At 39.1% G+C, this 72089-nt stretch overlaps 1 protein-coding gene across 3 annotated transcripts; it reads right to left on the bottom strand.

Moving 5' to 3' along the window:
- Window positions 1–7553: 7553 nt before the first annotated feature.
- ERAP2 (endoplasmic reticulum aminopeptidase 2) lies at window positions 7554–52292 on the bottom strand. Of its 3 annotated transcripts, none has more exons than XM_032275698.1 (19): window positions 51951–52287; window positions 47818–48499; window positions 44447–44585; window positions 40460–40594; window positions 38057–38177; window positions 34679–34833; window positions 30802–30915; window positions 29682–29813; window positions 29317–29448; window positions 25726–25794; window positions 24085–24260; window positions 20944–21023; window positions 19742–19925; window positions 16081–16237; window positions 15446–15630; window positions 12189–12350; window positions 11516–11656; window positions 9576–9657; window positions 7554–8450 (listed from the first exon to the last, which is right to left on the bottom strand). In XM_032275698.1, exons 2-19 carry the CDS (start codon window positions 48375–48377, stop codon window positions 8307–8309), a joined length of 2868 nt encoding a protein of 955 aa, XP_032131589.1. In that variant the 5' UTR covers window positions 48378–48499; window positions 51951–52287; the 3' UTR covers window positions 7554–8306. The 3 variants fall into 3 exon arrangements, 2 of the variants coding, with proteins under 2 accessions (XP_032131589.1, XP_032131581.1); XM_032275690.1 differs by having other exon boundaries at window positions 51523–52286; XR_004268183.1 differs by lacking the exons at window positions 7554–8450; window positions 9576–9657; window positions 11516–11656; window positions 12189–12350 and having other exon boundaries at window positions 15506–15630; window positions 25670–25794; window positions 51523–52292.
- Between the last annotated feature and the right edge of the window lie 19797 nt (window positions 52293–72089).

A 72089-nucleotide genomic window follows, 5' to 3' on the forward strand; every position in this document is an offset into this window, starting at 1 on the left:
CCATTGAATTATAAACTTAAAATGGGTGAATTTTATGCCATGTAGATTTTATCTCAATAAAACTGATATATATGAAAGACTTGAGGTTATAATTTTTAAAGACCATAATAATCATGCTTGATTAAAATGAAACAGTAAAGCATATTGTACTTTGAGTATCTCCATTCACCATTGCTCAAGCAAGTTTGTTTTCCCCCATATGGTTGCTCCTATTAAAAGTGATACAGATTTCATTCAATTAAATGTTGACCTATTTAGAAACAGAAATGCTATAGAACATCCTACAGGTATAGATATATCATTTCCATTTTTTCTCAAATGGGAACCTTAAGCTTACTAGGTTATTACCTACTTATTACCTAACCTTAATGCTTAGAAAGAAATCTTCACTCTGGAAGCCACGGCCAAACTGTGGTGACTTAGAATTTCTCGGGGAGCGTGTTAACAAAACAGATTGCTAGGCATTGGTCCTCAAAATTTCGATTCAGTTGTTGTGGGATATTGTCTAAAATCTGCATCTTTATCAAGTGATTGTGACACAGGTGGTCTTCCGATAATCCTGCACTGCAGGAATTCTAGGGTATACAACGAGCAGTATGTTTAGTAAAAACTGCACTACAGAAATCTTAGAGTAAATGAAGGGCAGCCCAGGACTGAGGTGAGAGTCTGTTCCCTGGACATAGATTCTAAGGGTTCAAATTCTGCCCCAGCCACTTCCTACCTCTATGCCTGGGCCAGGTTCCCTGAGCTTCACTTTCTCCTTTGTAAAATGAGGACAAGTCCCCTCACAGAGTTAGTGTGAGGATGAGACAAAGTCACATAGTGATACTTAGAACAGAGACTGGCACAAAGCACTAAAAGTGTATTTGCTGTTACTATTAAATGTGAATTGTAAAATTTAAATACCAGGTAGATCACATGCAAAGAAGTTTAGACTTGCAAAACGTACTGTAATAGCAAATTAATTTCTATAATGGTAATATATTCCAATCTGATCATTTAAAATAATAATGTCCTGGGAAACCAAGTTTTCATTGTTGAGTTGGCATCTAAGCCATACGTTGGATGAGGCCTACCAAAGGTAAGCTTAGGTAAGCCTACCAAAGCCAGAAAGTGACTAGGATGATGGGCCTGGCTATAGAACCATACAAACCAATCATAGGCTTTCTTCTATAAAAGTCAGAAGATAGAAAAAAAAAAAACATTTTTAGAAATGATCTTGGGCTGGGCATGGTGGCGCAGGCCTGTAATCCCAGCACTTTGAGAGGCCGAGGCGAGTGCATCACCTGAGGTCAGGAGTTCAAGACCAGCCTGACCAACACGGTGAAACCCCATCTCTACTAAAAATACAAAAATTAGCTGGGTGTGGTGGCAGGTGCCTGTAGTCTCAGCTACTTGGGAGGCTGAGGCAGTAGAATCGCTTGAACCCAGGAGGCAGAGGTTGTAGTGAGTCAAGATTGTGCCATTTGCACTCCAGCCTGGGCAACAGCAAGACTGTCTCAAAAAAAAAAAAAAAAAAAAAATCTGCTAGTCCGAATTGTTATTGACTTGCTCTTTCTGGAGAGATGTTTATACTCTTGAATATTCTGATTTAGTTTTCCTTTTCCTTAGTTTCTTATAGCTATGCTAAAATAGAGCCTGTCCAAGGTTCACTCCCATAAAATGTGTCCTTCAGTTTTTTGTTTGCTTTTAGCATGAGAATGTCCTGTAATATTTGTGTTAAAAATTACATTTGACTATAATTCTTGGCTGACTCTCAGCTGATTCAGGTGCATTTTTCCTCCCTTTGGCTGATGGTTGCCAGCACAGGCTGTCAGTCAGTTAGCATCATTTATGGAGGTCCCCTGGTGTGCAGGGCCTCAAAGAACCTCAAAACAAAAGAGGCGCTAACGCTTGGCTTTTACGGCACATATGATTTATTGGGCCAATCAGGACAAGCACAGAGGCTATATACATAATACATGAAACATGATACAGACATATACCATTGCGTACTAGCAGAATCAGCCTGAGGCACATTTTCCATGTATCTTCCTCACTCCCAGGCGCTGCTTTACAGCCAATAAATATTTATCAAATGACATCTGTGTGTAACATCCTTAAGTAAGTGACAGATACTGCCCTCAAGACCTTCCTACCCAACCAGTACTTTCTAAGCTATTGGCCACTTTCCACGATTCACTCCCCAAGCCCCTGTCCCAACTTCAGGGTCCTCTTTGTCTCCTCAGGGCCCTTTGCTTAGCTGGCTATAAAGAAAATCTAAATTTTTTTAAAATGTCACACTAAAGCACGACTATTGGGTTACAATATAATATTTAAACTTTTTTATTAGTCCAAAAGAATAAATCCTTGATGGTGAAATTTTAAAAGAAAAGGCAACTGGATAAGAGGAGATATACTTTGACATGTATGAAGTTTCCTTTTTTAGACAGCACTTTTTAGGTTTGTATTTGCAAGACCAGCACTGCTGCTACTATTTCTTTCCAGGTCCTCCCTGAGACTGAGGGGTCAACAAGTAGTTTGTTCCCCTTGGCCTTAAAATCCAAACAGCCAGGACCTGGTGTGGTGGCTCATGCCTGTAATTCCAGCCCTTTGTGAGGCCGAGGCGGGAAGATCACTTGAGGACAGGAGCTTGAGACCAGTGTGGGCAACAGAGTGAGACCCCCATCTCCACAAAAAGTAAAAAATAAAAATTAGCTAGGCACGGTGGTGCACATATTCAATCATAACTACTTGGGAAGTAAGCTGAAGCAGGAGGATCACCTGAACCTAGAAGTTTAAAGTTACAGTGAGCTACGATCGTGACACTCTGGCCTGGGCAACAGAGCAAGACCTTGTCTCAAAAAAAAAAAAAAAAAAAAAAAAAAATCCAAATAGGCTTCCCAGAGGCACAGTTGTTTGAAACTAAAAGAATAATATGCGTTTCTTATCTGATTATGGCTTCTCTGTAAGATAGAACATTTTTCTTTTGTCTGTGCTTTGATTAGTAGCATCATAACTTTTATCTACAGATAAGGCATAACTTAGAACAAGCAAATACAAATCTTTAAAGGCTGTCCATCCCCTTTCATTAACTAACACGTATTTACTTTACTCACACTCAGAGACTGAATTAGAGTTACTTGAGCAAAAGTAAATACGTGTTAGTTAATGAAAGGGGATGGACAGCCTTTAAAGATTTGTATTTACTTTTGCTCAAGTAACTCTAATTCAGTCTCTGAGTGTGAGTAAAGTTAACTCATCCAGGACAGACGGTCTGGCAGCTGTGGGCTCTGTCTGGTTCATATAGATTGTGCATAATTATTTCAAACCAGATCTTTACTTTGATTCCTATTAGCTCAAGTCTCTCTACTTGTTTGCTCCTAACCACTTAGAAAGCCCTGTTTGTCCTTCTAAGACTCTTGCTTTTGGTCTTTGGCTCTACATCTGGAGATATGAATAGAAAGAACTGCTGGCATATGCCAGCAGTCTTATGCCACAGAGACAATTCTTTCCTTTTTAGAAAAAGTGCCCCAAGCCCCATCCTGGCATCTTTCCATTTTTGAGTTTTAAAACAGTGTTCTGTCTATCCTTTTCCCAAATCCAACTCAAAATATGAGAGACGAGTTAGAATTTCCAAATTTAGTTTACTAGAAAACAGTTTTTAAAGTGGAATACAATTTTAAAACTGAGAAAAAATGTCCTTTGTATCTTTTCAGTCTTTTCATAGACAATTTATTCTGCCTAATTTAAAATGAGGTTTGTAATTTTAACTGTGGTATTGTTTGGATGACTAGAGGGACTCCCAGGTGGTATCACTATGGGAATTCCTTACAGAGGAATGAACCTGAGATATAGTATTGAAAGAAAGAAATATGACGTTCAACAGATATCAGTTCAACAAAGGAAGGCATGAATTTTGAAGTGTGGGAAATCATGTGTGTAAATATAAAGATGAGAATTACTGAGTCATGTACTGAGAATAGAAAACCAGTTTCCTGACCTTATCTGTCAGCATAATAGAGGATTAGGACATCTGGAAGGAAGAATAATACATTTGTAAAAGATCTTGAATTTTTGGTTGGGGAGGGAAGATTATAGAAGTGAGTAAGAAATAAAAATGTTTTTTTACCTTGTTTATTAGTTAATATATATTTCTCAGACTTTTTAAAGATTTTTCACTATGAATACTAAATATTTTCCCGATTTAAATCCTAAACAAATGATCTGTTTATACTGCCAACTTTCTAAGTATGATGCAGACTTAGGTATTTGTACATTAGAAAATAAATTATTATGGTTTCTGGGAATATGCTAGAACAGGTACCTTAACTGACCTTCCTGCTAAAAATAACTAACAATGTAGAATAAAATTATTTTAATGCATTGATGACCTGGAAAGTTAGTTAGGAATACTCTGGGATCAAAAACTAAGTGAAGGCAGGAATCCCGAGGGGTAAGCCAAAGACTGAGGCCAACTTTCACCTTGAGAACATCTGAAGCTTCCATTTTTATGCCTTTGAGAGTGCTTGGGACAGATGACAAAGCCCAGGGCCTACCCAAGCTAGGGAGCATTAAGAAAAACAAAAGTCAGTTACAGTCTCTTTACAAAAGACTCATCTAAAACTAAAGGATACAGAAAAATATCAGGGGAAGCGGTACTTTAAAATAGTACTAGAGATCAGAGATTAACATTGGGTACGGACAACTACAGAACATATGAATAAGAAGAAAGCGAATTCACACCCTTTTAAGGAAACTAGACAGCACGGTTTATTAAAATAGAGCATTACATGAAATATACATATGCTTCGTCCTAGTAAAGCCATTTCTTTCATGATCCTTTTCAGACTGTCTTCTTTATGATTTGGACACTTGGCTTTGATGAGATTAAGATACCAGGAAGCAGACAACCAAATATGTGATTGGTTTAAAGTCTGTAAATGTAAAAGTTATAAACCACTGTATGTTGAAATTTTGGCTGGGTAAGGTGGCTGTAATCCCAACAACACTTTGGGAGGCTGAGGCAGGTGGATCACGAGCTCAAGAGATCAAGATCATTCTGGCTAACATAGTGAAACCCCATCTCTACTAAAAATACAAAAATTAGCAAGGCGTGGTGGCAGGCACTTGTAGTCCCAGCTACTTGGGAGGTTGAGGCAGTAGAATCACTTGAACCCGGGAGGTGGAGGTTGCAGTGAGTTGAGATGGCACCACTGCACTCCAGCCTGGTGACAGAGCAAGACTCCATCTCAAAAAAAAAAAAAAAAAAAAAAAAAGAAAAGAAAAAGAAAATTTAAAAATAGTGATAGATGGTTACATGAATGAAAGAAGGTCAATAAAGAATGTAAGTGAAGGAAAAATTGCAGAGGCCATTTTGAGCAGACTTACTTTTGGTAGACATTAGTGTTCAGATGTAAAAGTAGTTCCTATGACTATTTGGAGGCTTTAAAAAACCAAAAACCCCAGGAACTTCATCAGAAAATCAGGATTCCTTGCAGTAGTTTCTGGCCAGGTCTGCTTGTCTAGAACCTCAAATGGGCTCAACATGACAGCAAGGAATGAATTACAGAAGCATGTACTGATATAAGACAAGAAAATTCTTACTATGGCAGTCAGACTCCTTTTTTTTTTTGGTTAATGAAAGAGTCTAGCTCTGTCACCCAGGCTGGAGTACAGTGGCATGATCTTGGCTCACTGCAACCTTTGCCTCCTAGGATCAAGTGATCCTCTCACCTCAGCCTCCCATGTAGCTGGGACTAAAGGCATGCGCCACCATGATCAGCCAATTTTTGTAATTTTTGTGGAGACAGGGTTTTCCCAGGTTTCCCAGGATGGTCTTGAACTCCTGGGCTCCAGTAATCCACCCTCCTCGGCTTCCCAAAGTGCTGGGATTACCTGCATATGCCACTGCGCTTAGCTAGTTAGACTCTTGAGGGCCAAAGTGTTCACTCTCCCCCACACAAAGCCATTGGTTCTGGGCTTTGGTAACCTAAAAGATTTCTCATTATGAGTGGGTTGCTGGAACCACATAACTCTCACTGGGCCTTGTGAAGAATGGGGGAAGCTCAGATAAGTTGTATCAGCTCACTCCATCATATATTCATGATCTTGTATATAACTTTTTCACATTGTATTCATTCAGGGTAAAAGAAAGTAAAAGTAACTTAATCAAGTCTGAGGTTAGTGTTGGTGGCCTAACATCTACCATAAGGCTTTTGAAATACTACACTAATAAGTACATATATTTATTTTTTAAAAACCATTTCATTTATCAAAACAGTATTGGCACAGTAATTCTCATATTATCATCAAATAATAAAATTGCTACTTTCTTTACTCAATTATTTAGAATCCTAGAAATTGCAATTGAATTCAATATTGTATTTAAATAAAGAACTGGAAGGAAGAGAATTAAAGACTTGGGAATTTATGGTATATAACAACACAAAAGAAATAACTGCATATTTATGGAAACATTGATGGTACAGTACTACTGAAACTCATACACATTTTGCTGCTTAATTTACATATTATCTTGGTGGAAAAAACAGTATTTTTTACTTTTTCAATTTCCTTACATTAAAATACATGTAATTCTATAAGACATCACTACAGGTGTTATTAAAAACAAGTGATATAGACGTTATATACACCATGGTAGGTCCACCATCACATCAATGTTAGAGTGAAAGACATTTCAAAGATTACATGAAATGATCTGAAAACAAATTTAACAAAAATGTGTACTGTATTGGGGCACGTCCATGGCCCACCCAAACTGTATTCTATCTCTGACTGTGGAATCGAAGAAAGGTATATGGAACTAACACTGATCTTCATGATATTGCTCCAAAGTGGCTTGGATAACACCTTCCCCTCTTGACCCCAGCTTTCCTAAATAATGCAAATGTCAGTCATTTATATATTGTTTCAAGTCTTTCTAAAACTTATTTGTATTTGCATACTGACTCATATATAGGATCACAAATTGATTAAGTTTGCTGTCTGCCTGTAGAGTGACCTTTTCTTTATTTATTCCAGACTACCTTATTCAAATAATTAAGAGAAGCATTTAGCAGGTCGTTTCAGAGAGCAAGAGGCTCCCTTAAAAGAAGGAGGTAAAATCTGAAGAAATGCTAAAGCTGGGTTATAAAATATGGTGATGCATTTAAATATTTACATTCAATTATGATTTAACCCAAAATATACAATGCAATCTAATTCTGCAAATTTCAAAAGATTTATTTAAAATGCAATAGCATGGTGGGCTGCGGTGGCTGATGCCTGTAATTCCAGCACTTTGGGAGGCCGAGACAGGCAGATCATGAGGTCAGGAGATTGAGAACATCCTGGCCAACGTGGTGAAACCCTTTCTCTACTAAAAATATGAAAATTAGCTGGGCATGGTGGCGGATGCCTGTAATTCCAGCTACTCAGGAGGCTGAGGCAGGAGAATCACGTGAACCCAGGAAGCGGAGGTTGTAATGAGCCAAGATTGCGCCACTGCACTCCAGCTTGGCAACAGAGCGAGAGTCTGTCTCAAAAACAAACAAAAAATGCAATAGGGTATGAATTGTATTCCTTTCCCTCTTGTATCTCTGTGAGGGCAGATTCAACTTCATTTGGAATGTTCTAAAAAATCTAGCCTTGGGGTTCTTCATGAATGTAAGGCTTGAAACCAAAAGGCCTTCCTGGCTTCCTTGATAAACCCTGACATCTAGTTTCTATTACTTTGAGATTTGGTGACGAAGTCTCTGGTTTCCTGATCCTTGCCCTTTCATAGTTTGTATCAGATTTTTCATGAATGGTAAAAATTAAATAAACTGCTTAGTTCAGGTTGAGTTGAAGATGAGGGAGAGTGAGGGGATAAAGGGATACAAATGAAAGATAATTTTTTTTTTTTAGTGTATTGGCTAATTTTCCTTGTTTGGAAAACTGGTTTGGCAAACTACAGGATATTAAGCAATGTTAAAAATAATTAAAGAAGCAAAATAGTGGCATAGCGTGAAGCAATGGAGAAAGTCATTTGAGGCAAAACAATTACCGGTATATCTATATATCTATGTCTGTATCTCCACATATATCCATTATTCAGGAAATTTACTTTTAAATAGGATACAAACTGCCCTTCCCCCACCACTCTATCATCATGCATCTTTTGGCTGGATATGAGAGCAGAGAGCAGGCAGCTGCACTGGCTGATTTCTTGAGACTTCTTATTGGTTAGACAAACTATCCATAGCTCTTGACTTGATCTTTGCTGCTGTTACTCTGTTTGACTTTATGTAGGCAGTCACGTCTGATGTGCTCTTTCTATTGACTATTTAAGTACTAACCAGTAGCCAAGTCCTCAGAGTGGGAAGATTCTTCTCCAGCCATTTTATATTTTTGGTTATGGTTTCGAGAACAATTTGAAAAATATCCAGATGTGATCCTTGAGATTCAAGAGATTCAAAAAATAGTTTAACCTATAAAATATGCAAGAAAAAATTACTGACAGTTCACAAAACGCTTTGTGTTGGCCGGGTGTGGTGGTTCACACCTGCAATCCCAGCACTTTGGGAGGCAAACGTGGGCAGATCAATTGAACTCAGGAGTTCAATACCAGCCTAGGCAACATGGCAAAACCCTTAACTCTACGAAAAATAAAAAATAAATTAGCCAGACAAATTATATACACATAGGTATAGGCATTTCTCTGCCACCTCTAAAAGATTATTTTCTTTTCTGCATAATTATTCACTTTATCTTCAAACAATAGGTAAAATAAGATAAAAATTATAAATTCTCATCTTACAAGTGAACATACTGTGGCTAAAGAAGTTAATTGATGACCGGGATAATCTCAGCCCTTTGGGAGGCTGAGGAGGGTGGATCACAAGGTCAGGAGTTCAAGACCAGCCTGGCCAAGGTGGTGAAACCCCGTCTCTACTTAAAATGCAAAAAAATTAGCCAGGCATGGTGGTGGGTGCCTGTAATCTCAGCTACTTGGGAGGCTGAGGCAGAGAATTGCTTGAACTTAGGAAGTGGAGGTTGCAGTGAGCTAAGATTGTGCCACTGCACTTTAGCCTGAGAAACAGAGTGAGACTCTTTCAAAAAAAAAAAAAAGAAATAAAATAAGTTAAGCGATTTACCCAAGTCACAGAGTAAACGGTAAGCTGGGATTTAAGGTCTGGAATCATGAATTTGCTTAAAGGGTAAATAAATTCAAGATTTATTGTGAAAAGAAGATGCAAAGACTAGAATGCTTTTTTTTTAAAGACAACTAAAGTTACCAACAATAGTTTGTTAAAAAGATCATTAAGTATGCCTCCAAACTTTAATATAATCACTCCTGCATAATACAATATGAAATAAATAATACAAAAGGACTTATCTCTCAAGTCTATTTTCATTTTGAATACTACAAATACATGTATTTTAAGAGTCAGGTTTTAATCCTGCCCCTTCCATTTACTTGCTAGATGGCAATGGACAAAAATCTTTTTTAAAAAATAAAATGAGAACTTCAAATCAGATTGTATCTAAGCTTACTTTCAATTCTACAATTTGAACATTTATTTTGAAATTGTTAACAACAGTAAGTCACAAACCTCTTGCAATTTATCCTTGCAAGAAAAGTGAGATGTTGTGCTGGAGATGATTATCCTTATGTCAAACGAGCCCAAGTCAAATCTGAAAATAAAAAGAAACACCATAGATTTAGGTCATAGAAATACTGACCTTATGTTTATTATATCCTGTATTATATTTTTAATGTATGTTAATAACTATGTGATAAGCTTGTGTATTATAATAGATACTGTTAATTACCATAATAACATTCATCCAATACAATTCTAAAGCTGTGAAACAGCAAATTTTACTATACAATGAAAACATAGATACAGCTTCTTTGGGAAATATGTTAGTTATTCTGAAATATTTATGTTTAAATTTATGTTTCTGTTTAAAGCAGTGTTCCCTACTTTTTTTCATTACATATTCCTGTCAGTAAAGACTTTTTGAGCAAAAACTTCCCAATATGCATATTTTTATTTACAAATTATATGCATGTATTAAGATATGATAAAAATTAAAAGCATGAAATAAGAAATATATTTAATTTTTTATACTATATATCATTTATGTTTATAAATTTATAACAATATAAAATTTAAAATGAGATAAGAAATAATAGACACTCTAATGTATTGCATTTCTTGCATACTTCAGTATCCCATTTTGGATACCACCATGTTTAAACATTGTGTTTAGTGGGGCAATGTTACTTGTTTGAATTCTCATTCATGGCCACAGAATGCATCCTTCAACCCAATGTTTTATATATGGAAAATTTGTACTGTACCATGGGTCAAAGTGATTCATGCTGATAAAGCAGAGGATAGTTACAGCTCAGAACAAAAATGGTTCCAAACCTAGGCTCTGCACATGGTTGGATTTCATTTCCAGTTTAAAATGAAATCCACAACATTGCAGGAAAAGTCTGATCATTTCAGGGGGAAAATGACAATCATGCAAACAGACAAATCAATGGTTCGAGTAGAGTTTTAAAGGAAACACACACAAACACACATACATATTAAAGCAGTTTCTATTTGGTCTCATGTGGATATCAATGAGCATTTGGGAGAGGAGTGGAAATGCACTTTTTGCTTATCTGAGATAAGCAAAAAAAAAAGCTGCCTGAGAACTCTAAATCTTCCATAGCTATGATGTGAGAGAGAATGAACTAGGAATTAATGACATCAGGGATGCTAACTGATCCTGACATAAACAAAGCAAATCAGACCCCTCTGATTCAAGATATTTCCATACAAGTCATAAATGACATTTTTAGATTTGGGGAGAGAGAGATAGAGAGAGAGAGAGAAAGAGTGAAAGCAGCAATGCTGTCTTATACCTTCCAACAAAATCTAATCATTATTGGTTATTTTAGACCCAGGGACATATTGAAGTGAGCTCTAGTTCTTCCCAAAGTTGAAATCCCAGAAAAGACAGAACCAAAACAATTTGGAGGGAGATCTCCCCAGGCACTCCTGACCGGGTTTCTTTCACCTGCACCAAGGTCTCCACTGTGCCACCTCCACAGGGGCTCTAGGGGTGAAGAGTAGATCTTACCAAAATTCCTGAGGCTTTCCCCCAGCACAAAACTGCATTAGCAAAGGAGGCCACATATGTGTGATGCACTCTATAAGACATCTCAAGATTCTTCTGGGCTCAGGAGACAGCCAAGAAGGGATGGTGGGAGGGGGCTGATGACTGCATTTAATTCAACTTGGACTTGCTCCCAGAGGTTTTTTTGCCTGGACTGAATGAGAGAAGGCTGTTTCCCCCTTCCCTTATTCTCATGTCTCTCCCACACTCCTGGATAGGATAATTTGGGCTAGGGAGTTTCAAAGTTGACTTCATTGAACTATTTGGATACAAATGGTATCATTTATATGCCTTGAGAAACATTTAATTACACTTGGTTTGGGCAACTGAGACATCTGCATGGAAGAACACACACTGGATGTAAATGAATACCAACTTTTTCAGAAGATGGGTCCAGTTTTCTCTCACAAAATCCCATGCTAATTGCTGCCCCTTTGGATTTCTGGCAATTGCATGAAGTAGAGGTGCCAAGTCCTGTGTCTTGATAACCTTTCCTTCCATTCCTAGTTCAAGTAACCTGAAGAAAGAAAAAGCGTTCGTTTCTAAATAGTAGGTTTTATGTACATGGACATTAACTCAAGCTACCAATAATTTAAAAGAACAGAAAGAGGCATGATAAAAGTATAATTCCCAAAACAATAATAAATTTTCTAGTGGCTAACATTTTTAATGTTCCAATTAAACTTTTACTTTTTTTAGAAATAATTTTTATTTTGTTCCTAGCAAAAATGTTTACTTATTATTTCAAAGAACTTTGATTAGCATTGTGTACACATTTTATACACAAGAATGTATTTTTACAACAATAATTTTCCTTCAAGGTTCTGAAGATAAAACACAACCATTTGTCTAGTATCAGTCATTTGATTAATAACTAGGGAATACCTGTTTTCACTATTTGCATTTTGTCAATATATTCTTTTCTGAAAGTTAAAGCCATATACATTCTGATTCAATTACCTTACACCTTTAAAACTGGTGGCTGAAGTTTTAGTGACTTCACTGAATTTGTGTCAGTTTACTTATAACAATTTAGTTATTGAACTTACTTCAGTAACTTTTCCTGATGCTTGCTCGTTGACAAACCATAGAGAATTTTGTTTTTTTCAGCACTTGACACTGACAGTTCGTATTGCTCTAAAAGGTAATTCCATCCTTCTGTCGTGTGAGCACCCACAGAATACACAATCTTTAAAACATCTGCTGGTATACTGTAATAGCAAGCACAAAAATGAAGAAAAAAGTTTATGAAAGAAAAACTTTTTTTTCTAATTAAAATTTTAATGCCCGTAACAGAATCATCTCTGAATTATTTCTAGTACTCAATGCATTAAATCTTTTTCTCTGCCAAACTCATACAAATATTTTATGTTCTTTGACTCTGCAAATTATTTGTGTTTTATCTCCTACTTATGATAAAATGTTAGCAAGAAAAATAAGCATAAAATTTTAACCTACTCTGAGGTGAAAATAGAAAATTGATGTAATCAATAAATATAAAAGATTTCTGAAATACAAAACAAATGGTTTATATAAATTCTATCATTTAATAACCACTATTGATGCTTTAAGATTTTTTAAAAAGATGATTACTTGATGCTTTATCACCAAGTTGAGGGCATTTCTTCTTCTTCTTCTTTTTTTTTTGAGACAGGGTCTTATTCTGTTGTTTAGGTTGGAGTGCACTGGCGTGATCATAGCTCATGGTAGCCTCAGCCTCCTGAGTGGCTGAGATTATAGGCACGTAGTACCATGCCTGGCTAACTTTTAAACTTTTTTGTAGAGACTGGTTTTCACGATGTTGACAAGGCTGGTCTCGAATTCCAGGGCTCAAGTGATCTCACCCATTGGCCTAACAGGCATGAGGCACTGCACTTAGCCTCATGTGCAGTTGAAAGCATTTTCTAAGGCCTGTCTGGGAGTTACCTGTCTCTCCAGGCCTAGAGAATCTCAATTTAGTACCATTCATTAGGGTCTAGTTATTTTATAATTTTTTAAAACTGGTAAGATGCAGTGAAATTATTTTCTGTCCTTCTACAAAAGATACCATTATTTTATTTTTTATTATCTTGAGGACATTAACCAGTTTTTATTCTAAATGGGCATATGATTTTTAATCCCAAATGTCAATAGATCAACGAGCACTATTATTGATTTCTCAGAAAAAACACAATGCAGAGCACTGGGAGGGAGCCAGAAATTTGCATTTGTCACGAAGGGACCATGTGGTAGAGATTGTACTAGTCTCCATACATCTTATTTAACTGTCAAAAGCTACCCACTGATATAGTTATTATCCTGATTTTTTTAAAGCAGAAATAAATCTCAGAAAAGTTAAGTAACTTGCCTAAGATGGCATAATTTGCCATTTTCCAGATGGGATTTAAACCTGTGATTCTCGTGCTTGTGCTATTTCCACTCTACTCATGTACTTAAACATTCCAAGTGACATTTTAATCATGTAATAAAGATAGAATAATTAAATTATAATACATATTGTTTTCATTTTAGTGTATTTTGCTGAACAAATTTATAAAAATTGGTAACAAACACATTGTAAGCTCCCTGAAGTAAGGCCACATGGTTGTTTTGTTCACCACTTTATCCTTAGCTCCTACAGCAATGCCTGGCTGGCATAAAGGAAACATGCAACTAGTTATATTCCAAATCTACCAATGAATGAAGTAATCAATTAATTTATGAGAGGAAATTCTTCATTAAAATTCATACTGGCCATCTTGGAGTTTGGAAAAAACAAAAATATTTCATTATGTATTTTTGATTACAAGCATAAATAAGCTTTACCTAGAATATTTTCATAGGTATGTTCAACATGCTGAACACTTGTATCTACTGTACATGGGTTACTGCAGGTTAAGATGATCCTTCTTGTAACTAGTATAAAGATGTAATAATACTATTCTATGTTGTATAGGGCAGCAGAATGTTTACATTTTAGTTTCATTTGTACAACCCATTCAAACAGAAACAAAAAGAAGAGAATAATAGACTTAAAAAATTAAAAAAAGATTTTTTTTTCTAAAACTGATTTCAGGCTTGAATCCCAACAAGGAAAAAAGTCCAAAAAGAAGAAAACTTGAATTACGTTTTTAAAAGGAAAAATTTAAGAAAGGATTTCAAAAGTCTCACTGAGATTTAGTTATAAGGAGAGAAGTTATGATACCATCTTATAACAATTTAGCACAGGAAGATTTCTTTTTTTTTTTTTTTTTGAGATAGGGCCTTTCTCTGTTGCCTGGCCTGGAATGCAGTGAAGTAATCTTGGCTCATGGCAACCTCTGCCTCCCAGGTTCAAGCAATTCTCCCACCTCAGCCTTCCAACTAGCTGGGATTACAAGCATGCACCACCACATTCGGCTAATTTTTGCATTTTTAGTAGAGAGGAGTTTCACTATGTTGGCCAGTCTGGTCTTGAACTCCTAACCTCAGTGATTCACCCGCCTTGGCCTCTCAAAATTCAGGATTATAGGTGTGAGCCACTGCACCTGGCCAGCACAGGAAAAATGGACACCATTACATTTCATGGTACCAAAATTGTAAATTTTTTCTTCTCTTTTAAGAACACTAACTTTCCTTAATTCGTATATAAATTTGACTTCCTAAAACATCCAACTCTAGAGTCAGATTTAAAAAATAATGATATAAAGGCATGTGTTGGACAGAAATCAAGGCTTGCATTAAAAAGATTGAGTGGCTTCTGTCAGTATCTTGGGTTACAGCTGCTCAACTGAACTGCAACATAATGCATTTGATCGCTGGGCATCTTCCTGATTACATTCATCACTAGAATTAATTTTGCCACCATTCACATCATTTAGATGGCCAAAGTCATCCATTTCCAATCAAAGGTATGACTTGGGCTATGGCTTGACCTTTAGCGTTGGTTGATAAGGCAGTGAACACATTTTTTAAAAAAGTAACACACCCTCTTTTAAAATGAGTTTTATCAAATGTTTTAACTGCATATATATTTCATATTGCTTCTTCTAACATCTTTTTTATTTTTAAAAAGATGGGCTTTTTTGGAGATTGGGCTTCCCTGCCTCTACTACATGGCTATCTTTCTGTTATCATGCCAATGTTTGTTAGGTCTCCCCACAGACACCTAAACTTTGCTTTTCCCAAAATCTATTGAGCACTTACAACATGAACAGGATTTGTAATTCTCAGCATGCTTTTTTTTTTCCATTCTCACTAAAAGGTTTTAGATCTAATGTCTTGCTTGATCAAAGACTTTTACATCAAAGAGAAAAGAACAAAGAGTAGGACAGAAGTCTAGATCTACTTTAATTTTCCACTGGATTCCATCCACTGAGAGAAGAGTTCAGCAGCTTTCTGGATGCAAGGAGCATGGTTCAGGTCACAGGCCAGCTTCAAGAGAGCAGAGCGGAGCATCCTGTCCCAGACTGAGCCCTCGTCACTCCAGCTTTGCCTGTCAATCAATGGCTTAAAATACTGAAGAAGGTAACGCTGCAGAAAATATGAGATGGTTAACAGAGAGGCTAAATTTAGTTCTTCACACAGCTCTTGCCCATCTAAAGGGCTCAACTCTAAACTTTCTGCCTAAATAATGTATCTTTGTATTTTTCTTCTCTTTTTCTGGCTCCTACCTACCACACGTAGGAAACAGAGTTTTTGCATTAAAAACTCTGTTTTTAATTTCCTACCTGAAAGGGCAATATCAATGGATATAAAATAAAATCAACTTTAGTAGAGATGCTTTGCACGTGATCCTGTTATCTAGCTCTTAGAATTGGCAATGATAAAGAACAAGGGTCATTGACCATTACATGCTATCAGCCAGTCTCCCAAGCTGCTTTATGATTTAACCTCAAGGACTTCACACAAAACAGACTGAGCCTCATTGATACTCCAGACACTGTGTATTTACTTAATGCATTTTCTAAAAGCAACACAAACCTTGAGGTTTTCAGAGACATCTGAAATATTGCTTCTGTCCATCATGCGGTAAAGCAATTCTAAGTAACTCAGGCCTTCGAGAAGTACAGGGCTGCTTGTTTCACGTTGGAGGTAGTGAGTCATATCAAGAGCTTTGTCTAGGGTCAGTCTCCCTGCACTGAGGTATAAAACAAATGTCAGTGGTTTGTGCATAACTTATAGTTTTTAATATTCTTAACATTAAAACAAATATGAAATAGAGAAAAATAACAGAAGTAGGTCATTATAGCTAGACCATTTGGTTTAAATCTTAGCTCTGCCACTCATCAGCTGTGCTTCAAGCAAGGCACAGAATGTTATCTGAATGTTTGCTTAGCTTAAAGAATAAACACATATATAAGCATAAACTTTAGCTCAACCGTAAAAATTGATACCTACTTACTTGTATCCAATTTTGGTTAGATTGTACCTTTGAGAAATAAAATTATATTCTTGAAGCACCAATTTGGGGGTTTATTTTCAAGATGTGAGACTAAAAGAAGCAAATATAGCTTTTTCTATAAGCAAATTGAAGTTGTCATTTCAATTCCACTTAACTCATACAAGGCTCATGTCTTTAAATAACATTTAAAACCTATGAAAACCTAACTAAAATAGATATCCATTCTTGCACCAAATTCTGTCTCCATGCTGGGTGTGATGGCTCACAACCATAATCCCAGAAATTGGGGAAGCTGAGACAGGAGGATTGCTTGAGCCCAGAAGTTTGAGACCAGCCTAGGCAACATAGGCAGACCCCATTCTACCAAAAAATAATTAAAAATTGGCTGGGTGTGATGGTCTGTGCCTATAGTCCCAGCTACTCAGGAGGTTGAGATGGGAGGATCACTTGAGCCTAGGAGGTTGAGGCTGCAGTGAGCCATGATCCATGATTACACAACTGTACTCCAGCCTGGGTGACAGAGCGAGACCCACACACACAAAATAAATAAATAAATAAATAAATAAAAGGAAGACGAAGGAGAAGAAGAAAAAAGAGACAGTGTTGTGTCGTGGTTAGGAGAATGGGTCTGGAGCCAGCCCTTGGATAACGGGTAACCATGTCTTGTCCACTAAAGAACTAAATAGTATCACCTCTTGTAAAGATTGATTTAGACCAAGCATGATGGTTCATGCCTGTAAACTCAGCAATTTGGGATGCTGAGCAGGAAAAGTGCTTGAGGCCAGGAGTTCAATACCAGCCTGGACAATATAGGGAGACCCTGTCTCTACCAAAAGAAAAAAAAAAAAAATTTAATTAAAAAGAAAAAAAATTTCTGTCTCCAAACTAAACATGATCACTATTGTTTCCTTTAATTCCGTTTTTGTTTGTTTGTCTTTTGAGACAGAGTATCATTTGGTCACCCAGGCTGGAGTTCAGTGGTGCAATCTTGGCTCACAGCAACCTCAGCCTCTTCAAGCAATTCACATGTCTTAGCCACCCGAGTAGCTGGGATTACAGGCATGCACCACCACACTGGGCTAATTTTTGTATTTTTAGTAGAGACAGAGTTTCGCCATGTTTCCCAGGCTGGTCTCAAACTCCTGGCCTCAAGTGATCTGCCCACTTCAACCTCCCAAAGGTTGAGCTGGGGTTACAGGCATGAGACACCGTACCTGACCTCCTTCAATTCTTAAATAGATGTTTCATAAAGCAAGGAGGAAGGTGGTTTATAGTATTGAGAGAGAACAGCAAGTAAAAATATTTTATTTAGTTTTATCTATTATGAGAACTTTAAATTGTTTCCTTATACAAATTACTTTCGTTATAAAAGTAATATAAGTAAATATAAACAAATTATAAAACAACTGGAAATTAGAGAAGACTCATAATTTCAATACCCTGCACACTCACCAATAGCATTTTAAAATAATTCCTTCAGGTTTTGTTTCCTCTTTGCACTTATTTTTTTTCATATGTAGTTACAAACAAACATAATAATACACAAACTTACATTCTGGTTTTTTCCCAACTTCACATTATTTGAAATGTACTTTTCTATGTTGTTACCTCCTCTTCCTATTCATCTGATAACATTTCAAATAATTTGTATTAGATAATACTAATAATGTTAACAGCTGACATTTATTGAATAGGTACTGCACTTCCTCCTTTATCTTCATTACCTTACACAATCCTCCAAACCCTGTATGTTAAATATTATTATGACAAAAATTTTAAAGACTGGAAAATTTAGGCTTAAAAAGGTTAAAAAAAAAAAAAACTTGCCTAAGCTTAAAAAATTAGTAAGTGAAGAGGTAGTACTTGAAATCTTCTGTTTTCATATAAAATTTGTATTCTTAACCTCATTAATCTGTCTGCTTAGTGAAGAAAAGATGATTGGTTTTCTAACAATGCATCAATAACTGCAAGTTATTCCTCCTGCTAAATTTAGGCAATCATAAATGCATAGGCTAGCAACAGCAAAAAAGACTTCACAACTACCTAAAAGGTTAATTTGCTGAGTTCTCAATATTCTCCATTATTTTCCTGGTCTTGTATTGTTAATCTACCTTCTCTTCAGTCTACTCAGAGCTTCTCCTTTGAGCAGGCAAACCACCTTGAACTAACAATAGCCTGCTTCTTAGCTCACCTTTCATGCATTCACTCATATGTAGGATAGTGTTTTTCCTAATTTTGGCCTCTAATGAGCTATGCCTCCAAGATGTTCCTGAGACCCATGGGACTGAGGATTAAGCCTCACTTCCTCTTTCCTTTCTAACTAGAGGATTTTAGTGTACCGAGAAACGTTACCTAAGAGATGTCCTGTTGGTCACTTTCACTCAATTTGAACTAAACAAGCTTCTGAAAGGAAATTATATGTCACATTGAGTAAAGTGAGTGCATCACAGTAATTCTCAGAACAGAGAAAGCTTACAATATACAATATTCTTCCTGATCCTCAGTTCCCTCCACCCAATGGTGATCTTGTGACCTGATTTATTCTACACATTATTCTGTTGATAATAGAAATAGAAAAGGAAAGAAAACACTTTGTCCTTCCAGGAAAGTCTAGAGAGTAATAAAAGCAAACAGCCAATTGTTACTTCATTTCCCTACAAATTTCATACTAATTTCTCCAGTGTGAGTAATGAACAGATTTCATAACAATCCATTTAAAATTATAAAGGTTACGACTATATTTATGCTTTTTCTTTAAGAGATTACACAGGTATTTGGTGTAGCAGCTACTATCATAAATACATTTTAAATGTGGGGTCAAAAAGTCAAATACTTAGAGAGTCCACACGAAGTGAATGAAACAGGCCATTTGAGACTGGTGCTTGGGAGAGAGTAGGTGCCGCCTAAATAGAGTCTGGCCCACTGCACCCTCCTTTACAGCTGTCCTGGGGCCCACAGGATAAAGACCCACAGTTGCCAAATATCATTTTAAAGAGAGTCAAAAAGTCAGGATTTTTATGTAAAGTTATCCACATTTTAAAATACTGGATTATATTTATAAACACTGTATGAGTCAAAATACCTTATTAGTGGGTAGCCTTTGGCCTAGTGGTCAGTGTTTGAATTCTATTCAAATCCATATCTAATAAATGACCACTGCTGAACATTCGATATTGAAGTCTAGCACATCTTGTTATGGATCAGTCATTTCCCACAAAGACAGAAGAAATGTTATCTTACTCAACTAGCTGAAACACATCATGAATCAGACCTATTCTGTCCTTAGGTCTGAGAAGTGTGTGGTTCTGATTCAGCTGTGTAATAAGTTGGTCCCATCCATGACCCTCATAGTGAACGATGTAGTAGCCATTTGAGTCCACATTAAATTTCACCCAACTGGTCTTTTCAGGTAAATCCAGAATATCTAAGAGGATAAAATTGGTATAGGTATTTTATTATCAACATACACATTAGGAACATCTCCACAACTGTTAATCCAATCACTTATAAATCAATGGGAAGACAAAGTCTGGGGAGAGTCATAATGATATCCATTTTCATAGTCCACTGGATGATTTCTTTTGTGGATGATGGCCTTATTAAATTTATAAATAAGTTAATTCATAGAAATAGGACTGCTGAATTTGTTCTCCAAAATTGTCTACGCAGGTCTAACAGGCATGCAACAGCCCAGTGAGCCAGATGACTAGCACGACGGGAATTTGACTTCATTTGCTGGTATCCTTATCTCAAGGTTTAGTCACTAGTCATTGAAATATGTATGAGTGAATAGGTGATACATTTGTTCATTTCAGTAAAAGAAGGACTCCAGGTTGAGCATGACTTTGTGATGAAAAACCTCTCAAATTTTATTAAAGTGTTTAGAGGAAAATTAAAATTATACTATGTATTTTTAATACAGCATACATTATACTCAGGGGTAAAATTACATTATAATATTCCCTCAACAATTCTGTGAGGCTTAGTGCTTATCCAACATGAGATGAAAAAATTGAAGCTCAGGATAAGTTTGTAAATTTTCTTAAGGTCACACATCTAATAGGTGAGAGAGTGAGGATTTGAATCCAGAAGCAATCAATTTTAAAGTACATGCTTTTTTTCCACGGAACATGTTTTGCCTCATGTATAACCTGTAAAAATGGATTAGTGGGTATTATAGGACATAAGATAGATTTCTGTCATTTCTTGATGTAAATAGTCTATCTCTAAATGATAAATGCACAAGAGAACTTCCTACTGAATGAAAAATCCAGACTTTCTTACTAAAAGAGTTATTTTAGTAAATAACATACGGATAAATGACAACTTCCCTCAAATATAAATCTTTTGTTATTAGATTTATTTATTATCTTTCCCTCAAATAGCCCAACACATGTTTAATTTCAACATTGAAATGCCTGTTTGGCTAATTAGTTCATTACCTGTCTTTGATTTTAGAATGTGTCTGTGGATCACATTAGAGGAACTCGTGGAGTAGGTCAATGGGATATGCCACAGGTACCTATGTTAGAGAGTAAAGATAGTTACAGACTAAAAGAATGCTGCTGTGATTTTTTTCACATTTAAAAGGCCCCTAAGTACCCATCATCCTTCACACCATCCACAAGTGGTCCCATAAATTTTATAGGCTAAGACTAGCATACCCTTAAGTATGCAAAAATGGATTCCATTATACTTATAAAGGAGCAGCCATATCTACCTGGTTGAACTCTGCCACAAATACTTGTGCCATTTGCTGTCGTAATCTCATACCATAACATATTCTGCTGTTTGCATGAGAAAGAAAACCCAATATTCCTTTCACATTTTCAAAAACTCTTGACAGCCTGATACTGATTCAAATAACTACACCAAAGCTGTAGGGAAAGCCTTAAGAAGTAAAGAACGTACTTCAGTATAATTTTCTACTTATCCTTTTGTTCAACAGAACTACTCACATCCAACCTCCCAACTGCTGAATGACTGCAATAAATAGTCAAAAATGCTACAGCCTAGGACCTGTAGGAGAGCTAAATCCAGACAGCAGAAAAGCAGAATGGATTAGAGGAAAAGGTCTCAGTTACTTTTCAATGGCTCTGCTGTAGTAAATAGGAGAAATTGGCTATCTTTTTCTGGTTAACTTTCTAGCAGCCTCTACAATTTATTTCCTCTATTAAATCAAGCCATGTTAGCTACAGTAATCCTGCACATGTAAAATCATGTGCTTGATAACACCAACAGGTATAAAACAGACAGAAGAGTAAGTGAGGAAGTGTCCATTAATCCTTAGAAAAATGTAAAGCAGTAAAGGAGACAACATACTCTGACTCTCTCTAGTCTAGTAAGGGTCAGGAAAAATAATCCTCGTGCTACCCCCAGAGTACTGATAATTAACCAGAAAACCTGAAATCTTTACACAAAAAGGTAGAAAAGGCCAGGCACGGTGGCTCATGCCTTTAATACCAGCACTTTGGGAGGCTGAGGCGGGCGGATCACTTGAGGTCAGGAGTTTGAGACCAGCCTGACCAACATGGCGAAACCCCATGTCTACCAAAAAAAACAAACAAACAACAACAACAAAAAAACCCCACACACACAAAATTAGCCAAGGATGGTGGTGCAGGTCTCTGTAATCCCAGCTACTTGAGAGCCTGAGGCAGGGGAATTGCTTCAACCCAGGAAGCGGAGGTTGCAGTAAGCTGAGATTGTATCATACTCCAGGAGACTCTGTCTCAAAAAAATAAAAAAGAAGAAGATTTAAGAAAAAACGCACATAGATGAATATCTAAGACTTAATAGATTGGGATCCATCAGTGCATCTTGGCTCCAGAAGAAAAGGGATTTTTCTAGATAAACACATCTGGGGGTAGAGACAGGGAGAATAGCACTTCATGAATTTGGATAGGCATGAATCAGAGGGCCATCATTTTATAAAAATTGTCTAAATAATGTCCCAGAAGGAGGAAAAATACAGATTATTGTAGAAGATCTTTGTTATTCTGGGTCAGCCACAGTGTTGAACTCTCTCATGACATTTTGATAAGTTACATAATTGTGAGTCCTGCTTTCCCAATAATGAAGCAGACATTAAATTATTCAGTCTGGTTTACCAAGCTGAAACTTGTCTAAACTCTCTGAAGTTCATACTTCAAAACAACACACAGAAAAATAGAAGGATGCATACGTAAGAAGTGCCATAAGAGTTGCCATTGGATTGGAAATGCGTAACTGATTAAACAACCCCCTAAAATGCCCTAGTAATTTTATGTGTTAAAGGTCTCTAATTGTTTCCAATTTTCAGAAAAATTCTAGAATTGATAGCTAAGTTCTTTAAAAATGAAATTATCATCATAAGAACCAGAAAAGATTCACTTGGATTATTTCATTTTAAATTAACCTTATTCATCTTACTAACAGGGCTAACAATGAGACAGAGCAGGAAGGGGGCTTGGCGTCAGCTCACTTCCACTACAGCATTCTTTCCTATATCCCCAATGATCACAAACCTATACCACTACCTCACTGATGCCATAATGTTTGGACCATGCCTTTTAATTTAATGTTTGAAACATTCATTTTAATTCCAGGAGCTAGCCTTGGGAGATAACCAAGGTTGTGGAGTGTCCGGCTTAGGGAAGGAATGCTGAACAACTTTTCAGCCTTGTTGCTTCTAGCCAGATTACCAGGTAGCTCATTACTCAAGATAATTGTAGCAACCAGGTACTGCTTACCTGCATACCTTATCCCTCACGTGCTTTGCCCAGTCCAAACTGCATACCCTACCCCAATACCAATTCCTTTGTCTAATGAAAAGTTTCTACCAGCTCTTTTTGAAAAATCAGTCAAGGAATTCTCATTCTTTCTCTCTCTCTCTCTCTCTCTCTCTCTCTCTCTCTCTCTCATGCTGCCTCCCTTATGTCTGGGCATAAGCTCCAATGAAGCCTTGTCTGGGAAAACTCTTTTGGCCTCATGTCAATTTCTATTGCATAGACAGCCCAAGAACCCATGGTTAGTAGCAATAGTTCAGATAAACGTGGACAGTGTGTTACTTGATTCCAGTAGTCTTTACTAGGTTTTTTCAGGATGGGCTGGTGAACAAGATGACAAGTGTGTTTAATTGGATTTGCTTTTATTATTACTAAAAACATCATATGTTTTAAGACATTATATTTATAGTTTATTGCTGAAAAATGAAAGGCAACAGGAGATCTTAGCATCTAATTTATCACATAGGGGTATCTTTTCTCTGATGAGAAGAAGGACAGTTGTCATACTTCCCAGGTATAGACCAATCACAAGATTTATTAGGGCCTGGAAGTCAGTGCATTATAACATAAGTTTACCAACCATCAGCATTAGAGCTGAGGTTCTCAAGTCTGATGGAATCACTAAGAACGGTGCTGCTGAACAAAGTAGTCTGGGTCATGTGAAGCTCTTTAAATCTTATCAAGTCTACTTTAGGCCTCTGGTTCCTATAGGGAACTAGCATTCTACAAAGTTGCCAGAGGAGCTGAGAGAAAGCTAAGGAAATAATGAGGAAACTCAGACAAGATAAGCTAGACCAAAAGAAGAAAAGTAGTCACCTTTCCTGCAGAACCCTCCATTCAGGGTCCTCTTGGAAAACCCCCTTGAGGAAGCGTTCCTGTTGCAGTCGGAGTGAATGCCCATCTTGTTTAACCACCAGGAGTGGGATACCTTTCTGGAGAGTCCACGTAGTCATCATCTCTTTGACCTCCACATTTTCCCCCAGAAAGGTGAGCTGAAATGACAGGTGACTATGATAACTCAAGAGTAAAGAGACAATCCAAAGACAGATCAGAAACTTCCATCTCCTTGGATGTCAGAAACAAGGCTTGGGGAATGGAAGACTCGGACTGTTATCTCAGGAAGGGCAATCCAGGCAACTGGATTAGGGATGGCTATCCCAGGGCTACTGTCTGCAACTTAATTGAATGAGGGATGCATACGGGATTTTATAGGGTTAATACATGGCAGGAAAAGCCAGTGAAAAGGAAATTGAGACTGGAGTCTTTTTCTTGCCCCCTTTCAAAAACGAACAAAATAAAACAATCAATCAAACAAAAACTCTCTATTATAATAACAGTAGAATATAGGAGGGATGGTTTAGGAAGAAAATGTCTGTCTTTAGGGAAGCTTTAAATATTTCAATGGAACAATTTAATATCAATAGAGGTATAGTGAACAGAGAATAAAACCTCTAGCTGCTGTGCTTCTAGCATGGGTTTCTGATCACTGGATGATGCTGAATCTTCCTTGAGAAACCACTATTTAGTGGATTAACATGACTCTTTTTTTAAATAAAAAGTTTTTCATTTTTCCCTTGTGATGATTTTCCCCCTCTTTCCTGGATTGATTCTATAACTTCCCAGAGGCAAAGAAAAAGAAAATTATATACTGTATTTTCAAACCCAACAGCATACTTATTTTGGGATTTTTCAGAGCTTAAGAGATGCCAATGCAGTAGTAACCACTCAAAAACATGTTGAGCTGAGATATTTTTAGCTAGCAGTGGGGTTGTGGGAAAGCTGAATTATAACAACAAAAATATACTAGCAACAGCATCATCCCCCTATATACCCCAAGCATTCTCCCTTCAGTTTTGTTTTACAGAAAATTGTGGGGTCTGTCTTTCTCTCCAGTTTTTAAAAGCTTCCACTCCAGCTTTTAAGAAGTACAGGTTGTAGGGTAGTGGTGCGATCTTGGCTTACTGCAACCTCTGCCTCCCAGGCTCAAACAATTCTCCTATCTCAGCCTCCCAAGTAGCTTGGATTACAAGCAGGCGCCGCCATGCCTAACTAATGTTTGTATTTTTAGTGTATTTATTATTTCATTATGCATGCCACGTTGGCCAGGCTGGTCTTGAACTCCTGTCCTGAAGTGATCCACCTGCCTTGGCATCCCAAAGTGTTGGGATTACAGGTGTGAGCCACTGTGCCCGGCCATGAAAGTGCTTTTTAAACTGTAAGCTGCTACATAAATATTGAGCAGTATTATTACTGTCCCTGGGATACAAGTGCTTATAAAAAAGAAACGATCTCTCCTGTCTACAATGACTTAGGGTTCTTCTACCTGCAGGTATGAGTTCTCCGGGTCTAATGATTCTATAAAAGATTATTTTCTTTGGGCTACTCTGTAGATCATACTCACTCTGGGCCAGGCTATTCCACAGATCTCTTCTACTCTGTGACTCTCTTTATCCTTACCATGTTACTTGTCATCTTGGAATCGGAATGACAAACTCCACCAGATGTAAAATCACTTTCTAAACAACTCTACAAAACAAGAACAAAAGAGTATTGCCATGTAGGCACCATTAGTTAGCTAAACGTGCACGTTAGCCATGGATACGGGCATTTATTAAAATAGCTATATGAAGTAATTCATCCAGACACAATAATGAACGTGAAAATGAAAAAAAGAGGTATCTTTGCAGTGACCTGGGATAGAAGTACACAAAAGTGATTTCTTTGTTTATATATAAGCATATGTAAAGTTTCCTTTAAAAGTTCAGTAAAGTCAATAACTGTTCTAAGGAAGAGTCAATTTGTTGAATTCTCCATCCAATTCTTCTCTTTCCCTTAAGAAAGGTCCTATTTTATTATTTCATTATGCATGTTACCCATGCCCCTATATAGCACGTAGGCAACCCTGTCTAGTACTATCAACTCTCCCCTGTCATATTGCAAGTTATTTGAAATAGGGGAAACTGCTTTGCTTACCTGGGTGTTCCTACAGTGCCTATCACAACAGTATGTGATGAGTATACAATATTTCGAACTAACTGGGAATAAAATGAGACTTAAGAAAACCACCAACTTGGCAATCGACCCTTGAATAACTTGTGGTTAATGCTCTATGGGCCACTGCAAATGAGAAAAAATGAAATATGTGCTAAGGTTCTCAAATGCCTTTAAATGATCTTATGAAAAATAACAGCAAAGAATTCTTCTCATTCTCAAGTTGCTATTGACTTGTATTAGAATTGACTTTATGTGACACAATGGTGGGCAAGATATTTTCAGTAATTTATTATTTTAATACTACAGGGCCCTTTGGTGTCAGAAGGGAGTTGGTTAAAATCTAGGACCTTTAGTGGAAGACTGGCGGGGGACTTTTCTTAATAACTAGGAAGTAGCTGTTACATAATTTAAAGAATAACTAAGTACTGATTTTGTCACTGAGTTGATGACTGGGCAAATCTCTCTCTTAGTATCAGTTTTCTCACCTATAAACTTGGGGTAATGATGATTACTTTATCTTTTGAGATGATTATAAGCATGATGTGACAAAAAAAAAAAACACAGGAATCTATACTGCTGGCCTAAAATGATCCGGTAATTGCTGGTCAAATTTTCTTTTTTTTTTTTTTTTTGAGACAGAGTTTCACTCTTGTTACCCGGGCTGGAGTGCAATGGCGCGATCTCGGCTCACCGCAACCTCCACCTCCTGGGTTCAGGCAATTCTCCTTCTCAGCCTCCTGAGTAGCTGGGATTACAGGCACACGCCACCATGCCCAGCTAATTTTTTGCATTTTTAGTAGAGACGGAGTTTCACCATGTTGACCAGGATGATCTCGATCTCTTGACCTCGCGATCCACTCGCCTCGGCCTCCCAAAGTGTCAAATTTTCTTTTTAACTCTCACCCTCTACCACCAGTATCCACACTAAATGATAGATTCTTCTGTGTTGGAGAAAGGCTAAACTGATGTCTACAAATATACATACAGGCACACACACAAAGCAAGGGAGAGGGAACAGGAGAGGGATGAGAGAGAGAAGCAACACTATACTTGGTGTTGAGAAGCCTAAGCAGAAGCATGGAGAAAGATCATCTAGACCACCGACAGTGGGTGATGGAAATGGATAGTAAAGAGTATCTTTATAAGATATTTAGAAGGTTTTTTTTTTTTTTTTTTTTTTTTTTTTTTTTTTTTATCGAGATGGAGTCTTCCTCTGTCACCAGCTGGAGTGCAGTAGCATGATCTCGGCTCACTGCAACCTCTGCTTCCGGGGTTCAAGCGATTCTCCTGCCTCAGCCCCCTGAGTAGCTGGGATTACAGGCATGTGCCACCATGCCCAGCTAATTTTTTTTGTGTTTAAGTAGAGATGGGGTTTCACCACATTGGCCAGGATGGTCTCAATCTCCTGAACTCACGATCTGCCTGCCTCAGCCTCCAAAATTGCTGGGATTACAGGTGTGAGCCACCGCGCCTGGTCTGTAAGTATTTTTATAACTAAGAACTATGTATTTCAATAGTCTCAGGATTTTCAAGAAATGCAAGTAAAAAATTGGAGCTGTAAAATGATTTTTGATTGCTGGAGTTTATTTCTTTAACTACAAAATCACATATCAATTGGATCATAAAGGCACTTTATAAGGGTGCAAAAATATTAAATGAGATAATGCACATGATAGTGCTTTTTATTCTTTAACTTTGATTCTTATTTATTATTATTATTATTGAGACAGAGTCTCACTCTGTCACCCAGGCTGTAGGGTAGTGGTGCGATCTTGGTTCACTGCAACCTCTGCCTCCGAGGCTCAAGTGATTCTCCTGCCCTAGCCTCCCAAGTAGCTTGGATTACAAGCAGGCGCCACCATGCCTAACTAATGTTTATATTTTTAGTAGTGACGGGGTTCTGCCATGTTGGCCAGGCTGGTCTTTAACTCCTGACCCGAAGTGATCCACCTGCCTTGGCTTCCCAAAGTGTTGGGATTACAGGTGCGAGCCACTGTGCCTGGCCATGAAGGTTCTTTTTAAACTGTAAACTGCTACATAAATACTGAGCAGTATTATTACTGCCCCTGGGACACAAGTGCTTATAAAAAAGAAAGGATCTCTCCTGTCTACAATGACTTAGGGTTCTTCTACCTGCAGGTATGAGTTCTCCGGGTCTAATGATTCTATAAAAAATTTATTTTCTTTGCAGTTGGAAATTTTTAAATATTTTAATAATTATTAGAATCATCTGAATTAACTGAATTTTTCTGCTTTGTCTTTCCTATTATCTACATGAATCCCAAAGACAAAGAGACCATGAGTTATTTAATCGACCATTAACTACTTATTAATCATTATTATGGGATCAACATATGCTAGGTGCTATTGTATTGAAAAAAAAAGACACAATTTTTGTTCTTAAGCACATTATTATTATTGAGCTGATAAAAACAATAAAAGGGTGCTATTATGTGGAACAGATTATAAGTGCACTTCTAAAAATTTAGGAGACAGGCAAATGAATGAGGGCTGAACAGTCTGTAAGGAGGAGGCGAAGTCTCAGCTGGATCTTGAAAGATAGCATTTGAATTGTTGGAAAGAAGAAGGGCATTTCAGTTAGTAAAGGCACTAGAAGTAAAGGCAAAATGATATAGGGACTGAGCAAGATTTCTTCTTATGAGGGAGAGTATTAGTTTTGCTTGACAAATAACACATATTAGGGAATGAGGTTGCAACCTTAAAATTTGCCAGAGAAGATTAGGTGTTATATGGTAGGAAATTGCAACGTTATTAAAGATTTTGGATCAAGGGAACATAAAAGTATAGGATTAGCCATAGAAGAGAAACCAAAGAAAGTCAGGTCAAATAGTGAGTCCCTGGGACCACCCCAGCATGACATCCTAGTGTGGCATCAGAGGAAAAAGGGAAGTGCTTCTTCTGTGGACCATGACAACCTAGCAAGCGGAATAAATATCGTTGACTGACAATACATGACTATTTATAAACATTCACAATTATTCTGTTACTTTCGAGATTAAATAACAGTCTGCTGTTACCCAACATATGACTTACATTGGAGAGACTGCTCCACAAATCATCATTCTTAGCATTTCTATAGCTGAACTTCTTTAAGTAGTGAATTATTCCTTTCTGGAATTTTTCCTCAGTCAGAAAATCCTTGAGCATATTCAAAATACAAGCTCCCTTTGAAAAAAAAAAAAAGAAGAAGAGTTAAAAAAGATAAAGAAAAGGGTAGTATGATATGTTTTTAAAGGAAGCTTAAATTTTATGGAACATGTGTGATGTCTGAAAAATGCACAAATAAAAAGTGAAATAAGTAGCAGGAGCTGACACCAATGACTTAAACTGCTGATTTTATAGTCCTTACTATATTTCTTCTAAAAGCAGAGCTGCCACCTGCATGTGATATTTACTACCTTGTTATAGGAAACTTCATCAAACATTTCCTGTATTTGAGTCGGGGTTTCTGCTGGTTTGGAGACAGGGCGGGATGAATTCAATGAATCTCTTGTAATTACTTGAAAACACACGTTCGAAAAGTAGTCATCCTAAACAGGGTGAAAAATATTCAGTTTTAGTTTTTATTGGACACTGTAAAAGCAATAGAAAACACAGTAGGCTTAGTAAGATGTTCTTAGAGGTAAGAATTCAATCAATATTTCTTGCAAGATGTTTCTTTCTGTTTATGTATTCCCCTTTCCCGTTTCTCTACTTTAAAATGATTCAAATCCAACATTCCTTCAGACATTGCCTGAATGTTCACCATGTACCAGCCCTTGAATACAGGAATAAAATAATGGTTTCCATTTAGTGAATACTTGTTATGTGCCTAGACCTATCATCTGAAACCCTGTCGACACCTCTGCAAGGGAGATGCAGCATATGCATTTTACAAATGAGAATATATAAAGCTTTGGCATTAAGCCACAAATTCAGAACATACACAGTAACAAGAGGAGCCTAACTTTGAATCCATGTCTGTCTATAGTGTACTGGACTAAATATATACCGCAAAGACCTACTTAACTATTACTAACCACCTTGATATTCAAATTTAGATGGTGTTCAGACCACCACATGCATTTTTAAAAAGACATACTTGAATAAATCCCTTCACACATTTTGGGGAAGCCAGCAGATCCTTTGGAAATTCTAGAAAAGTACACCCCCAGTGATGTTGATTTCAGGTTACATGCCAATAACTCTGTATCCTACCTACTAGCCATGGGCATTCCTGTGTGGATATATACAAACAGTGACGTTCTTTCCTGTCACCTCACATACACAGCTCTACATTTGGGTTAGTTTGCCTTCTCTGTTCACAAACTTTGGGGTGACAGGTTTATATTAATCGTTTTCTAAAACCTTCAATGTTTCATTCAGTTCTGTGATCTGTTTTGCATATCAAACAAAATGCCATATGTTCAAAAGCCACAACATTAAGTAGTTTTTCTCTTTAACATTCCTTTGAAATTTTAATAGTGAATTGATGATTCCTTATGCTATATGGTGTGACACACAGAATTGTGAACTTACAAATTGCAGCTCTGGATATGTAGCATTAACAGCGATAAGTTCCATGTAATTTGCAAAACCCTCGTTAAGCCAAATATCATTCCACCATTCCATTGTGACCAGGTTGCCAAACCACTAGGAGGTAAAAAATCAATGTTATTGGAAGTTAAATAAAAATTATTAACTTTTGCCAACAAATATAATGGTTACTAACTTTTTTTTTATTAGTTAGTGTCTCTCTTCCCTCTTTGCTACCCTTATTTCTTTGTACAATATTCCTGATTTTCTTGCCTTCTTATTCTCACCACCACATTTTTGCTTGATTTTCTTTTTTCCTTTTTTGCATGTTCTCAATGCCCTTAATTCTTCAACTTTCATTCTATCTGCCCAACATTTCCTAGCTATTAGATTTAATATGAAGAAATAAGATGGAACATTCTACGAAGGTACTTTTTCTTTCCCACAGAATAAGAACAATCTCACCTTGTCCTTAATATATGATGATGTTCTAGGGAGAAATATAAACTCAAGTGCCCTGGGTGAAGTCATCTTTTTGCATTAAGTAGCAGGTACTTAGGAGAATCATAAGAATTCATTTAGGGCTCTCAGATTGTTATATAATATTACAGATGATGACATTCAGTTGTTAACCTCTGCCCCTAACTTACTTCCAGTGGGCCACTAGAAACAATAAAGGCCTAAGATTTAAAATATGTGTAAATAGTGTTCCTATGCAACAATTTTGCATGTTCTTCACATGTACCCCAAAACCTAAAATGCAATAAAATAAATAAATGGAAAAAAAAAACAAACAAAAAAAAATAAAAAACAAAAACCTACAAACAAAAAACCTGCGTGAATTTGGCATTGACTCTTTAAAATTTGTGTTAATTTTTAGAAAATAATTTTAATTATTTACCACTGGGCCAAAGTGATGTTGCAGTAGGGCACATGATTTATTTTATGGCTGAAGGGACTCCCATGCATACTCTCACTAATGTCAGGGCATATGGTCAAAAGGTAAATTAACTTCTACATATGGAAACTTGGAGGTGGTCTAAAAAGGACCACGCTAGATAACAGAGTACATTAGTATGTAGCAGGGGTCCCAACCATCAGGCACTCCAAATTTCTCACCTGACCCTAAAGAAAGGGAGTGTGGCAGGAGAGAGGCAGGTTTTCTGGGGCCAAGTGCAGTCTTTCTTGTTTTATAGCTAGAAAAGAGCTACCACAAGGTGGAGCAAAGTCACAGAGAACCAGTGTGAGAGCCAGAACCAGGGTTTCCTGTCTCCCAAACTTGGGTCACCTTGGCTTTCTGGATTTAAAGTCACAAGTATTCTCCATACCCAACTTTGCAAACTGAAATGGGCTATTAGCTATGGGAAAGATAAAGGAAACCTGAAAAGATAAAATTATGGAAAGTCTGGTGGGTGTGGTGGCTCATGCCTATAATCCCAGGACTTTGGGAGGACTAGAAGGGCAGATCACCAGAGGCCAGGAGTTTGAGTCCAGCCTGGCCAACATGGTAAAAAAAAAAAAAAAATGTGTAAATAAAATAAAAAGGATGCACAAAGATAATCAACATATTTACCCTTACCTATATTTGATCTGTATTATACATTTCAAATATTACTATTCTTTCATGTGCTTTTTTATTTATTTAGCCTATATGCCTAATACTGCATATCTAGTGTATGTCTTTAAGATTGCAATCTCTAGAAGGACCAGAGTTTCAACAATAAGATTCTAAGATTCAGAAGAGCCTGGTTATAGTTACAGAACAGAAAATTATAGGTCTGTAGCTCTAGAAACAGTTTAAGCACTATTTCTTTTCTGACAGCCCTCAGATTACTTTCAAGTGGCACCAATCTTCTGAAGTGCGTTCATGGAAAAGGAGAGGAGGTGTTTCCTCAATTTAAGAACCGGTGACTGTAAGAAGTACAGGATAAACTGATTCTGGTCACTTTACCAGTTAGTAAACCTAGTTTATTCATTCATTCAATAAATATCTATGGAGAACCTACTGCATTCCTGACACCATGACATATGTTAGAAATACAAAGATGTGTGTAATATAACCACTGCCTCAACACAAATAACAGAGGTCCACCAGTAGACAAATAAATACAGTAAAGCAGGTGCTAAGATCGATGTCTTTGCCAGGGACAGAGGGGATTCTAGGAGGAAATAATCAGTTTTGGCAGGACGATGTATAGAACAGTTAGGAAATGTTCATTTCCTGCAGTTTGTAAATAGTCCTCAGGTATGCTGAATATCAGGTAGCAGGAGAAAAGGCACAGTGATACAGCCTGGCATGTTCAGAAAATGGCAGGTAATCTCGGATGGCTAAAACTTGGGCATAGGCAAGAGATGAGGCTGGAGAGGTAAAAAGGAGCTGGGTCATGGGAACGTTGTATGCCATGCTCAGACAGTTGGCACTGGGGAGTCCTTGCCAGGGCTATGCACAGAGTGGCATGTTAATATGGTCATCAATGGGAAGACAAAAAAGTGAGGTCAAAAATTCCAGTGCTGTTTGCTGCTTCAGCACTTGACTACATCTCCGTGGAAGAGAAGCTATTAAAGGGAAGGCCAGAGGGAGCATGGAGCCTCAGAGGGAGAGCTCACAGAGCACTTCCCTACAAACATTGGGCAGAAAGATTAGAAATCCCCAGACTCAGTTAAGCGCTTTAGAGCTCCTGGTGACTCCCGATCAAAACACCTAAAATGGGCCAGTGGGGAGATTCTGAACCAGAGGAAGCAGCCCATGTGTTCTCGAAGCACAGTGCTGAACATGGCTCTCTGTGTAATAGAGTATTTAGTTCACTGCTTTAAAGAACAACAACACATTATTGTGGTGATGATAAAGGATAAAGTTAAAATGCTTTAAATAAGAGATTTTACCAGATTCTACAATGGAATGATATTCAACCACTTGGTGAAAGACAATTTTGGTGCCTTTAATAATTTACTGCATTACTGAGAGTTTTCAGAAATGACATAGAGGGAATAGTCTGATATCTATAGGCTTAGTTTTACAGTTCCACATTTGTATGTAATACAGAGTTGATAGATGGCCCTTAGACACCTTATGCTACAAGAAATAGTAGTATCTTGTCTATAGCATACTGTACTAAATATATATCCCAAAGACCTAATTAGCCATTACTAACCACCTCGATATGCAAATTTGTATAGTGTTCAGACCACTATATCCGTTTTTAAAAAGACATACAAGAAATAGTAGTATTTCTTATAGAAGTAGTGGCCATTGTCATCATCATTAATAACTAACACTTATTGAGTGCTTACTATGTGACCTGCACACTTTCCTTATCTATAATTCTCACAACAGCTTTACGAAACAGACTATTATTAACTTCATTTTATAGATGGGGACACTGGACTTCAGAGAGTTAGGTAATGTGCCCAGCATCATCAGCCCATCAAGTTTCACTTCAAGTATTTCATTATGGCCATATACACACAGGCTCCAACTGAAGGAAGATTGATTTTGCCCTAGATTAGAATGCCAGAGTACCAGGGGATATAAGAAGAAATATTTTTAGCAGAAATCTTTATTTGCAAGATTTCCAATTCTGTGCTTCATGTGTCTGCACAGTCACTTCCCTTCTTTTCCCAAAGAACATTTGAAGGCTTTGCTTTGAAAGGTTTTAGACGATAAATGTAATGGCTACTTCTGGTGATAAAATTCCGGTATGCATACCATAGTTCAGAGACTGAGTGCTCTGCTACTTGACATATTGTGGTACGTTTAGTCATCTCTCAGTTCCCCTCTAGAGGTAAATGATATGATTTATTTTGTCTCGGGGAGATTGGTAGTGTTCTATATAATGTCCTTTTGAACTAATATGGAGATAATGTCATGAGTGCCAAGTACCTGGTGTGCCAATTCATGGGCTATGACTCTGGTGACCCACAGCTTATCAGAAGCAGAAGAGGTCTTGGGATCAAAAAGCAGTGACGTCTCCCTATACGTAATGAGGCCCCAATTTTCCATGGCTCCAGGTCCAAAGTCAGGAATAGCAATTAAATCTAAGAAATAAGAACAACCATACTATATTCTTATGGCTCCCACACCAGAAATAGAATTAGCTCCCTGCTAAAATACACAATGATCCTTTAAGTATATGTAAGCAGACTTTTTGAAAACATCAAGAACAACTTAACATTGACAGGGTGTCTTATAGTTGCACTGAAAATAATCAGTGCCCATTATCAAGTAGAGTAAATTGTACACAGAATTTTGTAGATGAAGTAACCTATTGACATTTAGCCATTTTCTTCCTGAAAGTACTGAACTCTGAAAATATTTTGGGTGCCTTACTTCCAAGAAAATAATTTATTTAAAAACATTCGTATTGTATTTTAAACTTTTTTTAAAAAGGTATCAAATAATTTCTAATATGATTGAGATTCATCAAAACATAATGAACTCGTTTCTAGAAAAAAAAGATACAAGATTTTAATTTCAGGAGAATACCTCTTAGGAGCTATCTCTATAGTCAATATTTTGATGATATTTCTAGCACATATAGCTTTTAATATGAGCAAATGTCCTTCTAAGACAGTAGAGGAAAAAGCTCTGGGCATTGATTCTTTCTGACTTCAATTTTCTTTTTAACACTGATATTTCCACTACTTCTTAAGAAAGTGTTGTGGGGGGAAAAAGTGCAACCTAATCATCTTTAAACAACTCAGGTATAATGCATTAATTTGCATTACATGTATGTGTGTGTATATATTACAAATGCAAATTAATGCATATATACACACAAACACACACAAATATACAGGTATATGTATATATACATTGTTTGCTATCCTTTGCTAATGATTTCATGTAGGTTAAAAAATTTCTGGCTAATATTTGGCCTTTGAATTCTGACAGCTAAAAAGTTCTATTTAGCTTTAAAAAAAGATAATTTTTAAAAAGTTCAAAATGAACCAAGTTACTCGGCGTATAATTACATTGTCTGGAGTTAATACTGGTTAATTCTAGTAGATTAAAAACAAGTATACATAACACAATCAAAAACTAAATTAGCAGTAATAAAGATTAGTATTCATTAGCACTTCAAATGTGGCAATGACTTTTCTTCTAAGTTGAATTGATGATTTTATAGTAGTGGTACTTATATCTCTATTTTTTCTTAAGCTGCATGTTTCTTTTCTGTTAGTCATAAAGATATTCCATATCCTCTTTAAGACTGCATTTTTCAAGAACAACATTAATATTGTTGATGGCTATTATTAATCTTTCTTTGGCTTTTGACCTAGAGGACAGCAATGAATTATGTATAAATGGGATTTAGCATATCTGTACTAAAGGGTATATAGAATCTGCACAATAATAATAGAGTGAGACTCAGGAACTATCGAAATAAGCCCCTGGAAATAGCATTTAATTTTTTTAAGCCTAGAACTGTATGCCAATTGATGGTCCCTTTTAATTTATCTAAGGAAAATGCATTGGAGTTGGGGGCAAGAGGTGAGAAAGGACATGAAAGAAGTATATCCTAAATCCCAAAGGAAAAAAAAAAACTGCTTTGTCACTAGCAGAAACCCCAAGCACTAATCTGTATATGCTATGAAACTTTCATCACAATTTTTATATGCTCTACAACAGGGGTCCCCAACCCCGGGGCCTCGGACCAGTACTTGTCAATGGCCTGTTAGAAACCAGGCCTCACAGCAGGAGGTGAGTGGTGGGCGAGACAGCCTTACTGCCTGAACTCTGCCTCCTGCTAGACCAGTGGCGCCATTAGATTCTCACAGGAGCATGAACCCTATTGAGAACTGCGCATGTGAAGGATCTAGGCTGCATGTTCCTTATGAGAACCTAATCCCCGATGCTCTGAGGTGGAACAGTTTCATCCCAAAACCATCATCCCAACCTTTGTGGAAAAATTGTCTTCCACAAATCCAGTCCCTAGTGTCAAAAAGGTTGGGGGCTGCTGCTCTATAATATTCTGAAACTAGAATTTAAAAATTTTTTAAGATAGAAAATTAAAAGCAAGATAGACCACTAATATCATCTCATGTAAAGACCTACTACCACACCCAAATGATCTGTTTCCTACAATTTTTTTTTTTTTTTTGAGATGGAGTTTCACTCTCGTTACCCAGGCTGAAGTGCAATGGCGTGATCTCGGCTCACCGCAACCTCCGCCTCATGGGTTCAGGCAATTCTTCTGCCTCAGCCTCCTGAGTAGCTGGGATTACAGGCACGCGCCACCATGTCCAGCTAATTTTTGTATTTTTAGTAGAGACGGGGTTTCACCATGTTGACCAGGATGGTCTCGATCTCTTGACCTCGTGATCTACCCGCCTCGGCCTCCCAAAGTGCTGGGATTACAGGCGTGAGCCACCGCGCCTGGCCTCCTGCAATTTTTAAAAATCTATTCCACAGTCTTACCATCCAACCTCAGTGCCCAATATAAGTAACAGATGGAGGCACAGTTTTCAGTTCTCTGTCTACATAAACCTTTGAACAGGAGAGAAACTCCATCTCAAATAAATAAATAAAGTGTAAAAAGTAAAACTAAAATAAAAGATTGTTGACCTTGTACAAATAGGACCTTGGACAAATATTGACCTTGTACGATAGCGATTGCTCCAGAAATTCCTCTAATTGTAATATGATGTGTGTGTGTGTGTGTGTGTGTGTGTGTGTGTGTGTGTGTGTGTGTATTTTTTAATGGAAAATTCATTCTCTAATCAACGCTGCTGGGGCATAGAAGAACAGCATGATGGGAGGTGTGTTTCCCTCCCACAGAAGAGGAACATAATGGCTGAGAGCCATGATGTCTGCCACAGGGAGCCACAGCATCACTGTGATGGACAAATATTCAAAGAGCATTCCTGTGACGAGCTCTTGGACACATGGACTCTTATTTTGAACAGAGCAGTCACTGTTTATCTTCCCTCTTTCTCCCCATCTCTTTCCACGGCCCTCTACCTGGCTTCTGTCCGAGCCTGCAGTGTGTGCCTTTTCTGATCGGCCTGGGAGAGTGCAATGCAGATACATTAAATGGGATAAAAGAATAGAGAAATGATCCACACTATCGGGGCATCTCATAAATATTTTCTGCACTTAGGGACCATCTCTGAGGAACAAACGATTTTTTCTTGAGCTAACTGAATTCTTTAGTGCTCATTTAAATCATATAGAAAGAGATAGAAGGAGGGAAGAAATCAAAGCAAGTTCTATGAGCAAAAATGAAGAAAATGACAATAATGTGGAATTTGAACATACCCAGTTTGGGGAGTGGATAGTTGATATCAAAGTACTTTTCATAAAAATCAAGTAGCTTCAGTGATGCCTGCAAAGCATAATGTGTTTGATTCCATTTGTCTGGGGACGCGTAGATGGACACCTGGGAAATGGGGATCAGAAGAGGTTTTTGAATGACAGCTCCCTGGCTTAATTCTGTTCCTGTTAACCCTCTCACACAGAAAGGCAGACTGCATCTTTTCAAGCAAGTATTAAGATACGATTAAGCATGTTGTCAATAAGGGTAAGAGGTTCTGTGAAGTATGAAAGCAAAAGTCGGTCTTGAAAATTACAAACACCCTGCAGCATCTGTTACAATCCATTTCCTCAGTGCTCGTCTGTAACTTTCAAACCATATTGACCCATCATATCATAACCCAAGTACTTGACAACTAGCTTTCTGAAATGATGACGGCAAACACAATCCAAATAAAACATAGGTTTCTAGACCCGTGTGGGGAAACCCTGAATAACTTATTGGATCCATCCTCTGTCAAGTTTGCTTTAAACCAAGAAATGCTCAAATATGTTCCAAGGCTTCCCCAAGGAAACTAGCTATTAAGTGGAAAAAATAGAATTAGATTCCAATTTTCTTGGCTTCCAAGTATAGGGCTACTTTTATTTCATGACATGCTTTTATGCTCTGAATTAACTGAAGTCCTTCAGAACTTTTATATGGAAAATATGTAAATGGCCATCATTTTTTGACGTTTACCAGGCACTATGCTGAATGCTTACATGTAAAACCTAATTTAATAATTTGCACCCACTCTGTGAAGCAGCTGCCATTTTATAGATGAAGCAACAAAAACACATGAAGATTTAGTAGCTTGCTCCAGATCACCCAGGCTGAAAGTTGAAGACCTGGGATGTGCATCCAAGGAGGCTGACGAGAACCTGTCTTCTGAAGTGCCAGTCACCTCCTGCCCATCCATGTCTATGCACATATATATCTATGTGCAGAGCTGCCATGATATATATGTAGCTACACAACTCACATATCTACATATTCATAAGTATTATATGTATGTAAATTGTAATAGACATTTTATACTGATTTTTCTTTTATTTATTTATTTATTTTTGAGATGAAGTCTTACTCTCGTCGCCCAGGCTGGAGTGCCTGGTGTAATCTCGGCTCACTGCAATCTTTGCCTCCTGGGTGCAAGTGATTCTCCTGCTTCAGCCTTTTGAGTAGCTGGGATTACAGGCACTTGCCACCATGGCTGGCTAATTTTTGTATTTTTAGTAGAGATGGAGTTTCATCTTGTTGGCCAGGCTGGTCTCAAACTCCTGACCTCAGGTGATCTGCCCACCTCGGCCACCCGAAGTGCTGGGATTACAGGTGTGAGCCACTGTGCCTGGCCTATCTCCGTTTTTCAAAAGCATTCTTTTATAAACTTTAAAGATGTTTTTATATCTATAATTTTGTCCCTTGGGATAAGAAGTTCTTTTTTATTTATTTAATATGTCCACTGATGCTTGGGAATATTTAACCACAAAGATAATCATTAGGTATTGTTGTAAGTTTTTACAAACAATGAAGACTCTAAAAATTATAAAGATCTTCTGTTGAGGAAAAAAGTTATTTAAAAAACAGTGGGAAATGGTCAGGCAAGGTGATTCACACCTGTAATCCTAGCACTTTGAGAGGCCGAGGTAGGTGGAACACTTGAGTTCAGGAGTTCAAGACCAGCCTGGTCAACATGGTGAAACCCCATCTCTACAAAAATACAAAAATAGGCCGGGCATAATGGCAGGTGCCTGTAGTCCCAGCTACTCAGGAGGCTGAGGTGGGAGAATTGCTTGAACCTGGGAGGCAAAGATTGCAGTGAGCTGAGATCACGTCATTGCACTCCAGCCTGGGCAACAGAACAAGACTCCATCACACACACACAAAAAGAGTGGGAGAAAACATACATGTTCAAAAATAAGAAGCTGATTTAAAAATCCTTATTAGACTTTGATGCAATTATTAATATAATATTATTTATAATTTTTAATGACATTCAACTTTTATGACATATTTTGATAAAATGGGTTAAAAACAGTCAATATATTATTTTGCAAAGGGTATATGTATGTATGTGTATGTGTGTGTATATATATACTTTGAGAAATACCTTTACATATATAGTCAGTAAATACAGTTACTATGTACATACACATATGCTGACATACATATGGAAAATATTTGGAAGGCTAAACTATTATCGATAGTTGTATCTTGGTGACAGGACTATGAATAATTTTTAATTTCGTTTTTTATCTATTTTTGTAATGCAAGCATAATGCTTTAATAATAAGGAAAAACATGAGAAAATAAAAGCTCACTGCTCTCAGGACACTATTCTGTACTGCGCAGAAAACAGAAGTCAGTCTCACCTTGACTCCTGATGAGGTAGAGCCACTTACAGAGTGGAAATCACAAACAATGTAGGCTACAAGGTACGTACTCATTTTTACAGTAGTTTCAAAGTGATCTTCCAAAAGGCCTCCTTCAAGCTCAATTGTCTTAACCTACAGAAAGGAAAAGGAATAATCCATACTTGAAAACTGAAGTATTTCATAGCCATGCCTATGACTTACGGCTCTAACTCAAGAGGCAAGCCTGATACTCTGAAGGACATTCGATGACCTCGTAGGAGGGCAATGGCCTCTCATAGCATTCTGTGGCCTCTCTTACCACTATTGCTTTTATCCCAGCACTATGTGGAAGACACAAAGCCCCGCTTTTGATATCCCCAAAGCACAAAAATGCCAAATCAAATTTTGTTGATTGAAACCACAAAACTATTAGGTGTTTATATTTTCTTAAAATGCAATAATCTCCAACACTGGCATCAATTCAACTTCTGGGCTTTGAAGTAAAATACCAGATAATGCCCCCTTTCCCTTTGTTGTACAAAAAATACACCTCTGCAGAAAAAGGAAACAGGAAGTAAAACTGAACTAGAGGCTTCACATTATCTTTTAATCTTCTTATGGAGTGTGAGGTTGGTGTTATTTCTTAGGTGAGGAAACAGAGGCTCAGAATTGTTTACTGAATTGTTGCAGATCACATGGCTAGTTCCATGGTGGGACCAAGATGTGAATGTGACCGTGTGACTCCAAAGATGATGCTCTTCCTCTCACTTGCTGCGTGACAGCTTGAGTCATGGTCTTATTTTATCTTTGCTTCATTGATTCAGCAATGAAAGCAGTCAGGCCAAGGAGGTCATTAGTAATTTAAGCTTCTGCCCATCTCCTGAGGAAGTAGAAACTTTTCAGCCTACAGTCTTGTCAGCTGCATCCATCAAGATCACTGGGTAATGACTGAATTCTATCTTCATTTGGTCTGGGCCGCTTGTCTCAGAGATGGTTTTCACCATGGTACAATGCCCCCAAACACTGAAGGATACAGATCCAATAATTTGAAAACATTTTCTTCAAGCTAGTCACAACTCTTAGACTGGCTCTCCCACACCTCTATCCTCAAGCCCGTTCTGGGAGTCAGGCTTGTGACAATGCTGACTGCAACTTATTAAGCATGTTTGATGTGCTGGATAAGATTACGCTGTGCTTTGGTGAAGAAAATAGCTTGAAGCATTACCATAGACTACCTAGTCTACTACGACGGCAAATGTTTTTGTTATTAAATTTTACAGAATTTAATTTTACTGAATTCTATTTGAAATCTATTTCTAAGTTCCAATTAAGAAGAAGATACCAAACAAATACTCTAAGAAAGGTAGAAGTAGATACAGGGCTGAAAATTTTTTAAAACTCTATCCAGCAAATTAATTTCACTCAACAACAGTCACCTTTTTTAGGAATTTGATTCAACAAATGTTCTCTGGATATCCACTCCCAGCAGAGGAGATGCTGTTTTATGGTGGGGGCTGCGAGACAGGGTATTATTGTGGTCTTCTGGCCAAAGTCAGCAGCAAAACCATCTAGTCAAGTGTGTGGAAGGGCGACTGGTGGAGGAATAGGCTATGAGGCTATGGGGAAATGAGTCTGGGCTACTAGAAAGCTGGTGGCAGGAATGGTAGGAGGCAGATGAGTGTTTGCTAAGATTTCTCCCCCCAGAGGAAGACAGTGCAGTCCCTGGAGGCTGAGTTTTGTTCAGAAACCTAGAGTGACCCATGTAGATTAACATTGCCTTAAATGGACGTGTATGCAGTATTAGTGTAAGTTCTTCCAGGATGGTGATGTAAGTTCCACGTACAAAACTCTGGTTGCTAGACAGCATTAACTGTTTTCTCAATACCAGTAGAACTTGACCTGCATAGAAATTGTCACCAGTGCGTTTGTGTTCCCTTAAAAGGATGAAAGAGACAAATCAGTGTCCAAAATATATGCCGCCCCTACTAGCCCTTGGGTGGCTCCTCACTTCTCTTAAATTCTGCATTCTTAACTAAGGAAACTGAGAACTGAGTGTGTATTGCTTCTTCCCACCAGTCGATAGCCCAGCTTAGGAGCTGCAACTGTTATCTAGAGAGTATGATTGTGACATTAATTCAGTTCTCCTTTTTTGACTAACCATGAGAGCCTGGGTTGGTCAATGTCTATTAAAAGCAGAATGTTAAATCAGTATTTGCTGAAAAGGGCATGATCCAGCGAGCTGCTGCAGTCAACTGGGCAAAGTAGACATCCAAGGACCTTAGAAAATATTTTCAAAGGCTGGGCGCAGTGGCTCATGCCTGTAATCCCAGCACTTTGGGAGGCTGAAGTGGGAGGATCACGAGGTCAGGAGTTTGATACCAGCCTGACCAATATGGTGAAACCCCATCTCTACTAAAAATACAAAAATTAGCCAGGCGTGGTGGCACATCCCTGTAATCCCAGCTACTCAGTAGGCTGAGGCAGGAGAATCGCTTGAACCTAGGAGGCAGAGGTTGCAGTAAGCCGAGATTGTGCCACTGCATTCCAGCCTAGGAGACAGAGCAAGAGTCCATCTCAAACAAACAAAAAAAAAAAGAAAGACAGGGGAAAAAAAGAAAACATTTTCAAAGTGTTTGCTTCTTTTCCTTAAACACGAGAAGTTACTAGAGATTTCTAAGATATAAATTTTTAATTTTAATATAATAATGATAATGGCAATTTATGTTTGTATTTTATTTGATGAAAAGGGCTGTTTTTACTTTACCCACCATGATTACTTAGATAAAAAATCACATTAATAAAAACTTCCAGGAAAGCTACTGCAATGATACACTGTCCTGAAACGAACATGCTGTTAGAAAGAAGAGTTGGTGTCAAAGCAGCAAATTGTTGCTACCTGAAAATGAAGGGCTAATTAAACTGCTCACTGTTAATAATCACGGAAAAACTGTGCTACGGGGTCCCACGGAGGTTTGCTTCTTTTGCCTTTGGTCTACTCTGCCAGTATTTCAGAGCAAACGTCTTTTCCAGCATTAAGTAGAAATCTGGGGGATGCAGCATCTAGATTATGGGCTCGTTTCTCTCCTGCATCTTTAGAGGCAGAGAGGAAAATGGTGTTCGGCCACGTGCTGGCTGTGGATGACCTGCCGCCTCCTGTGCTCTGCCTTTCTGAAGCACCATCAGGAGAGCCTCTATTTTTGTCCTACTTTCCAAGCAGCGTTACAGAAATATTTTACATTTTGTTCAGCAGCACAAATGGCAAGCACATCATTAATGAGGAGGTATCAAACAAGGAAAAGGGTCTACTGTGCCTTCCAGAGTCTCTGCATTTTGAGTACCAATATCAGCCAAATAAGAGTTCCAATTTTTTTTCAATTAAAAACATTGTATAACCACAATTAATAATTTTCATAAATTTAAGAATTACTTGTGAAACTTACAAAAGGGATTTCTAAGTTCCATCACAGACTACTAGATCCGAATTTCCTGAGCTGGGACCCTGTAAAGTCCCTGAGGTCCTTGTCACTGCAAAAGGGGTCTCTGGACCGTCAGCAGTAGTATCACCTGGGGGCTTGTTAGAAAGGTAGAACTTCAAGCTTCAACCCAAGACCTCTTGAGTCAGAATCTGAATTTTAACAAGATCCTCAGACCATTCATTGGATACCATTCATTTAACCTAAAGTCTGAGAAGTGCTGCTCTAGGTGATTCTGAATTTCATCCCTGGCCAAGCGAACAGTGATTTAAGATACTTCTCCATATAAACACGAAGTATAAATCACTTTGCTTGAAAAAATAAAAATAAAAAAAGCTTTTTGTGTAACAATGCCCCAAACAGAATGATGTTAAAGTCTAGAAGGAGTGAGATGATGATGGTGATAGATAAAAAACAAATTAATGACTGAAATCCTAAAGCAATTAAACAAAACACCAAACAACAACAACAACAACAAAGACTGAGTTTCAACTTGAGAACAATTTCTCAATGTTTCTGGAAGTGGAAATACCTTTGGCATGTTGGATAGTGCGATATGCCTGCTCTCTCTTCGGATCTTGATGGAAAAATTGGCTTTGAACAATGGTTCATCAAAGCAAGGGAAAGCCATGCGTGCCTGGGTTGGCTCAAAATCTGTTACGGCAAGTATTCTGTGAAAAGACCCACCCCCAGCCAAAATGCACAAGTGAAACAAAGAAGAGAAATGAATCTGTACATGTAGCAAACAGCTTATCAAACCTTGGGGTAATAGGCTTTATTTCTCAACCTACAATCTTTGTGAATCTCAAAAACTGTCTTTTGAGGAAAATGAAAGTAAAATCTTATTTAGCAGCTACCAATTATGAGCAATGCCCTGTTCTGGGAACCCTAATTACATTATTTCATTCATACTCAGGTCAAACAAGGATATTGAGGCTCAGAGAACTTGAATGACCTTAGCAGGATCCCTAGCCAGTAAATGGCTGAGATAGTACACATGTTTTCTACATGACTTCAAAATTCACTAGGAAATTAATCGTCAGTCTTGTCTCTAAACCTGAAAGGGCCTCATGCAGACATTTGAGTAACTGTGTACATGAGTGATGTCTTGTGTTTCCAGGAAGCAGATCCTGACTTATTGAGAACATGCTGCCAGGAGAAAGAGGTCCTTACCTGCAGGACAGGGAAAAGGGAGAAGCCAGGCAAGGGTGCAGGACAGGCAAAGTCCCAGCATCAGCCTGACTCCCAGGGAGCTCTGGGATGCAAACTACACCTTCACGTGTCCCTCACTGGAGGCAAGGAGCTGAGCTTTCATATTCTTGTATCATTATTCGCTAACGGTCTCCCTGTGGCATCTGTGCCCCCAGGTACTTCCAGTTATCTCTGCTTGCCACTCTTCAGACAATGACAGGTATAATAGATATATACCCTGACAAACTTATCTATCCCAACACCTGGATATGCCTGAAACTGTACAGTTGCAGATTTACTCTTTGAACTTTAAGCTTCAATTAAGAAGTGAATCTGAGGAGCAGATTTTGAGTGGAAAAGGAGGGGAGAATAGAATAGCTGAAATGGGAAAGAGAGAGGTCAGGAGGGAAGAAAGGGAAGCTGTCAGGGTATTTTCCCTCAGCTTACTTTATTTCTTTGAAACAGGCTGGGAAACTAAGGCTAGGGATGTAAATGATTCACTTGTGGCCTCAAGGTTTTATTTGTATTTGGTAGCAGCTTCTGCAAATGTAAAGGAATTCTAAGTGGCTGAAATAATTTTCACCCATGTGAAATTTTGGTTGTAATAAGTCTCCATTGAAAAAAAATAAAGGAACTGAACCTTTGCTGCTTACATGATTAATTTGAAATCTACATGCAAAGTGTGACTTTCTGCATCTCAAAAGAACTACCATCAACTGAATTATTTGGGTATTTTAAATGAAGAAGTGAGGAAGAAAGAGAGAGAAAGAGAGATTCATAAGATTCAATTGACATCGTGTAGCACGTTATCCTACACATCAGACCTACTAGGTGACTGAGTATGAAGGGAACTGACTAATTAACCACAAGAAGAGTCAGGAATAGCCTGCAATTAATCCTGGGAGGCATGGTGGCAAGTCCTCCAGCTTCATTCCAAATATCTCCCCCTCTACTCTCCCACAGCTCCCAGAATAGTATTCCTAAGATGTATGTCCTTTGGATGGGGCCTGTGGCATTTGAAAAAAATGAAAAAAGCCATCATTGTTTACATGATACCTTAGTGAGAAGGAGTTGATACTTTTCCTATCCAATACTGTGCTGAGCCTGAGAACAAGCCCCTGAAAATTGTGGCTGCAACGAGGAGAAGCGTCACCAAGGGGAAGTGGAAGGAGATGAGCGTGGGGAAGAGCTTACCTCCCAGATGGATCCTGGCCCTGGAAAACCAAACCACCCACTCCGTGAAGCAACCTTGATTCTTCTCTTGCCCTCACCTCACATGACCAATGTCAGCAATCTCTGTCGTTTTGCCCTCCAAAATAACTGCCAAGTTCAATTGCTTCACTCCATAAGCACTGCCACTAGCCTTTCCCAAATTACTATCACTTCCTTTTTTTTTTTTCTTTTGAGACAGAGTCTCACTCTGTCATCAGGCTAGAGTGCAGTGGTGATCTTGGCTCATTGCAACCTCTGCCTCCTGGGTTCAAGCAATTCTCTTGCCTCAGCCTCCCCAGTAGCTGGGACTACAGGCATGCACCACCACACCCAACTAATATTTGTATTTTTAGTAGAGATGGGTTTTCACCATGTTGGCCAGGATGGTCTCAATCTCTTGACCTCGTGATCCACCTGCCTTGGCCTCCCAAAGTGCTGGGATTACAGGCATGAGCCACCATGCCTGGCCTTACTATCACTTACCTGAATTACTGCAATGACCTCCCAAATGATTACTCTGCTTCTCTGTAACACACTCAACATAGACTTGATCTTTACAAAGCATAAATCAGAGTAGAATCTTCCAATGACTTCCCATCTCATCTGAGTAAAAGTCAAAACTCCTTATAAGATACTCCAAGACTCCACATGATCTGATCCCTTTCTCCCTCTTGTTCACCCTCTTCAGCTCACACTGGCCTTCTTCTGTCAATCAGTCCTGTCTTAGAGCCTTTGCACTTGCCCTGAGATGTTCTCATAATTGTTTCTTTAAAAAAATTCAGCTCTCAATTTAAATGCACTTCCTCAACAAAGACTTTCCTGCCCAGTCATCTGAATTAGTCTCAATCCCCAGCCACACTTTCTACTTTTTTTGCACCTTGTTTTATTTCATTCATAGCACTGTCCACTTACCTTGCCAATTTTATTTATTTTCTTGTCCTGATTGTCTCTTCCATCGGATCCCACCATCACACATTCAGTGCAGTGCCTGGCACATAGTATGTGCTCAATGAATATGACTTGATTAAATAGACCATATTTCTCAATTTTTCAAACAAACTTATTCCTTGTTTCTGCCTATTGGCTATGAGTCATGCTGTTACCTGGGCAATGTATACTCTGTCACTTCCTCTCTCCCAACCCCAATCTCACTTACGTTTCCTTCTGGTCCCAGACGAAGACACACTTCCTTTGAGAAGCATTCCCTATTTCAGCCCTCTCTGCATCTACCATCTCTTTCCCTAGCACTTAAGCATATCCATCTTATCACAGTCATATACTGGCCTCTCTCCCTAGTTATCCAGCTGTTTATGACTCTGTAACCTGCCTTTTCATCTCTACTGTGGTTTCCTTAAGGAATGATAGAGCTTTTCCTTCTTCTGGGTTCCTCACAGTTTACGGGATTTCTCATAAATGGCTGGTGAAGTCTGCTCCTGGCAAAGATGTAACTTGTAAGGAAATTATCACAAGAGAATGTAAATTACCTGAGCAAGTTCTTACCTTGTTTCACCACCAACAGTTCTGTATGTGCTTTTATAAAACCCTTCAAAGCCATCAGCTAACTTGGCTTGGAAGTCAATAGCCACATAGTACTTCAGGTGAGGCATAAGTTTCTCTGGAACCAGCAATGCAATTTGTTGATGAGGAGGATAACTCAAAACTTTCAGCTCTCTTCCTGGTTTCATGTATCTTGAATCTTCCTCTGACTGAAGGGTGGCATTCGTGATTTCAAGATCTTTGCTGTGCAAGATGATAAACTGGGTAGCATTGCTGACCAAGACCTCAATCTTCTCAGATGCAACAAAGTCCAGAGAGGTGAGATTGGGATGGACAAAGAGGTCATAATGGAGGGGAATGATCACGTTGGGGAGCCTTAGCTCCTGCCAAGGAAATGGTTCCCCATTGGCAGCTACTGGGAAAGCCCCAAGGTCCTCAGTGAAGTGATAACTCAGAGAACAAATGGATATTTGGGGCAAGATGGCTGCTAAGCAGTAAAATCCTGTGTGAATGTTAAACCTTGGTGTTCTGCGTGAGTTAACCATTGCAGAATAATGGAACATGAAATCTATTCTCTAGATGACAAGTTAATATCCAGGCTAGTCTCCTAGTTCTTCATAGCACTGCACTGGTTCCAGTTATGTCCCATGGGATCTGAATAATATTTTCAATATATGAATTTAATCTAGAAGAAAAAAACCCACTTATAGCATAAAGAAAAAAAATTTCAATTTACAATAAAATCTTAAACATTTAAAAATATTTGTGTAAGAGAAAATCTGCTCTCTGTCAGAATTAGGCCAAGTATCTACAAAATACAGCAGAAATTAAGCTGCCATCTGGTTATTACAAATAAAAACCCTTTAGAACTGCCCCCAAACCCTTACCTTAAAATTGAATGTAATGGATTTCTTCTGAATTCTTGTGCAATGAGCAGAGGTAGGTGTGTAAATTCATTGCATGTTGAATGTTTTTTAACATTTGGTTATATTTTAAATTTTTGTTTATTTATTTATGTTTTAGACAGGTTCTTGCTCTGTTGCCCAGGTTGGAATAGAGTGTGCAGCCATGATCACCGCTTACTGCAGCCTCAACTTCCTGGGCTCAAGTGATCCTCCCACCTCAACCTCCAGAGTAGCTGGGACTACAGACACACATTGCCACACCCATCTACTTTTTTTCATAGAGATGGAGGTCTCCCTATGTTACCCAGGCTGGTCTCAAACTCCTGAATTCAAGCAATCCTCCCCACTTAGCCTTCTCCAGAGTGTTAGGATTACAGGCATGAGCCACTGTAACCAGCCTATTTTATTTTATTTTTTAAAGACAATGTCTCATTATGTTGCCCAGGCTGGCCTCAAATTCCTAGAGTCAAGCAATCCTGATGCCTCAGCCTCCCAAGTGGCTGGAACCACAGGCACACATGTATTTTTAAGAGTATGCCTCAAAGTAAGCTGTGCAAGATGCCTCTATTTTGTCTTCATAAGTCACAAAGAATATTCTCTATATATTCTACATTCTTTGGATACCGGATATTATTATATTACTACTAATAGCACTGAACTTCGCCTCTTTCAATAACATTATCTGAACGGCCTCATTTTATGGCTACTGGTATAAAGGTTGCTGGCCAAGGTAGGTGTTTATCCTTAGTTTATTTTCAATATGTCAAAAGTCACGGAAATAAATTCTGAGTTTATAATATTTTCACAGAATTTTTTTTTTAAAGATTTGGGTCTTTTCCCATTATACTACTTTTGAAAGCACAATTGGCTGGGCATGGTGGCTCATGCCTATTATCCCAGCACTTTGGGAGGTCGAGGTGGGCAGATCACCTGAGGCCGAGAGTTTGAAACCAGCCTGACCAACATGGAGAAACCCCGTCTCTACCAAAAATACAAAATTAACCAGGCATGGTGGCGCATGCTACTCGGGAGGCTGAGGCAGGAGAATCGCTTTAAACCAGGAGGTGGAGGTTGTGGTGAGCCGAGAGTGTGCCATTGTGCTCCAGCCTGAGCAGCAAGGGCAAAACTTTGTCTCAAAAAAAAAAAAAAAAAAAAAAAAAGAAAGAAAGCACAATTAAATCAAACTGAATTTATTACCTTTGCAAATAGAACTAAGTTTCTTTCTATTCAAAGGGTAAATCTACAACACGTATAAAATTAGGAGAAACAGCTGGTTAATTTAGGGAATCAGTTTTTACTCGCACCCTGCCAGCTGCCTCTACTTACGTCCTTACTGCTTCAACTCAAACCATGAAGGTTTTTTCTGCTTCTTCTTTTTTAATCCTTAACAAGTTCTGCAGAATTAATTATCCAAACAATTACTTCCATTTTTAAATTTACACTATTAATGCAGATAACAGATATGGTTAAAGGAACAAAAAATAAAATCATATTAAATAAAGACACTTCTCCTTCCTTTTAAAAACAAGCATTATTACTGCTACCAAATCTCAATGTTCCAAGAACCTCTGATAAGTACAATTGTGATTGGCCTATTAGCTTGAATTTTGGAGGCATTAAAAAAAATGGAGTGGCTTATTAGTTAGGTCTGGCTCTTTGGAATCAGCGTGCCTAGATGCCAGCACTAATTCCACCAACCTCACCTGTGTGATCATGGGCAAAGTTTCTGACTTTCTGAGCTTCATTTCTCTCACCCATAAAACATTGTAATAAGTATACCTTCCTCATGCTGGGATGATTAAATGAAATAATTCATGTGAAGAAGTTGGGATGGCATAGCATGGGGCATATAGGAAGCAAGTAATGAATGCTGGATATTAAATTATTATTGGGGTTATAACTTGCATTCCATGGCCAAAATGAAGGAGTAGATCTGCCCTGACTTGCAGCAGACACTCCCAGAGATGTACTTGATTGATAAGAGTAGAGAGAAAAGCTTTGATATTTAATCACACGGTCTTTAACTTTAGAGGTAGAAAGGGTTTTAAGGCCAGATAGTACAACTCCTTAATGTTCAGGTAAAGAAACAGGACCGGGCTCAGTGACTCAGGCCTGTAATCCCAGCACTTTGGGAGGCCAAGGTGGGCAGATCACCTGAGGTCAGGAATTTGAGATCAGCCTGGCCAACATGGCAAAACCCTGTCTCTACTAAAAATACAAAAATTCGCCGGGCGTTGTGGCACATGCCTGTAGTCCCAGCTACTTGGGAGGCTGAGGCATGAGAATCGCTTGAACTTGGGAGGTGGAGGTTGCAGTGAGCCGAGATCATGCTGCTGCACTCCAGCCTGGGCAACAGAGTGAGGCTCTGTCTTAAAATAAATAAATTAAATAAAATAAACAGATAAAGAAACAGGATGGTGACTTCTCAAAATCCACACAGGAAGTTTGAGGCAGAATCAGGACTGAAACAACAGCCCTTTGACCTTTGGTCTGGTGGGCTTTCTATTATACTGTGCTGTACTTTAATTAGTAATTCAGTGAACAAAACATCCTGGGACTGAAGAGGCAAGAATTGTCACAAACGTTTAGAAAAGACAAGAGGTATCTGAAAGAGAGTCAGTGCAGCAGAGTCTCAACTGCACACATTTTCTAGTTCAGCTGTGCCCAAGTCACCCCGCTTTCCCAGAACCCTGCCTTAGATTACAAAACCTTCTCAACACAGCAGCTCTGTACCTTCAGTTCACTATTCTTACCGAAAAATTCTAATTTAAAGACAAACCCAAGAGAAATGTTGATATCTTACCTTAAATCATGCTGCTGCAGATTTGACTGAAGGGGAATTTGTTTGCTTTCACTTTCTGTTCTAAGCTTCAGAACTTTGCATGCTTCCTGATTACGGTGCTAGCTGGTTCATTATCATGCTGGTGTGAATGGGGCTTAGGATAAGAGCTTCATTCCAAAAAGGACAAGAAACTATGTAGAATGCACAAATAAGTGGCTTGGGAGTAGAAGCCAAACCATGGAAAGGAAGGATCCCCAGCGGCTGCCACTTCTGCTGTGTTATCTGCTCTGTTCCCTTATCACCAGTGTAAAACCTTCAGGACATAGTTCATGTTTTTTAGTGCCAAGTTGTCTTAAGACTTGATCTTGAATTTCTCCCTGTGCTGCGTCCGCAGTGCTATGAAATCTGACTTCTGCCCATCCACCCCACAAACGTAACTCCAAGCTCACCCAACAGCTCCCAGTCAGCTTCTGTGGTCTTTATCAGAGGTGATTATTCTCAGCTTTTCCATGTCTGTAACCTCCCAGTCTCCTTGGGCTCAGGGGGACTGTATCTCACCCTCATCTCTTTGATCTCTCTTTATGTGTCTGGTTGAGTGGGGCATCTGCTTCCTCTTTGTTCTGAATGTAAGTTTTACCCAAAGATGAAACCTCTGCCCTTTGCTCTGCCCTCTCTTTACCCTTTCTGGTACCCAGATTTAGCATTTATCCACATTCATCCCACATTGCTCCCATTCTGATGTCTCCTTCAGTGGTTCTGCCGCTGTAATTCCAATAGCCTGATGGACTGGCATTACAGAGATGTCTAACCCTAACCTGAACCAGAACCCTAACAACTCAAACAGTGTTTTCCTTCCCCAGATTAGCACCCTCTGCTTTAACTTCATCTGCTTCCAGCCTTCTTCCATTATCTAGGATTGAAGTATATAGTTAGTTATTTTGATTCTCTTTCCAATTTGTTACCAAAGCCTGTTGATTTTTCAGTTTTGATCTCTTTCTTTTCCTTTTTCCTTTTTTTGTTTTTCTTTTTTGAGATAGGGTCTCACTCTGTCACCCAGGCTGGAGTACAGTGGTGCCAACCCAGTTCACTGCAGCCTCCACTTCCCGAGCTCAAGTGATCCTCCCACTTCAGCTTCCTGAGTAGGTGGGGCCACAGGCATGCACCACCACACCCAGCTAATTAATTATTATTATTATTATTATTATTATTATAGATGAGGTCTTCTATGTTGCTAAGGTTGGTCTCAAACTCCTAGGTTCAAGTGATCCTTCTGCCTCAGCCTCCCAAAATGTTGGGATTATAGGCGTTGAGTCACTGCAACCAGCCCTTTCTAATCATTTTCAATCTCTTTCTATCCAATTAAGAAAAACTCCCACAGCTGAATAAAGTAGCCCAGATCCTCATCCTTCCCCACAATGGCCTTCACCCATGTCTTCCTGGATTCCCAAGCTCGGCTTCCTGCAGTTTACTTGTACAATGTCACTGGATTAATCCTTTCAACTACTGCTTGACAGTGCCTCCCCAGCTGCTCAAGGTCTTTCCTTGATTTTCGCATTTACAGAGGGGTAAGTCCTAGTGTGGGAACCATGGTGGCCAACTGGCAGCTTATGTGCTAGCCTATAGTTGTTTTGTTTGAATCACAGTCTATCAACGGCAATACACCCACACAAGTCGAGTGAAATATAGCAAGCTTAGCTCTTACTGTCTTGCAGACATTCTTCATAGACTTGTATCATGTGCCTTGTCCTGCTGGGGTTTGTGTTTGCAACCTATGTTTGGCCCAACAGCACATGTTGCTGTGATTAGATCCTACTTAAGCCCCAAGCTTTAACTTTTCCCCCTTCCTATATTTTATTATTTTAACCTGGATGAACAAGTCGATAAAGTAAAAGGGGCAGAAAGCAAGGCAGTAACCTACACCTACGGCCCAAGGCATAAGACTGAATGGGGCCCTCAGAGCTGTATTTCATGTAGTGAGAGGGGCACCACAGGAAGGGGGATGGCTGGAAACCAGTGAGCAGGAAAAAGAAGGACACAAAGGGGACAAAGAAGACCAGGTCCCAGGGACTTATCTACGGACTCTAACTCTGCAGGGCGTAGGGGCTGGTAGAAGAGGCTGGGAGTGTTTCTGTGATATTCCTGGTCACAGGATCCAGCCTAGTTGTGGGTGTGTGAGCGAGTGCATGTGTGTTTTCAGAGCTCACTCCTTCCCGTTGGAATAGAAGGGTGATGGAGAAGGAAGAAACAGGTTATGGGATTAAGCTGCAGAAGCCTAGAAGATAAAGTTGAGCAGGATTCAAGTACTTTGTAGCTTATTTAAAACAGTTTCTCAGCAAAATGGGCTCGTAACTTTTCTTTCTCTTTCCTTCTTTCTTTTTCTCCTTTTCTTTCTTTCTCTTCTTTCTTTTCTCTCTCTCTCTTTTTTTTTTTTTAATAAGAGGATAAGCTTTGAGAGGTTTGTTGTCTGGGGAATTCATACCTCACTTTGCCATTTCATCCTGGTCTTCTGCGTTGCCTGTAACTCAGTAAGAACCTCCTTGTTGCCTCTGTCTAAGGCAGCACCACCCCTCCCTGAATCCACCCTGCCAGCACCAAGGCCTGTCCCTTCAGCCTGATTTTCTTCTTAGCATTGCTCAATTCCTGATACTTCATTATACAGTTGTTTGTTTGTTCGTTTTCCTGTCTCCTCACTAGAACATAAGCTCTTTGCAGATAGCAACCCTGCCCTCTAACTGCTGAGTGCCCAGCCTAGGGCAGAGCCTGCCATGTAAGAGACCCTCAATAAATGTTAGCTGAGTGTGTGAATGCATTTTCAGTGTTTTAGTTTTAGGTTTTTTTTCCTCCTAGATTGCCCAAGCTTGCTTCATGCTTCAGGCACATCAGGGCACTTTCCACTTCTGGATGAGCCCCGTGTTTCCTCACCTTTTCTGCACCTGTCCCTCCATTGACATAGAGTGTCTATGGAATACTCAGAATGCCCCCTGTGTAAGCCACCTATCACAAGGTAAATGCCAGCCCCAAGAAGCCACCTTGGAAGTGACACATGCCTCCTCTTCCAGTCCTAACTACAGGCATTTGTTTAGTAGGTCTGCTGGCCCCCATCTGAGGCTAACATGTTTGTGTTTCATTTTCTTCCTAGGATTATCAACTTCAGGTGATGGGCCACGCACCAGGATTCCACCTCTTTCGAGCACCTATCAGTGTTGGGCACCTCACAGGCCTCAACAAATAGGTGAGAATGAATGACTTAAAAGTGATTTTTCCAAAGAGATGATACTTTATTGTCCAAATATTTTAAAGATTTCACTAACTTTCATGAAATTTTTTATTAAATACATTACATATGTTTCTATCCTCTTAGAGTGTTCTCAACAGATTTAAATCTTAATGGCTTCATTTTTTAAATCATAAACTGAACCTAGGATCAAGAGAATTGAATCATCTTCTTAAAATAATTCACTTCCTCATCTCTAAATTAGACACAGTGATACTTTGCTACAGAGGATTGTTGTCAATCTGAGAATCAATTAGGGAAAATATATGATAGACAATTCATAAATGTTTTATACACTTCAAAGTTCTTTACTTGCATCATTTACTATTATTCTTATTTTTTTGGACAAAGTCCTGCTCTGTTGCCCAGGCTGGAATGCAGTGGCACAATTACCGTTTATTGGAGCCTCGACCTCCTGGGCTCAAGTAATTCTCTTGTTTCAGCCATCTAAGTAGCTGGGGCTACAGGTGTGCACCACCACACGTGGCTAATTTTTGTATTTTTTTTTTTTTTTTTTTAGAAAGGGGGGTTTGCCATCTTGCCCAGGCTGGTCTCAAACTCCTGGGCTCAAGTGATCTACCTGCCTTAGTCTTTCTTTCTTTCTTTTTTTCTTTTTTTTTTTTTTTTTGAGACAGGGTCTCACTCTGTGGCCCAGGCTGGAGTTTAGTGATGCGATCTCGGCTCACTGCAACCTCTGCCTCCCAGGTTCAAGTGATTCTCCTGCCTCAGCCTCCTGAGTAGCTGGGACTACAGGTGCCTGTCACTGCACCTGGTTAATTTTTGTATTTTTAGTAGAGACAGGATTTTGCCATGTTGGTCAGGCTGGTCTCAAACTCCTGACTTCAGGTGATCTGCCCACCTCAGCCTCCCAAAGTGCTGGATTTACAGGCATGAGCCACCATACCCAACCCTGCCTTGGCCTTTCAAAGTGCTAGGATTATAGGTGAGAACCCCCATGCCCAGACTATTTTTATTATGATAGCATTTTATATTATATTGTTATAAAGTGCTGTTCTTGTAGCAAACGAAATGTAATAAATGACCCCATGTTGCTATATCTTGTTGAATTCTTGTGAGTGCTGTACAAAGTTTATTTCAGCCCCTCCACTACTATTCAGCTTTTATTTATCTTCTATTGTCACTTGCAGTTAACCCTAACCACCATCCTAAACCTCTCTTATTGTTTCTTTCAGTATACTGCAATCTGAAAAATCAATAAACAGAGCTAGCTGAATATAATTTCAGGCACTCAGACGCCTTAAAAATTACTTCTTGGCCAGGCACAGTGGCCCATGCCTGTAATTCCAGCACTTTGGAAGGCCAAGGCAGGCAGATTACAAGGTCAGGAGATTGAGACCATCCTGGCTAACATGGTGAAACCCCGTCTCTACTAAAACTATAAAAAACTCGCTGGTCATGGTGGCACATGCCTTAGTCCCAGCTACTTGGGAGGCTGAGGCAAGAGAATCGCTTGAACCCAGGAGTCGGAGGTTGCAGTGAGCCTGGACCGTGCTACTGCACTTCAGCCTGGGTGACGGAGTGAGACTCCTTATCAAAAAAAAAAAAAAAAAAAAAAATTACTTCCTAATGCTGTCTGTGTTGCATGTGGGGAGATTCAGAATGAATAAAATGACAAATGGCTTCCTGACAAATAACATTTTATCGAATCTCCTTCTCCCTTTTTGCTAATGTGGTTGTTGAACTTCTTCCTCCTAATATTGTCACAGCTTGGCCTTTGTCAGTGCTAGTTGTTTGTCACTCTCAAGCCAACTTATAGTTAAATAGTAGCTTCCTTTTTTCTGACTTTCTTTTCTTTTTTCCAAAAGGATCTCTACAAATCTGTTAAAAGTACTTCTAAGAATTATTGCCATGCATGTGCTTATTTTCAGACAAAATAGAGACCCAGTCTATAATATGGGCTTAAAATTTTTAATTTAAGTGAAAGTTTATGTTAGTATAAAGACTCAGGGCCTTATGCAAAATATGAGAAATGGGGGCAGGGAAGGGAAATTCATGCAGTAAATGCAATCTGTAGCTTCTTTTAATCTCAGTTGCAACAGAAAATTAAAACATGTATTCTCAGAATTTTAAATCGGTAACTGACAGGAAGATGGCTTTTCAAAAATAGTTATCTTTTGCCATGCCTTCCACGAAGCATTTACTGAAAACAAAAACAGAAAAATGCAACCATAAAAATCTGATGTTGTTCAAGTAGAACAGAATATTAGACCAGCCTGACACTGAACAGCTGGTATTTTACCACATTTAAAATTTTTATTTAATAGCCAAATGAAAAATGCTGGTGCCTCTCTTATTTTCTTTCCAATCAAAGATTATCTAAATAGCTGATGACACATTCTCAAACAGGAAAAATGGTGGCAAAATAAACCAGAGTGATTCTCAGCTTGTTAAATATATTGAAAACAAATTTGTAGGCTTTCAACCAACCGGTTAAAACCAACTGATTAAACCAAATCAGTAGTGTTTTGGCTTCCCTCTACTTAAATATTTCACTAAAAAAATCTTTAAGAACGCTTGCTTCTGGCCGAGATAGAGTAGGGACTCTGATTTATTTTCCTGCTTGAAACAACCAAAAAAAGATGGACAAAAGACAGTTTACAAGACAATGAATATCAGGCAACCCCACACAGCCATCCCTGGAGAGAAGGAAACAGGCAAGCTCTGTGGTTTCCCAGCTTTCTGCCTTGAGAGAGGTTTCAGGCTGCTTTGCAGGGAGAGAGAACTAAGGCGGAGCCCAGCAGATTCTTTGAGTTGAGCAGTTGGAGATGAGAGTCTGGGAGAACAAGAAAACCAGAGTTCATAGGATGAATACCAAACAGGAGAGAGCTGCAGAAAGAGACAAAGGGTGTGCAGGGGTGGGGGTGGGGGGGGGCAGGCAGGCTTTGGAAATCTGCTGAGGGTTTTCCTGGAGTATTCTGATGATCAATGATCAATACATGCATGAGCAGAAAATAACGTTGCAAGAGACTGAACCACTGCAAAAGATTAATGGGAACAAAGCCTGATGCTTGCACAAAGACAGAAAGAGTGCTTGTGCCTACCCATCAATCCGGAAAACCTCTAGATGAATGGACCAATGGATAGAGTATGCTAAAGTGTCTAGCCTCAGTAGTGGGGAGCAGATAAAGTTCTGCTCTGGTCCTGCCTAACAAATCTTAAAAGCAGTATCCAAAATGATGAAACTTCTCAAGTAACTTAACGGTGTTCCAGCACAAAGCTCAGTACTATTTACAGCAATAAAAGAAAAACCCACCACCCAACTAGGTGAAAAGGTGGGTGGTGATTTTTGAATAAATTGGGGTTATTACTTACTACAGCAAGAGAAAACACCCTGGGGAGCCCTGGAGCACCTCAGAAAGAGAGGGGTCGTTATGGGATGTTATAGGTGATTTGCATGAGAGTTTAAGGGAGTGGGGCTTTGTTTTGCTTTAAATGTTCTCAGAAAGTGGGGGTGATTCTGTGATTTGGTATCTTATTAAAAGATTAGATTAAGGCTAAGGCTGGAATTGGTGAAGAAACAGCAGTCATTCGTATTAGTCAGGACAAGGAGGTGTTTGGTTGTTTTGTGGTTTGGACAAGCTTCACGTTTGCTTGTGTTCAGACATGACTATGGAGTTGGCTTGTGTTTGTCTCCATCCATCAGAGTCACAAGAGTGGTTGTGTCTGATGTTCGTATACCATGAAATTGTGTTCAACAGGAGAACACTGAGGTCTGGCTGTGAGCGCCAGGTCAGGTCCTGGCTGTCAGGGACTGCCTTTCTCATTACTCTCAGCAGCTCTCAGATTTGGCACCCTCTTATCCTACCGTCAAAAGCTTAGGCTGCCTCTCAGTTTCCTCTTCCAAACCTGCAAATGTCCCTGGGGCGTTTCTGGAATCCCTGATATACCTCTTTGGATTTCCATCTTTTCTAGAATCTTAGCTTAGTAATTCTTCACTGTCTTTTTAGACTTCGGTGTTTTAAAGATCTTTTTATATTTTGTCAGTGTTTACAATTGTCTTCAGTGAGAGGGTTGGTCCAATTACATACTGTGCCATTAAGGCGAGAGGCAGCACCTTTCCCCATCCCTGTCCCACCTATAGATTTCCCTGAGCCTCCAAAAAGGGTTTTCTGGGACTTTTGCCTGGGCATCCATTTTCTTATCTGAACCATTTCGATCTGGGTAGATGTCTGATCACCTTACAATAGCTCCACAGTCTTCATGGTGAGATTATTGAGGAGTTTTCTCTAGCCATATATTTAGTCTTCCCCAATTCAACACTCTTCTTCTCCTTCAGCTGTCTTCCTAACTCTCCAGCATCATTTGACAATGTTTTTGACATTTGAATACGGCAAAAACCCCAAGCCCTTTGTTCTAGACAGACTGTTCCTTCTACCATGCTTTTCTATAAAAATCCTGAATCTACCTACTATTTTCTAATAAATCTGTAAACTAAATAAATGTGGGTGGGCTCATGGTTGTACTTTGGAAATATGGTGAGTAAGCTAATTCTCAACTTTCATCTGGGAGTAAATAGAGTCTTCTTCTTTTCATGGGTGTCTTTTGTTTGTATCTCCCTGAAGCCAACACTTGGTATAAAACTAGTCAGTGTAGGGTAGACGGTGAGGGGTACATATTTTTAAATAAGCAGTTATCAGCTAGAGAAGTTATGGATCATAGCCTTAAAGCCATGATGTACACTTTACCACCTAGTGTTCTGAATTTTATTGACTGATAAGACTGGTCACTTTATCTTCCGAGCAAAGCAACTCTGTGTAACCCTAGCTATGCATTTTAAATTACAATCAGTGTTACCTAGTAGCCAACCAACAAATTCTCTTGAGAGAAGGAAGCAAAAGCAGTAGGAGCTTCATCTAGTGGTAATGAGTGTAACTGCAGATAATCATGTGGTACAGAGCTAACACTTTGGGCAAATACACATCTGGTAGCAAATCATACAATCCAAAAAGCAATGAGATTGAGATATGTTTTGTGAGTGCCCAACCCAGACGTAAGATAATCAGAGTTATAGATAGGCTTGGATTTCTGATATATGAAGTTGAGGACTGGGGGTTAGAATTTTTATCATACCAGTATTAAATCTAATTTGAATTCTTGAATAATGATGCATTAGTCTAGGGCAGTGATTCTCCGAGTGTGCCATGTCCCTCCAACAGCATCAGCAGCACCCAGAGCATTTGTTAGAAATGCATATTCGCAGTCATTCCCAAATGGAATTAATTGGAAACTCGGGGTGGGGTCTAGAAATCTGTATTTTAACAAGCTCTCCCACATTAAAACTTGAGAACCACTAGCATAGGATCAGGAGTTCAGGATCTTAAATAAAACATTGTCTTTATATCCCAGCTCAATTCCTAAATAGCTGGGTGGCCTTGGGCAAGACACTTTTCCTCTAAGTTTTAAGTTCCTCATTTATCAAATGTAGTGAAAACAGCACAAACTTCATAGGGTTGTTGGGAGAATGAAAAGAGATATGCCCATGTTGCCTTAGTCAAGGCTCCCCACAAAAGATAGCATAAGGCAAAGTTTAGGTATTAATGATTTACTGAAGGGGTGGCAGGTTGTATTTCCAAGGATGGCCACACTGGTAGACGGCTCGTCCCACTTGCTCTTGTTAGTGAGGTCTTTGTTTCCTCCCCTGGAATCTGGGTAGACCTTTGTAACTGCCTTCAATAATATGCAGCAGGTCATAGAGGGAGGTGGCTTCTGTGCACGTGGAGTGCTGGGACTGACTTTCAAGAGAGAACTGATTGTATATATCTCTTTCCAATCTTGGGTCAGTGACTTCAAGTTGGTAGCCTAAGAAAAGTCACATCAAGTTTTGTTTTGTTTTGTTTTTGTTTTTGGAGACAGAGTCTTGCTCTGTTGCCCTGGCTGGAGTACAGTGGTGCGATCTTGAATCACTGCAAACTTCGTCTCCAACAATTCTCCCCACCTCAGCCTCCCAAGTAGCTGGCATTACAGGCACCTGCCACCACACCAGGCTCATTTTTGTATTTTTAGTAGAGACATTTTGTATTTTTGTATTTTTAGTTGGCTGGGCTGGTCTGTAACTCCTGACCTCAGGTGATCCGCCCACCTTGGTCTCCCAAAGTGCTGGGACTACAGGCATGAGCCACTGTGCCCAGCCCACACAGAGTATTAAAGCAGAGAAATAAACAAATGATACAAAGTAAGACCTTTTTCCCACCACGAGAACCGTTTGTTAAATATTTCTTGGAACTACTACTTCTCCTTGATTCTCTCTCTCTCTGCTGGTCCTTTGAACCCGCCATGAGACTATGAGGAAACCCAGGCCAATAAGGAAAGATCACTTGTTGGCATTCTGGCAGATACTTCCAGCTAGATACCTCCAGGTGACAGCCAACATTCAATGTCAGGCAAGTGAATGAATGAGTCTCAAATCATCCCAGCGCCACCCTTCAAGAACTCCACCTAAGACTCCAACATTTTGAAGCAGAGAAAAGTCCTCCCATCTATGCCCTGTTTGAAGCAGAGAAGTCCTCCCAGCTATGTCCTGTGTGAATTCTTGACCTATAAAAACTGTGACAAATAATAAATAAATAATTATTGTTGTTTAAAGCCACTAAGTTTTGTGTTAATTTATTATGCAATCATAACAAAGCATGAAGTATAATCTCAGGGAGAAGCCCGGCATGGTGGTTCGCACTTGTCACCCTGACAATTTAGGAGGCCAAGGCAGGTGGATTGCCTGAGCTTAAGGAGTTCAAGACCACCCTGGACAACATGATGAAACCGTCTTTACTAAAAATACAAAAATTAGCCAGGTGTGGTGGCAGTCACCTATAATCCCAGCTACTCGGGAGGCTGAGGCAGGAGAGTCACTTGAACCTGGGAGGGGGAGGTGCAGTGAGCGAGATTGCACCACTGCACTCGAGCCTGGGTGACAGAGCGAGACTCTGTCTCAAAAAAAAAAAATCTCAGGGAGTCAAAGGAGGGAAAAAGAGAAGTGAGGCAGTGAGGGAAGGAAGGAAACAGACACAAAGCGAGGTACTGATGACCTGTTCACTCATCAAGGAAACATGGCTAGTTGCTTGGTCCTGTGGGACAACCCTGGAGAGGGATTATGGAAGTCCTGGCTTCAAATGGTTTATTTATAGGGTAAAAGGTAGACAAATGATCTGCTGGCTGCTGCTTCTCCTGTCTGTCAATAGCGCAGCAGCTCCCAGCACTTCAGCTTGTGTTAGCAGGTCCCTCCCGGGGGCTGACCAGCCTCTAGGCTGGCTAGTGTGCATGTACCAGGTTTCTCCTAGAAGGTGCCTTGTGATGTCTCCCAAGTTTTTTGTGGCGGCAACAGCAGGAACTATGGCTCTCTAGCTGCAGGAATGACACTGGCTATTATTAAGGCAACTCCAGCCAGAAAAGCAATTGAGGCCCTGGGGCAGAGCTGAGACAGCATATCAACTGGGTGGGGTATATGTGTTAAATAAACATCCTTAATGAATGTTGGTTGTAATGATCACTATTAATACTATATGTTACAAACACTGATGTCTGTCCATTTTTTCCACACCAGTGTGTTTTTGTTACTAAAATTGATGTGAATATTGAAGAACATAGAGATTCGCCTAAAACTTGGCTAAGACAAGAGTCATAGACCAAAATAAGGGATGCATTAAGTATAAACAGCTTGTACAAACAACAATTGCGGAGTTTAGATTATGTTGACACTTACGAAGGGGAAGAGAACTCAGAAAATGTGATTACTTGACCAAAGGAGAAAGCACAGTCTTGGCATTATGAGAGAATAAGGCATAACACTGGAGGTAGGGAGCGTGTAGAAGCACTACTAGGCTTTGTACTTGTCTAAGCTAATAGCTATATTTCATTTTTGAATGGATCCTTTTGTAAATACATAGAAAAGTAGGGTTACCAATAGATGTTACCAATTACTGTAAGTATGTATATTTGGTAGACTGAATATGGAAAAAGTGATCTTGCATAGGACATACATGCATAGAGTAAAAACACAACTAACTTTTTGTCAGTCCGGGTATAATGGCTTTGAGAAAGAAAAGTTTTTGGCAAAGCCCAATGAAAGCAATAGGGTTTGGAAGACAGTGTTGCACCCCATGTGTGGACTTATCTTATTTGCCCATATGTAAACAGAGGCCATTCATCCATTCAAAAAACTCTTATTGAGTATGGTGTGGAACTAGATTCGATGTGGTGTGGTGGTTGGTGGTGGAACTAAACGTTAGAGATAAAGGAATTTTAGAATACAGTACTGGTATGGCACAATTGAAGCCTAAACTAAGAACAAACAAGTAATAGAATAGTTGCCTTTCTGTTTTGGTGGTCTGAAAGCACTTGAGGATTATTTGGAAATTGTATTTATTTTCCACTACTGATTATCAATGTAGAAAACAAAACCTCAGATTTATTACTTGTGGAGAACAAGTAATTATTTACCAAGTATTTCTATCTGGGTATTTTGACATCATTTCTGCAGCTTTCTAATGTTAAGCAAATCTCCCATTTCCTAATTTACTTAGAACTAGTTTGTACTTTGGAAAGCAGTAGGGCTTTTATACACATATTTACAATTGGACCAGGAGCAAAACCAACAGGTTTTATTATTTCAGTGAAGACATTAGAAGTGAAGGAAATGGACCTCCTTCTAATTCTGTTCTGGTTGGATATTTTAATCATCACATTTTTTAAAGTATAATTTTTCCTATAAGTTGCAGGTCTTAACTAATTTTTCTGTCTCTATAAAAACATTCAGAGACATTTCCCATGATATGGATAAAAATTTCACTCATTTAGAAGACAAGGAGCATGGTACAGGGCACAGGTTAAGTTCAAAGTAAAATAACCCAGTATACTATCAGGGACCGCATCACGTCACTTCAATTGTAGTTCATTATTGACTAAAAGACCATAGAAAAAGTTATAGAAAGAGTGCATACAAAAGGTAAAGAAAAAAATCAAATATTAGCTTTAATCAAGGGCTTGTTTTTAAAGTTTTTAGCTCTCTGCTCAATTCCATGTCTTTCAAATTATTAGCTCAGATGTACATTTCTATATCAATATGATGTTTACCGAAGACACAACTTTTTACAAATTGGACCTCTGACAATATTTTTATAGTTTTAGCTTACACATAGATAAGTCACTTTGGTAAAAAAAATAGTACTGTTCCCTTTTCAACCTATCAAATTTTTCCAATGTCCTAAGAAAATTACTATTGAACTTGCATTTTCAAGATACCCAAATCCAAATTATAAAATATGATACAGCTGACTTAAAGCATTGAATCCTTCCAAGGGATTATAAAGGTTTCTTGCACAATCAATTGGTTTAACTTTATTACAAATTTATTTTGTAAAAAATAACCTTAAAACCTTCTATCACAGCTGAAATATGACTTCTGTTTATCATGTGATGGAATGCGTCTGTGCATTTTGTACCAACATGATGCACACAAAAGGTAGCAAAGTAAATTTGAGACTTTTCACTGTCATCTTTTCTGTACTAAGAAGCATGTCATTTTGAATGTACATTCATTTTCCATAAAATCTTCAAAATATTGAGTGTAACTTTTAAAGAATAAAGAAGCACCTATTGGCCACTGTAAGGGAAAACACACAGACACGTGGCTTTGACATATTTAGCACAAGTTAAATAACTTTCGGCTCAACTACTGTGTCAACGATAAGGCAATTTCATTGCTTTGGGAGGTAACAGTGTCAAATCACCCCTAAATTACTACAAGGAAAGCAATAACATTATCCATTTAGCAGCTTTTTGTATATGTGTTTACATTATCTGCAAAATGCCATATAAGTACTGCCAGGGAGTCAACTCTTGCCCCTGCTTGAAGCATCTTGTGTGCGTGTAAATGTGAATATGTATATGAACATACCCACTTTTTAAAACATTGCAACGGTATATGCACATGGTAGAAAAAAATTAAGAATTTATAGCATAGAATTTACAGTGTAGCTGGAGTCAAGGAAGCCTTTGAGGACAATACAGAGTATCAGCTAGGCCTTAAATGATCATTTGAAAAGGAGGAAAGGGCACATAAGAAATGATACTAAAGAAGCAAAATGATCAAGATGGAATTTTCTTTTTAAGGGATGAGATTTATAAATTTCCTGGTTGGAATTATGGGTTTGTACCAGAGACGAGTGGTAGGCGTGATTGATTGGATCCTGAACATATCTAGCATGAAGAGCTAAGAAGAATTTTCTCATCAAAATCAATGGATAGTCAGAAATGTGAACAAAAATGTATGAAAATGTCAGGTAGGAATTCACATAAAAAGGCAGCAAAGTCGTGACCATGGGTGAGTCTGCTAAGAGAAAATACAGTGTAAAAAGAGAAAGAGGCTGAAGGAGCTTACGTTTTGGGGAACAAGACAGAGAAAAGAGAGCCAGAGAAGTCAGGGTCGGGGGAGGATTACAAGAACATGACACAGAAGCCAAAGAAAGTGAGTTTCATGAAAAAGCAGTGGGGGTTGGGGGGAGTCAGGAGACACAAACGAAAGGTGAGAGAGGATGGTGATTGAGAAAAACTTGTTGAATTGGATGACGCAGATTATACCTCTGAGAGAAACCGCTTAACTTCAGGGGTGGGCAAAGGCTGAAACCACACTGCAGAGAGCTAAGGGGGCGGACAGCAGAAGTGGAGCTGTTGGTAGAATCTGTAGAGGTTCTAATGTAGAGGCTCTGCAGCTGACAGAGGGCAAATGGGTGAGGGGGGCGCAGGAAGAGGCTGATTGGGGAGCAAGCCTTGGGGACTTAGACTGGAGAGGAGCCTGAGGAGGGCGCACGGGGAATGGGAAGGTGGGGGCAGGGGGCAAACTTAGGGCACAGTGGGGGATTCAGAGAAGAGAGATTTGAGAGGAGAGTACAAGTGGATCTTTCTGCTAAACTTACGTTAAAAAAAAAAAAGTGGATCATAAAGTTCCAAGAAGCATAAGTTAACAGGCCAAGTGTGCAACTTTTAGTTATGCCCTGTTCGACCCAGACATGGATGAGGGTAAAAGAGGTAGCTCTGAAAGGTCCAAGGCATGTTGGTAGGAAGCCACAGCAAGATGGCAGGGGGACAGGAAAGGTCAAAATAAGACCTTTTCTTGGGGATGGGCCCAGAGAATGGCACAGGGAGGGTCTTGTAAGTAGCACTCCTCTTCCTTCTTAATCTCTCAGTTGCCTCATATCCTTGGAATGAGGCGCATAAAGAATAATCTCTAGGCAATCATAGTGGCTGCAGAGAAGGTTACCCTGTTGGCATCAAGAAAAGATCAGCTTAAAATGAAACAACAGAGACCCTTAAAACTCATTCACTACTAAAAGTCAACCATTCACCAGACAATGATGGAATTTTTTAATGCCCTTTATTCATAACCACTGTAATTTCAGGGAGTTTCTAAGTTCCAGAGCTCATATCTAGCTTTGACACACTGAAATATTTGCTAATAGCTGCCTTCTGATTTTCTGTGGCTGCTTGGGTTAGACTGATTGTCAGGCCATCTTGACCTGGTTGGCAGCCTCAATTTCACTAATAAGAAAGCAAGTTTATTTATTTATTTATTTATATGATTATTTACTGGAAAAGTTTACTTTTCATTGAGATAGCACTTGGGTAGCAAGGTCTTGTCCACTAAGGAACTTATAGTATCACCTTTTGTAAAGATTGATTTAGACAAGGCATGGTGGCTCATGCCTGTAATCCCAGCACTTTAGAAGCTGCCTTACTGAAGTATCTATGTGTTTATTGCCTCAATAATATGAAGATGTCTCCAGGGAAAACCCGACTGATGCCACCTGCTTCTGAATGCCGCAGCAGGTGATAAGACCTGTAGATCAGAGGCACAGGCCCTTGTTCATACCTTCTTTGTTGTGGAGTGATCAGATGCCTTATTTGTAGAATTGATGAAAAGATTTTTGGCAGTTCAAAGAACTGTCAGGAAGACTGTAGAAACAGACTTACAAACTTCTAGGGGACAACACCTGCAATTTGGCCACAGAATCACAAAGGCAAGGTTTTGACCTTGTAATGACCGCTTTCTTCAATTGGTAGAGGCTTCTGCCTACACAATGTTAAAAAAAGTAGAAGAAAAGAAAGCTCTACATGAAGACTGTTGCCTGTGTTGCTCACTTGTAAACTGAAGTCACACATATACTGCATTGGATTGACAGAGCTAAGTTACATGTCTGCAATTTGGCTATAATGGAGGCAGGGGACCTACAAGTGAGGTAATCATTTAAAAGATGATAAACAGCAACCAACTGACAAATGTACATTCTCTCCCCCTTTTATTTCACTCCCTGGATTCTAACCAACTCCTTCTCATGGAAGTCTTCCAGAAACCGACTCTTACTCAAGGAAACTAGACCCCTAATATTCAGTTGGGTTACCAGATGGTAATGTCATAAGGGTGGGGCCCATATCTTTTTTGTTCAGTACTTTATTTTAGTATTTAGTACAGTGAGCTTGGCACACAGTAGTTGCTAAATAATTTTGCTGAATGAATGTGAGACTAGTTCTTCACCTCTATAAATTCAGCCTTAATATCACCACCACAAAAACAATGCAGGCCTAATTTATAATTATAAAATAATTATTTATATTTATAAATACACATCCTGTGAAACCCATCCTAATTATAAATTAATGGACAGGGCTTGGCGTGGTGGTTCATGCCTGTAATCCCAGCACTTTGGGAGGCTAAGATGGGTGGATCACCTGAGATCAGGAGTTCCATGCCTGGCCAACATGGTGAAACTCCCTCTTTACTAAAAATACCAAAATTAGCCAGACATTGTCCCACATACCTGTAATCCCAGCTACTCAGGAGGCCTAGGCAGAATTGCTTGAGACGGAGGTCGTAGTGAGTCAAAATCACACCACTGTGCTCCAGCCTGGTCAACAGAGTGAGACTCTGTCTCAAAAATAAATAAATAAAAATGGATTAATTAATTAATAGACAATATTAACAGATTGGTAGACAATATGTATTTTGGGGCCCTATTTTATTTCAATACAAAATGGTATGCCATTCACTCTAGCCCAGCCCAAGCTCAGGGCAGGCAGTATGCTAAGTATTATTTTATACTAGTTGGAGTGGATTTTAAATATCATGTATAAAAAATCTTCCTCAAACATTAACATAGCCTGCTTGACTCTACTGATGCTATTAGGCTGATGTCAAGAGGTCGGAGTCAGAGTTGCCAGCCAAAATCGATAATGCCACAAGTACTACCAGGCTTGCTAAGCAGTTAACAAAGAACTTTGATATATATATGTCATTGATCTTCAGAACAATTCTCTACGGAAATCGGGGGAGGTATTATTATTTCTCATCTGAGAAAACAGAAGCTCAGTGAGGTTAAGTGATGTGCCGAGGTCTTAACCGTGACTAGATGAAAGGCCAAGGCAGGATCTAGCCTCTCAGCTCTGTCCTGGGCGTTCCTCACATGGTACTGTGCAACCAGTGGGACATTGAGGCTCAGGTCGCCCTAATTCTAGAAAGACAAAGCAGGGACTTATGAACCCACAGAGGAGAATGGTCTTCTTTTGTTCAGCCGATCTAGTATCCCAGCAAAAACAGTCTGCCCTGAGGCAGTGCTCCGGGCAAAATAACTGTTCCCTCAACTCAACCTGTACTCACAGAGCATCGGCTAGTTGGGAACATGAGGGTGAATGTAGCCCCTGCTGTGCTTGCACCCTGTTTTCCTGGATTGGGGAGGGTTGGCACTGTGGAAGGGAGGCTTTCCATTGACAGCCCCAAGTACAGACCAGGGTGGACAAAAAGGACACTTTTGTGTGGCTCAGCGACCCAATTCAACAAACAGCACAGATGCCTAACAAACGAAGGCCTGTGCTAGTTACTTGGGGATATGGAGAGGAATAGAACATGTCTGTTGTAAAGTGTGTGTGTGTGTGTGTGTGTATCTGTGTGTGTGTGTCTGTGTGTGTGTGTCTGTGTGTGTGTATGTGTGTGTGTGTGTGTATCTGTGTGTGTGTGTGTGTCTGTGTGTGTGTGTATGTGTGTGTCTGTGTGTGTGTATCTGTGTGTGTGTGTGTGTGTCTCTGTGTGTGTATGTGTGTGTCTCTGTGTGTGTGTGTGTGTGTGTGTGTGTGTGTGTGTGTGTGGTACGGGCTGCTGTAACATAAGCTTCATCTTTTTCTTTGGGAATTGTAGCACCCAATATCATGTTTTGAAGAAACAATCTTCAGAGCCAGACTTCTTAGAACTCTTTTGTGATGTTACATTTTGTGTTTGCCTGCGAACCAAGAACACAGGGATGTTTTGAAATGATGAGAATGCCTTGCTGATGTTCCACACTGTTACTCTTCCTTTTTCTCACTTTTATTCCTTTGCTGGGCTTCTATTATGGACATAAAATTTTAGCTACAGTACCTATTTATTTACATACCATGATTAATCCAACCTAGGGTGTACTCTGGGCTCTATAAAGGCAGCAGGTGTAACACGTACAATGCTGATGGGGTGGAGGGTATTGTCATGCATTTGAACTTCAGTACTGAAGACAAATACTGTCGTCCAAATTTAGGGTTCAGAGAAATCTTAGACACATTCAATATTCTTTGGCATAAATCCCCAAGTTGAATGGCTGTCACTGATCACCAAGTAATTAGTTCAAGGTTATCAGGTACAGTTATAGTGCAGAATAATTTACAATTGTCCAGGCGAGGTGGCTCACACCTGTAATTCCAGCACTTTGGGAGGCCGAGGCAGGTGGATCACTTGAGGTCAGCCTGGCCAACATAGTGAAACTCCATCACTACTAAAAATACAAAAATTAGCCAGATGTGGTGGCAGGCTCCTGTAATCCCAGCTATTCAGGAGGCTGAGGCAGGAGAATGGCTTGAATCCAAGAGACGGAGCTGGCAGTGAGCTCCACACTCCACCACCACACTCCAGCACTTCAGCCTGGGCAACAGAGGAAAACTCCGTCTCAAAAAAAAAAGTGGCTCAATGTTTGCTGTAACCAAATTAATCAGATACAAAATCATCTCGTATTGTGGCCTAATGGCAAAACCATGCTGGTAGAATCCACAGTTCAGCCTCTTTGCCCCTCCAAGCTGCTGTTCTTTGAGCTTGCTTCCTTAGGTCCCTCACATCGCCCTTGCTATATGACCCATTTGGAACATATTTAGAAAACATAATCTTTGTTTTCTCCTTTGTACATGATTCTTGGTATTTTCCCTCTGGCTCTACTTTTCTTCTTTCTTACCTTCTACCCTGCCCCTCGGACCTGCCCTCTAGGCCTGGACACAAAATATGTATGCTTAGGCAGAATTAGAAAAGCCTGAATACAAAACTTGTTTTCTCATCCAATCTGTAGCTTTTAAATTTAAGGTTATTTTGAAAGTTAATAATAAGTAATCCTTTATGATGGCTATGGTTCTATCCCTAACTCAGAAGCAAGAGGCATAGATTATAAAGTGGCAACTAAACATACAGACTCTGAAGGCAGACTACCTAGATTTGAAACTCATATCTGTATTTCTTGGCTATGTAACCTTGGGAAAGTCACTTAATTTCTCCATGTTCAGTTTCCTTATCTTTTAAAATGGGAATGATGATAATACCCATGCTTTGTGGGTTGCATTAGCAGTATCACCTTATTTATTAATCTTTAGTTTTCTACTTCATTACACTAAAATACTGAGAATTTTCTATGGGCAAGGCCTTGTTCTAGATGCTGAGGATAAAATTATCACAAGATGAAGTATTTTCCCTCAAGATGATCACTTCCTAAGTACTTAACTAGGGGAAAAAGTCAAACAAAAATGCAACAAAAACTCAGTGTGACATGTGTGTGCTAGGAGTAAGACAAGGTAAGAAGCTTTAAGAGCACATAGGATGCTGACCTAACTCGGCCCTGGGGGATCAGGGATGGCTTCTTTGAGGAAGTGGCATTGATGCTAAATCCTGAAAGATGAGAAGCAGTTAGCTTGGCGAAGAGTGGAGGTCACATCCTAAGCAAAGAGAAGAGCAGAGGCAGAGGCCAAAGGCAGAACAAAGTATAGGAGACATTTGCAGGGTGGGGGGCAGGTGGGGAACCAGGGAAGTAGTTCAGTGGAATGACTGTGGTGGGGCATGAACTTGAAAGACCTACAAAGATGAGGTTCAGAAGTAGGAGCCCAACTGAGAACATCAGGATGCAGAAAGCCAGACAAGCACCAGGGATCTGGAAAGAAGGAGAAGGGGAGATGTGGATGGTTGGTGCCCACAAAATCCAGGAAGAGGCAGCAGATGGAGAACCTGCAGACAAGTGCAATGGGTAAAATGTTGGTATTTGGATCAGAAAGCCAGCAGTGCCAATTTGATATGGTATCAAGTGAGAGACACCAGTGAAGACAGACGCCCAGTGAGAACTGTGCCGGAAGTGGGGAGAAGGAAAATGGACCAAGCGTGATTGCAGGGGCCAGTCATGAATGTATGGCCAAAGGGCAGTTAATGGGATAAGGACCCCAAAGCCAGGGCAGAAGCAGCCGGAAGCAGCAGCAAAATTGGTATAAGCAATTACTGAGAACAGTGAACTAGCTCTAGCTCCATAAATGTTCTTAAGGACAGGATGGCTGCCAAGATATGAGGCAGGGTTTGAATTTGCTGGAAGGAAAGTGGAAGTTGGTGCCAAATTGCTGAAACATCATTGCACTGAAACATACTTGTATCTCAAAAATACAAACAATTTGTTTCTTTCAAACTAATATTCTTCAAGTGTTTGCCCAAAATATATAGGAAAGGTCGACTCTTGCATGTAAGAGGAAATAGTCTTTCTTCTGTCATCTCAGCAATTTGATCATGGCCACACACAGTCATTCTCAACATTGCAATTAACAAGACCCCCACATATACACATATGTGTGTGCATGCGTATGTGTGTATATATATTTGCATAAATTATCTGACAACCGAAAATTCCCTTCCCCTACATCTTTCTATTACCTTTTACCTACAAGACCAAGAAGGAGATGTCTTGGGACTCATATTCCCTCTTGACTGTGAAATCAGATCTAAGGGTGACTCAGGCTGTCAAGTAAGTGGGAGAGAAGTGGAAATGATCCAACGGTGGCCAGAGTTCTGCTGCAATTGCCTCTAATGGTGAGCTAAAGTTTTCAAAGTGCCATCACCCTTTTCTTTGGAGCAAAGTGCCTGGTTTCTGTAAGTTGTGGAAAGGAACAGATAGTCTTTACTGTCAAATCACAGGATACTATGCAATCGCTGGGGAAGCTCCATAGAGAATGTCCATCTGGTTCCACTGCTGCCCACCCACCTGGGGTTTTT

Source organism: Sapajus apella, unplaced genomic scaffold (assembly GCF_009761245.1).
Source record: "Sapajus apella isolate SASKATOON/1434 unplaced genomic scaffold, GSC_monkey_1.0 scaffold1, whole genome shotgun sequence".
In the NCBI taxonomy this organism is placed as follows: Eukaryota; Metazoa; Chordata; class Mammalia; order Primates; family Cebidae; genus Sapajus; species Sapajus apella.

Excerpts from the sequence above, each read along its gene's own strand:
- ERAP2 (XM_032275698.1), bottom strand. The coding sequence starts at position 48,377 with ATGTTCCATTATTCTGCAATGGTTAACTCACGCAGAACACCAAGGTTT. Across the intron at positions 34,834-38,056 it reads CTATCCACTCCCCAAACTGG|ATTTAATTGCTATTCCTGAC; the intron begins GTATGTTCAAAT and ends CTTATTTCTTAG. Across the intron at positions 19,926-20,943 it reads CATTCTAAAATCAAAGACAG|ATATTCTGGATTTACCTGAA; the intron begins GTAATGAACTAA and ends TTATCCTCTTAG.